At 32.8% G+C, this 72,089-nt stretch overlaps 2 protein-coding genes across 4 annotated transcripts; one reads left to right on the forward strand and one right to left on the reverse strand.

Moving 5' to 3' along the window:
- The first annotated feature begins 10,404 nt into the window (after positions 1–10,404).
- LOC113867483 (co-chaperone protein p23-2) lies at positions 10,405–33,462 on the forward strand. Its single transcript, XM_027502844.1, has 6 exons — positions 10,405–10,538; positions 10,858–11,041; positions 12,515–12,674; positions 32,344–32,372; positions 32,469–32,514; positions 33,335–33,462. The coding sequence occupies exons 1-6, from the start codon at positions 10,534–10,536 to the stop codon at positions 33,364–33,366; spliced, it is 456 nt and encodes a 151-aa protein (XP_027358645.1). The 5' UTR covers positions 10,405–10,533; the 3' UTR covers positions 33,367–33,462.
- An 841-nt stretch (positions 33,463–34,303) lies between these two features.
- LOC113867482 (FH protein interacting protein FIP2) lies at positions 34,304–50,583 on the reverse strand. Of its 3 annotated transcripts, none has more exons than XR_003505175.1 (12): positions 50,420–50,576; positions 50,218–50,327; positions 49,876–50,010; positions 48,924–49,082; positions 48,379–48,462; positions 47,873–47,919; positions 47,720–47,793; positions 45,527–45,585; positions 35,886–35,945; positions 35,423–35,503; positions 35,145–35,200; positions 34,368–34,778 (listed from the first exon to the last, which is right to left on the reverse strand). XR_003505175.1 is itself a non-coding variant. In XM_027502843.1 (11 exons), exons 1-11 carry the CDS (start codon positions 50,463–50,465, stop codon positions 34,725–34,727), a joined length of 909 nt encoding a protein of 302 aa, XP_027358644.1. In that variant the 5' UTR covers positions 50,466–50,583; the 3' UTR covers positions 34,304–34,724. The 3 variants fall into 3 exon arrangements, 1 of the variants encoding a protein (XP_027358644.1); XR_003505174.1 differs by lacking the exon at positions 35,145–35,200 and having other exon boundaries at positions 34,368–34,604; positions 34,655–34,778; positions 50,420–50,543; XM_027502843.1 differs by lacking the exon at positions 35,145–35,200 and having other exon boundaries at positions 34,304–34,778; positions 50,420–50,583.
- Between the last annotated feature and the right edge of the window lie 21,506 nt (positions 50,584–72,089).

Below are 72,089 nucleotides of genomic sequence, written 5' to 3' on the forward strand. Positions count from 1 at the left end.
GTTTATTTAATTATATTTTTTTAAACTTATGTTACTATATTTTTAAATTTATAAAGTAAATTTTATTATTAATAATTATTATTTTATCAAATTAAATATAATTAAAATAAATAAATAAAGTTCTAAATTAAAAATTAAATAATAAAAATAGAAAAAAAAGTCATATGACATAATTAGAAAGAATATCATTTTGAATAATATTTTTATTTAATATAGGTCTTAAAACTATGATTTTAATTTATTTTTTTTAAATATTTGATAGAATATAAATATTTTAAAACAATTTTTTTTAGGCAAAATTACTCTTTTTTAAAAAAATATTTGATAGAATATAAATATTTTAAAAGAATTTTTTTAGGCAAAATTACTCTTTTATTTTCTAACTTTTTTTTTTATTTTAGTCCTCTAACTTTTTAAAAAGTTTTAAACAGGTATTTTTTCATTAAAAACCTTAACTTCATTAAAAAGTTTTGTCATTTTGTGTCACGTATATTGTGTGTTACTGTTTATTGTCTTCTTTCTCAAATCTCTAATTTGATTTTTAGCAACTTTTTTCTTCTTTTTTCTGCCTTTCATCTTCATCTTCTTATACTTAAAATTTCATCTTTATTTTCTTATACTCAAAACTTCATCTTCTTGCTACTAACACCAAGCACTCACCCTCAAATTTCAAACCATAAATAAATCAACTTTCTAAATAATCATTTTCTATCTTCGTCAATTTGTATTTATTTTCAGATTATATTTTAAGCTTCCAAAAAATGGTATTCTTGTCAATGAAGGCTTAGGAGGTCAGGATAGCATGGAAAATCAATAAAATGAAAAATGGGAACATGTGTTCAAATCTACTGGAGATGAAAAATGAGTATTAGAAAGTTAGGTTATTTATGGTTTGAGATTTGGCGATGGGTGTTTGTTGTTAGTAGCAAAAAGATAAAGTTTTGAGTATAAGAAGATGAAGATAAAAGAGAGAAGGAAGAAGAAAAACTGTCAAAAACTAGATCGGAGATCTAAGGAATAAGACGATGAACAGTAATACACAGTATACAGACACAAAACGACAAAACTTTCTAATAGAATTGTTTGGAGTAAGAAAAATTTTCTAAGTTACAAAATCCTGTTGGAGGATTTACTTTTTGAGAAGTTTTGAAGGGTTTAGAGAAGAGCCTTCACAAGCTGAAAATTGCACTTTTTGAGGAAATCCTTCTTCATCAAGAGAGAGATTTTGTGTAGTTTTTTGTACAAAACATAAAGAAACCCAAAATTGCTCAAAAATAGGACGGACATAAAAATATTCTAAATCCACAAAACTATAGGCTTTCTAAGGAGTTTTTGAGGAATTTTCAAGACCCCGACACTTAAAATTGCTCGAAAACAAGACTGACAAAAATATATTATGTCCACAAGACTGGAGGCTTTTCGAGGAGTTTTTGAGAAATTTCCAAGTCTCTTATACCCAAAACTGCTCGAAAAAAAGGACTGATAGACAAATATTCTAAGTCCACAAAATTAGAGGTATTTTCGAGGAGTTTTTGAGGATTTTTGAAGCCCCTTACACCCAAAATAGATCAAAAATTGGAGTGACAAGAAATTATTCTAAGTCTACAAAACTGAAGGTATCTTCAAGGAGTTTTTAGAGGATTTTTAAGTCCACAAACCTGATTGAGCTCCAAATTCCCTCTAGAATTGCTCAAAAATAGGAAGTAGCCAGAAAATATTATAAGTCCACAAACCTGGTTAGGCTCCAAAGTTTCCTCCAGAATTGCTCGAAAAAAATAGGAATGAATAGAAGAAATATTCTAAGTCCACGAGAACAAAAAGAGCTATCAGATTCCTTAGAATTGGTCAAAAAATAGAAATCAAGGGAGAAATTATTCTAAGTCCATAATGTTAAATAAGCCTCTTAGATTTCTCTCAGAATGGCTCGAAAAATAGAAAACAAAAAAGAAAAGATTCTAAGTCCAAAAGAATCATGATATGACTTACGAGGCTCAGAAGCGGTTACCAGCAGTTACCACTAGACGAAAGATCAACAGCACGAAGTAGGATCGTGGATGATAGCAATTATGAAAGAAACCACAATCGACAGCAAGATTAGAGCCAGTCACGAATAATAGACAACAGTTGAAGGCAGTTACTAAGAAATGCCTGCAAAAGAGGGAGAACGGTGGTGTCCATCCTGCCTATAAATACTCCAAAAGTTCATTTTACACAGGATGACTTTTTGCACCTAGACACCGCACCTAAAATTTTTTGTACGCTGAAAACCTGACCACGTCAAACACTAGCTTCCAAGAGGTTCACGGTAGTTGTTCGTTGTTGTTAGAAGTCGTACATTACATTTCTGCATATTTATGTTTTCGTATTTTAGTTTCAGTTCATTTTTCTTATTTTTGTTCCTACAATTTGGTTCTTGTTTAGCACATTTCTGTAAAAACGTCTACGTTTGATTAAGCTCTGGGTAATCATCATTTGTTACTTCTATTTTACAATGTCAGTTTGATCATCATGTTAACAATACACTTAAAAGAACGCAAGAGGACCTATAATAATACCATTTGAAATTAGTCCTTAAAAAATTATTAGAATTTAGTTTATCATATTTTTTTAAATGTTTGGAATTAGTCACTATCATTAGTTAAATTTTGTTAAGTAATGAGCTGAATAACATAAATTTAGCTCATTATTGTCACATATATATATTATCAAAAAATTAATAATTAATTCATTTTCTTTGACCTTTATCACTCTTTTTTAATTCTTCTTCAACCCCACTTCATCATCTCAAATTCCATTATAGGGTGTTGGATCTTATCAACTATGGTAGCTTACTAAAAATAATCTATGTCAAAATAAATTTATCATACGTGATTACAACAACATTTAGCAAAAGTTTCTTGTCAAAATAACCAATGTCACACTTTTTGTTCTCTTCTTCACCCTCATTTATGACGCCTCAAACTATCTTTCTAACCTAACACTAACCATAATCTTAACCCTAAACCTAAAATCATTTTTCTCTCTAAAACCAACACCTTCAAAGCCCTAGCTCATTATCTCCATTATTTTCTCACTTCAAATGACATCGCATTCTTCTTCACCCTCATTTATGACGCCTCAAACTATCTTTCTAACCTAACACTAACCATAATCTTAACCCTAAACCTAAAATCATTTTTCTCTCTAAAACCAACACCTTCAAAGCCCTAGCTCATTATCTCCATTATTTTCTCACTTCAAATGACATCGCATTTGACATCATCAATTCACAACATTACGAGCTCAAAGACCTCCCAAAGAAAAATGTTCATTCTCCTTGTCATTTCTATATGGCAAGATGAAAAGTCTCCTACTTCTTGATTCTTTGCCATGTTGTTTGTCGATAGCACTACCAACTTTTAGGTTGGCTCCTTATTCCTCTTGCATAGCAAGTTCCCCATCTTTGGTGTCAAAAGCCGAGCTATGATGACTCATTCAATGTCATCACGAGGGATCTCATGAAGCACATGAGGGCTCTAGGCACTGCAAAGGTGCTTCATTTGTGGGAAGGGGACGTTGATGGTTATAATGTGGACATCATTTTTTATCAATGGTGTGAGAAGGTGGTTGGAGTTTTGAAAGGTAGTATTGTGAAAAATAGCGACAATAGTGCCGAAGATTGAAAACAAAAATGCCAATCTAAATGGCAAGGTCAGCAAGTCGAAGAAGAATAAGAAAAGGAAAAAGAAAGTGAATCAAAATCTAAGGAGCAAAAATGCCATTACCATTGCTATTGCCATTGCCATTAGACATTACAAACTGATGCAAAAGTGAAAGTGGAAGTGGAAAAGAAGAAGAAGAATCTTTTCGCACTTGAATCCTAATGTGGAAAGAGTGCAAATGTTAAAGAGAGAAAGAAGAACATAAAAGAGAGAAAATTTAGATTGGCATTTTGCGATAAGTCTCTATAAAATTTTTGTTAAGATTTAGTCCCTACCGTCAACTCTTCTATGTTAAGTGCTGAGCTGAATGACGAAAAGTCAGCTCAACACTGACACATAACATGCCACATCAATTATGTTTATTATATTTTATTATTTAAAATAAATATTTGTAAACAAGTCCTTATCATATAAATATTTAATAAAGTGAATATTTGTCTTTAGTAATTCAAATTGTGTGAATTTAATAGAATTCTGATGTAATTTTATTAGTTTTGTAGGAGATTCTAAGTTTAGAGTCTTGAGGATAAGGATTGAAGAAGATTCAATTGAAGAAAGTGGAAGAATTGAGCTTAAAAATCAAGATCAATTGCATAACAACTCTTAAGTGCTGAAAGTTATCACTCCAGCAACAGAATTCATGAAGGGTCTTACACGTAAATACTTATGCCCAAGGCTAATTAGTCCAGAAACCTTTCGCATAAACACTCTTACTACTAAAAGTAGCTACGCACAATTGCACATAACCACTCTTGCTACTGAAAGTAGCTACGTGCAAGGCAAATTCACACAGAACACATGCGCGTGGACACTCTTGCTATTAAAAGTGTTTACGCAAAATATCAGAATTTGGAAAATTGCTTTTTAGTGTCAACTTTGGGCGTTTAAAGTTCTTACTTCAGCCTTAGAAGCTTCTGAAAGGCCTTCTACATTACAACTCTCGGTGATTAAAGTGCCAACGTGAAAGAAGGCAGGAAAATTATAAAAAGTGGTTGAAAATTCAAATTTGAGAGTTTTTCTCATTTTTTTTCATTTTCACACCTTAGGAGAGTTAGAGAGGGAGATTGGAGGCGACTTCTAAGCTCTGGACCTTGAGAAATCAAGTTAGAGATTGGATTTATGAAGAAATTCTTCAGCTTCTCTTCTTCTACTCTTTCTCTCTCTTTTTCTTTTAAGAACATGTTCTAATTTCTTTTTGTTAAGGATTGATGGATCCGATTTTGATATTCTAAATTAATTATGGATCTGGATTTTAAGATCTTAATTGTATTGAACGTTTAATTCTTTCTTTAATGCAATTCTTGAATTAGCTATTCAATTTAATTGAACTTGGAGGATTTTCATCAATGGAAGTTGAGTTAATTTGTCAAATCTGAATTGAATGTCCAGGTTATGAATATCTTAGGGATAAAAATTTGTGATCTTGTGATTTCTTAATTTTTAATGCCTAATGCAATGTTTGACTGAATTGCACCTAAGGAATTAGAGTAGTTTAGTTAAATATTAGGATCAATGAGGCAAGAAATTGTCCTTTGATTAATCTAGTGAAATTGATCATCAATCAATTAAGTAACTTAGAGTTCATATCTACTTTAGTTTTGCAATTGATAAAGAGGTGAAATCAATCCTAACTTCATTCACACATTATTTCATTTCTAAATTAGTAGCTTTGTTTTGTTGTAATTTTCTAATTTCTGCACTTTATTGCTTTTGTTTGTTAAATGATTCAAAATCTCTACAAATTTGTTTAGCTCAACTAGTTATTAATTTATGAAGTGGTAATTGATAGACCTAATCCCTGAGGATGATACTTGAGACTCATATTGATTTTCAAATTTTATTACTTGTTACAACTACATAGTACATTTGCTAGTTAGTTTTCTCTAAATTTTTTGTGACAAGTATTCGTTCTTGCTTTCCTTTTTCAGTTCATGAACCCTATATGTAGCAATATTGTTCATGGAGGTTGAATTAGAGGCACAACATAGTTGTGGTATTGTGGTCTTCTTAGGTATCAAGGATGGCTAGGTGGATACCTATATTTACCATAGCAGACATTGATTGTGCCACTACCATCATGAGAGACATTGCTCCCCCTATTTGTAGGTGGACAATGGTGTTTAACAACATTAGCAAAGGTATTATGCTCTTCAAAGGTGACAATAGGGCTCAATTGTTGCGCTCACGTTGAATGACCATAGAGAAGACCCTATTTGTTGATGGCAAGGGATCCATGAGTAAGACTTGAGAGCAGACCATCGAGAATCGTTTATCAAGCCCTTTGAGAAACTAAATGATGAAGTCTTGCTAATGATAAGATTTCATTGCGCATGTGCAAGAGCCATAAATCTTTCTATGTTTAGGGTTATAAATCTTTTTAATTTTAATAAATTATTATTAATAATATATATATATTTATATTTTTTATATTTTGCACCCCCTAATTTTATGTTTTTGTACCCTTTATATTTTTGCATCCCCTGACCTTAGGGTCTTGGATCTGCCACTAGGCATAATTGTGGTATTGTGGTCTTCCTAGGTATCAAGGATGGCTAGGTGGATACCTGTATTTACCATAGTAGACATTGATTGTGCCACTACCGTCATGAGAGACGTTGCTCCCCCTATTTGTAGGTGGACAATAGTGTTCAACAACATTAGCAGAGGTATTATGTTAGGTATTATGCTCTTCAAAGGTGACAATAGGGCTCAATTGTTGTGCTCATGTTGAATGACCACATAGAAGACCCTGTTTGTTGATGGCAAGGGATCCATGAGTAAGACTTGAGAGCATACCATCGAGAATCGTTTATCAAGCCCTTTGAGAAACTAAATGATGAAGTCTTGCTAATGAGAAGATTTCATTGCACATGTGCAAGGAGCCATTGGACGTTAGTTGTCAAGTTCTTCCCATATAGATCATAAGCTAGTGAAATAGTTAGTCACAGATTGTGACCCTTGCTTGGGCCTGTAAATTTCTTTCTAAACTTGTGCAATCTGCAACAAGTTGCTCTAAGAAAAACGCTCTCACAAATAATTCCAAATATCAATTTTACAATCAAAGTAAATAATGCTTTGGGCAATGGATGAGAACAAGGAATTTAGGAGTCAAGACATGATCAAGATTTTGCAACATTCCCATAAAGGATACAAAGGGTTAGTGGGTTCTGATACGGGAATAGAGCCAGCGAGAAATCCCATTTTATTTTTAAAAATAAGGGCCATTCAAATAGATCTTGATCAAGAATGATAGTTGTTACTAAATAAAGATGGTGCAACAATGATCGGTGAGGGGTTTCACTTAGGTGAATATGGTAGGGACTTGAAGGATTCTAACTTGGATCTTGACCAGCTAGTGTAACAATAATTGTTGAAAGAGTTGGATATGAAGAATTTTGACTTACAACTTGACTAGCTTGTGTGGTAGGTGAGGATGATGTATTACTATTTACAGACGTGATTGAAACAGGTAGGTATTAACAAAGCTTCGAGTCAGAGCTCTAATGCCATAAGACAATTTGGATGTAAGGGAGAAAAAATTAACAAAGGTAAAAAACAACAATGTGAATTGATGAATCCTATTCTTGTGTATATTTTTGCAAAAGGAAAACTATACAATATATATATATATATATATATATATATATATATATATATAAATAAGATAAAAAAAGGTTAAAAGACTAACAATATTTCTGATATAGTAAAAAATTGTAACAACTAATACAACTCAACATTTCTAGAAGGTACACCTCATTAGGTAATAAGGATCATAAATTGAGAATCTTATATGAATGACTATGATGGACTATTTTCTAATATGATACTTACTATGGTATTCGTAAAGTTAAGAGAATATTTTCTATCATCTTTAAATTAACATTGATTTATTTAATATTTTAGAGATTAAAAGATATTTATGTCCTTTTTTAAATAGACCACTAACCCCACTATTTATTGTACATATTTAATATAAAATTAATAGTAATAATAATTTCACATGAGAGGATGAATTTGTAGGTTCAATTCTGACTAGATGCACGCCAATGGGACCTTCCCTCCAATAAGTCTATTAGATTTTTGTTCAAGAATGAAATCTAATTGGAACTATCTAGTTTATCTTTTAGAACCATATCACATCTCAGATATGATGAAATAGGATGAATTGAGATGATATTTTGTAAATATATAATTATCTTGAATATATTAACTATTTTTTTATTTTTCATTGCCTAAAAAGATAAAAAAATATCTTGTTCTTTCTTCAACAATTTATGATCTCTAGTAGACCTTCTAACAGGATTCAAGAATGTCCTATTAATTTACAAGCACTGTAGAAATAACCTTCATTTATTGTGTAATTATATTTTATACACATGTTGTTAATTTAGTAGACAACATCACAAAGGTACCATACCCGCTCAAATTCAAAGGCACCTTGTAGTTCAACTTTTATTCAAAAGTTTGAGTTAGGTTTATTTTAATTTAAAAAAATATTTTAACATATAAATTATATTAAATAAAATTATTATATATTATAAAAATTTAAATGTAATAAATTTAAGATTTCATTACAAATATAAAATTATTTTCAATAAACCAAAAGTTGATAATTATAATAAAATTTGATTTTATCATAATTTTGTTTATATTTAGTATTTTTAATATAGTATATGCAAAAATTTTATTATGATTAAAAATATTGATATCAGTTATGATAAGTGCTAACTTTTATTAGTAAATTATTGCATGAATTTGAGCACTTATTTACTTCAATAAAGTAAATTTATATTTTAATTTAAAATAATTTGAATTAAAATAATATATTTGTTTTAGAGATTGAGATGAAGATTTCTTTTTGTCAACTTTCTTGGTTTAAAGAAGTTTAATAAAGATGGAAGTCAAAGGTTAATAAAAAATTTGCTTCTAATCTTTTTTACTCAAGAGAGAATCTCTCACTTGAGCAAGAATGTATGAAGCAGACTTAAGTTTCTGTTAGATTTTTGCTTTAGTGAAAATGTATTTACTTCACTTTTAAAGAAAGAAGAATAAGAAAGAAAGAGAGATTCAAAGAGTAGGAAATGAACTTAACAAGAGGAAGGTTAGAGCACACCTTGGAAAATATTGGAGAACTTTTCTTTGTCCCTTTTTTCTTTTTTTCTCTTATTGTAATGAAAACCATAAGTGGCTAAATACTTTTTGGAATTGGATGTAATCTTCTACTTTAAAATATTTTGATGATTTATATATGATTATCTATTTTTATAGATGTTAGTAATTTCATTTTATTTTTAATGATTGATTCTATTTTAAATAATAGTATTTTTATTTAAGATTCAAGGTTTAGTTGGAAAGCAAACCTTAGAAACTGAATTGAATGAAATCCACTTGGTGTACTGTAATATTAAATATACGTTTCAATATATCAATTATTTCTTAACTCTTATTTTTATTTCTGGAGGATTCATTAAATATTTGAGAAATCATTATTCATTGAATACTCTTTGAAACCTTGTATTTTGAGGAATCAATATAAGAGAACTAAAAGATAGTACATCAACTTTTATATAGATTAATTTCTAAATATTTATTTCTCAAGATATCAAAGAGGATAAACGATGAAATCTAGTTTCAGCTCAAATCCTAATATTTTTATATCCTAGTTAATTTTAATCCTTACTTTTTAAATTTTTTTAATACATGAACAATTTGTGCAAATATTAATATCTTTGTTAAAAGTTTTAAATAAGATAATAAAAATTATAAAAATATTTACGGATCCTTATGAAGACCACAACCTTTAATCCTTTATTAAAATGAAAACTTAATATACTTGTCAAAATTTTTTTAAGAAACAACTTTGTGAGTTTGGTTAAAAGATAAAATAGATCAATTTTAAATGTATATACAAATAATTTATTTAATATTTGATTATAAATTATATTTTTAATATAGCTTACAAATTATTTAAGTAACATAATATATATATATATATATATATATATATTTGATCAATATGTTATAAATAAGAATTACAATATTATTATTAAGAATATATAATATTTATTAAACATAACTTTTAATACTAAATTTTTAATAATTTTTTTGGTTTTTCATTTAGTTTAATCTGGTTTCGACTCTGGTCACACACCTTAATGTGGTTGATATAAAGACTCAAATATAAAATTTTATTTAAACGATACTGAGTCGCTTGCCATTTGAATTAACTTTCATTAGTAATTTTTAATAAATTTTAAATATAATATAGTTAATATACGTGTATAAAAAATTGTTAGTCTAAAATATAATTAATATTGATTATAAGAGATAATGAAGTTTAACAAAATAAGGCCTACTGTATCTATATTATTTTAAATATTATTAATATAAGATATATTTATATTTATATTTATTATTATAAAAACTTATATATATTTCTTTTTTTTATATTAAAACATTTTAAAGGATAACACAGATTTATCTCTTACAAAAAAAAGAGTACATATTATAAAATAAAAAAATTAAAGTTTATGCATTTATAAAAAAAAATAATTTATTAAACACGATAAAAAGTTATATATAATTTTTAATTTAAATTTTTATTATCTCGACTCAACTAAAATCCTGACAAAAAATAATAAAAAAATACGCAATACAGAATAAGAATAAGTTAAAAAAAAACCCTGTTAAAAAAATAAAAACTTAGGTTGGCAGAGAGAAGTAACGAAACAACAAAGACGCCAAGAACAAAGCTTGACGTTGTCTCTTGAAGGCATCACTGTCATCTTCTTCCAAACACATAGCATTCGCCATCTTCCTTCTCACTCAGCAAATGAGGTTCTTGTTTATTTTTTTCCCCATCTCTTCAACTTACTAGTTAAATCTTAAAGCTTTTCTAAGTTTTGTTAAAGAAGAAAGAAAACTTTATTACTTGCAAGATCACTTAATTTTATCACCACCCCATTTCTTTGTAGCCTTTGCCACATTTGTTTCCAACATCAAAATCCCATCTTTGGTGAGATTTTTGGAATATTATTGTCCCATTTGTTGGTAACTTGGAAGAGTTTAATATTCTGCGGAATGTCCACTCCTTTGTTTGTTTATTTATCATGGCATTGAAAATTGCTTTGTTTTTTGTTTTATTTTGTGTTATTAGTCGGCATCCTGAAGTTCTGTGGGCACAGCGTTCTGATAGGGTTTACCTTACTGTTGCTCTACCTGATGCCAAGGATGTTTCTGTGAAGTGTGAGCCTCAGGGTTTGTTTAGTTTCTCTGCTTCTGGAGTTCAAGATGAATCTTATAGCTTTAGCTTAGAACTATATGGATCCATTGAACCTGAGGTGAGTGAGCTCAGAGCTCTTGATTTTGGTTTTACTTTCTCATGACATAGAGATATTGCATTGCTGTTGTTTGATTCTGTGTTTGCTTTGTGTGAAATTATGTTTTGTTGTTTGTATAAGGGTGACGACGAGGACTAGACTGAAATTTGGTGGATTTGGAGCCGGTTATATGGTTTTCTAATTACAATTATTTGGACTTTGGAGCCTTCACATGAATGATCTCTCCTTTTCTTTTTGTCCATTGAATACTATTCTGTTTTAGATACTACTTTAACCATTTGGACCACAAGGAATGGTGCTCTCCTTACCCGTTTGGATTGTTTGGCATATGTGTTTATCTGGATGGTTTGAAGTTGATGTTATATTTGCTAAACAGTAGTGGATGACATGATTCTTTCTAATCTTGTTCTGTAAAAACTTTTTCAACCTACCATTATCTAACCCCACCACAAATTTTATAGTTTCACTATTCTAATTTGGTCTACAATGAATATTTTCTGTTAATTCACTTGACTTTATGTAAAGCCTGTAAAGCCTGAATACAATCCCTGAGTATGCATATTCTTATTATTATTTTTAACATGAAACTAAGGTCTGTCAACCCTTGCTGTTGACGAGATTTGAATATTTCCCCCGCATTATTGTGTGCAAGTATATGTACACTATATATTGTACTTTTCAGTTAACATTGTCAAGTACTAAAGTTATAGAATATTAAAGATATTAAACTACTTTTGTGCCTTCACCGAACAACTTAAGCTTTTAAATGTGACAATAGAGGAAGAAGAATTATTTACAACCTAAGCATTTTTAGCTATTTATTTTTATGAAAAGTGACATAATACTATGTCATTGATTACTGTCTCATGATTTTTGCTGTGCACTAATATCACCCAAAATTTTGTCAATAATTCCAGTGGAAAACTAATCTTTGCTTCCTTCTCTTATCGTCCTCTAATCATCTGCTTTATCACATTGTTGCTTTTTTCTGTTATCACTTATTTCTTTATGGTTTAATGGCTATAGCTCTGGCCACAATTGCTGTTTTTTGTTGAGTCTTTATTGCTCTCTCAAGTAAATGGTTATTTACGCTACACATGGTTTATTTAGCACCCTCTGAAGCATGATATGTTATTCAAGAAAAATAATCAAACCTGCTGATAAATAGCGTGTGGGATTTATTTCTATATGACGCATTTATGAAATGTGCAATATATTTGTGTTTCAATAGTGTTCTTGTTTAATGTTCTATAGTAGTTGAATAAAATGTGAAAACTGAAAACTACTCAAATATTATCCCACAAATTAGAGATCTTGTGGTAAAATAAATTTCTTTATGGAATGTGAATGCCAACTGTTCTGGTCTTTGCCTCTTCCAGGTTAACTATTTTTTCAATTTCTTTTCTGTATCAAATTTTTGGAAAAGTTTGATGGTCTTATTCATAAATTTGTCATTATGGTGGTACTATGTAGGGTTGTAAAACTAAATCTGGCTTAAGAAACATACTATGCTCAATTCAGAAAGGAGAAAAAGGTTGGTGGAAGAGGCTCCTGAAGTCTGAAGAGAAACCGGCTCCATACCTGAAGGTTGATTGGAACAGATGGTGTGATGAGGATGACGAAGAGACAACTTGTAAGCTTCTGTTAATTTAAAAGCTGGAATTTTGAGATTGACATTTTAAAATTCACTCTAATTAAATCTGAAAATTTATATTTCTGTGCCCATCCATGTGATTTCTAGATGTTAGATGTTAGTTTTAAGAATTATCCCTCTTGCAATTTTGTTCGAGTTTTTGACAGGAAAGAGAAACATTTCCATTATGATACTGAAGATCCTAAATTTTGTAAAATGATGATAGTTTAGTTTTCACCTTTAAGTCATGTGAGCATTCACAAAATCTTTTATTCATTAGCTTGGGGTTAACTGACATACTTTTAAACCATTAATCCTCTTGTATATAAACAATGTACAGCTCTCTTAATCAATGAAACACACATTATTCAGATTCAAGTTGGTATTCAGAGCATTCTGGTTCTTTTAGTAGTTATTATTATATCAGAACCCTAGTTCTCTCTCAGCTGCCAAGTGCCAACAAAGGGGCTGACCCAATTGTGTAATTGTTGACCAGAGCCACTTCAGTCTACCTCAGAGGTGGCCAATCTGGCCATTGACAGAAGTTCCTCTGTCAGACCCTATTCCATGCACTGCCACTAGCATTTGTCTCAGATGTCGCTGGCATGCATGTACCACACATCCCCTTCCTGTAGTATGTTGACGTCACTGCTGGTCCTGTTGAACTTGTTAGCCCCTCCTGGATATGTTTTGTCCCTCTACTGATCAAAAGGTGCAAAATACCTCTTTTTTGCTCACCATGGGACCATCCATGCCAAGTCTCCCCCTTTATGTCATTTTGGCATCATGTACAAATGACACGCATTCAGTTGTACTTGATATTATCCCTGCTGCAGAAGCCAGTGATTCAGCTTCTGCCCCAATTTTGTCTCCTGCTTTGGATTCCCTTATTGCTAATGATCAGCCCATTGCTTCTCAGAATGGTAAACTATCCACTATAGTTTTGTTTCTTAACCATTGTTTGTATTGTTCCTACTGTGTATTTGTTTCTACGTTTTATTCTATATCCGTTCCTAAATCAATTGTAGAAGCAAATATCCCACCCAAGGTGGCGACAAATAATGATTGATGAGATGCAAGTGTTAGAGTCTAACCAACTTGGACACTTGTTGCACCCCCTTTTGGAAAATCTATTGTTGGTTGTAGGTGGGTGTAATGGTTTATAATGTCAAAAGTGGCCCTAATGGGAAAGTGGATTGACTAAAAGCTCATCCCGTGGCAAAATGATATATACAAGTAGTGACGGATCTAGAAACCATTCAAAGGGGGGGCTGAGTTATTGCAAGAGTGGAGACACAACCACTCTTGTCTGTCTCGCTGAGACGCTATTGCTTGGAGTTGGAAAAAAAACTTGAAATGTGATAAGCACTGATGATAGAAATTAAAAGAAAATTTTTAAAAAATGAGATTTTCACTTGGCTTATTGGAGAAGTTTTCAAGTTCAACTCCTAATACAAAAGGCAAAGAGTGAACTAATATAGTAATGTTGTTGAGTGTGATACGTTGGTGAGCCAAGGAGAATTGTACTCAAATAGCTAATTTTTTATTAATTTCTTAAAGTCAATACTAATGTTTTTCATTCTGAGAGGAGTGAGGCCATACTAGTGGTAATATAACAAACAAATATAATATTATATATACATATATACATAGTACTGGAAGAAAAATTATAAGAGGGGGGCCCAAGCCCCACCTTGCCCCCCTTATATCTGTCACTGTATACAAGTGTATTGTGTAGACTATAGTGATACTTTCTCTCCAGTGGTGAAGATGGCATCAATTCATGTTTTCTTGGCTATAGTTCCTATGAGCAATGTTGTCAAGATCGGGATCTTACCTATGATCGGAAAGAGGGTCAAAAATCGTAAATCGTTGTAAAATAGATCGTAGGATCCTACTAAATAGGTAAAACTATACTTAAACACATACACACACACACACACACATATATATATATATAAAAGCATAAAAAATAATATACATAAAAAATTAACATCTAAATTACATACTTTACTTTAATTAAACATAACTTAAAAATTATAAATTCTAAAAAATGTATATTAGATAAAAGTTAATTATATTTTTTAAGACAATTTTAAAAAATTTCAATTATAAAATAAACTTAATAAATTTGTATATTTTGAAATTTTATTATTTCTAAAAATTCGTTAGAATATTTTTTGTTTCTGCTAGGGGGACACTAGTCTTTCTGACCGTTGCTGACGTGGCTTGATGTGTGGAGTGTATCTGCAAAAGGCACTCCGATGCTGAAGTCAGGATTCTGTTCTGAGAAATAAATACTATTTAATATTGAAAAGTTAACCCTTTACTTGTATTTCTTACCTTCCTTTTATAGGCAGTATTATGGGCTAATGGGCTTGCTAAGTTAGCCTGGTTTTGGCCCTTTAATTAGAGAGGATTAATAATTTGGTTGTTACCTTTAATTGGATTAATTATCTTTAATCCTGGCTGAAAGGGTATTCGGCTTGTCCTGACCGAGGGGGTACTCGGTTCCCTTTTTTTGTAGGTAAGATCGAGTACTGTCTTATCCGGTACACTAGCTCCCCAAGCCCAAAGAGATACGATGCGAGGGCTTTAATAATATACTTACACATGGCATGTTGACAAAAGGGTATTCTGTTTCAGTTAAGAGATAAGAGTACGGAGGGAGTACTTAGTTGTAATGGAGAGTTAAGTAGACCGAGGAGGTAGTCGGTTTTAAGTCAAGTGTTAAGAGTACCAAGAGGGGTATTCGGTTGTGGTGAAAAGGTGAGCAAGACCGAAGAGGTATTCAGTTTAATGGAGAGATAAATATAACGAGGAGACACGAACCGAATACATATTTAGCTAAAAAATAAAAAATAGAAAAATAATATGAATAATGATATGAAGCGAAAGGGTGACAGAGATATTTTTTCATTTAAGGTTTCCTCGTTTTATATGCCTCTGAAATGAAAGGGTGCGCAATCACATCCGTAGATCTGGGAAAAATCTGACGGTTAGGAAGAGGTGTGACGCTTCGTATGCTCGACTCCTTTGGTTTTATAAATACGTGGTGGTCCAGGCTTCATTTGTCACTTTTGCTATGAATCGAGAGGTATCTATTATTGCTCTAAACCGAGAGACATTCAAGTGTTTGGTTGTCAAGAGTTCTTTCTTCTTTTCCTCTGAACAAATTACTTCAAGGTACGTTCAGTTTAATCTTACCTTTCACTTTTAAACTCTTCTTCATGGCCGATTCCATTGAGTGGGAGGATTCCTTATCAAATGCTTCGAGGCCGACTACTGTCGAAGTAGAAGTTGTAGATGAAACCGAAAGGGGTGCTGGAGTTTCTTCAATGCCGAGTAGGGATTGAAGATGTAGCAACAGTCCAAGTTAGAGAATGCTACTGACTCTGAATCTACCGAACTCCTTCCAAGTATTTGTCCTCCTAGGAAAAGACCAGTATTTTCTCTCTATATGATTCCCAGATATGAGTGAGTTCACAATGAAGTGGCCGCCTACTTCTCCCACTTTAGGAAAAATAGGAGTCTTCAACTTTTTGTAGACCATTATGACATTTCACTGTGGGAGGGTACAAATCCATACCCCATAATTCTCAGTACATGCCTAGGGGATGAAACTGAGAACCCTGATTTTGTCTTTTTAGGGGGTGTCGGAATGGCCGACACCTTCTTTGTATACGAGTATATGTTTAGAGAATTAGGTATAAGGCTACCCTTTGACGACTTCTAAATGGGAGTAATGAGGGTTTTGAATGTAGCGTCGACATAACTCCATCCGAATCGGTGGACGGTTATATAAGCCTTTAGAATCTTATATAAATTTCATTATATAGAACCTACTGTAAGTTTATTTCATTTCTTTTGTACTCGTCCTTCAGATTTAACTAGGTGGGTATTCTTAATAAGGCAACCTGAATTGCCATTATTCAAGCTTTATGCTTCATCTTTTAAGGGTTTTAAGACTGGTTACTTCCAAGGTAACCGTGCACTCCATAGGTAGAAAATACTTTTTTGATAGTGAAGGCAATCCACTTTTCCCCTTCCACTGGACTCGGGTACCTCGTCGGTATGACGTTTTACCCGAGGACATGTTGTCGGTTGAAAAGGTGTCGGCCCTGGAATACTTAAAGTCTCTTCCCCAAGAGCTTCTTGCTTGAGCCCTCATCCTCTTACAGAAGTTCCCTCATCCATGTCTGGATATGGATGGTATGGTTCGTTTTTATAGCTTAGTTTTTGAATCAAGTTGTATTGATTTAACTTTTTACTTTTGTTGTAGGTTTAATGGCTCAAAAGGGGGTAAACATGCTGACCTATCGTCACGGTTTGAGAAGGCGAACTCCAAGTGACGTGTCAGCTGAAGAGCATCGCCATCCCCAACTCGACAATGTCCCAGAGGTAACCGAGCTTCGCTCTCCTCCCCGAGACTTTGTCCTCGCTGAAGGCTAGCCAAAAAAGCGTAAGGACAAGGGCAAGGAAAAAGAAGGCGAGAAGGAGAGAAAAAGGAAGCACTTCCACTCGGTTGGGCTGACTGGTGTTGACGGGATACGCAAACATGCCCGAGTTGTTGGAATGGCTGGGGCCTGTAGCTCTTCAAATTCTGTGACCGCCCTGGCGGTGTTATCTGACTCCTTCTTGGCCAACAGGGTTCATGCTGGACTGGTGGTGGCCCCGGACTTACTTTCTGATGTGGGGAGGGATATTATCAATGACCTGAGCCACAAGTCTTTGTGGCAATGCTATGCAGAGCTTCAAGCCCGAGCCATGGTGATGCTCCGAAGGCTGGCTTTGGAGCCCATGCTAGAGTTGGAGAAGGTTCAAAGGGCTAAGCAAGAGTGTGAAGAGGCCCAGTCCGCCCTTGCCGAGACCAACAAGGCTCTGGAGATCGAGGTTGCTCAAATTAAGGAACATTACAATATGACAGAGCGTCGGCTTCAGAGCACTGAGAAGGCTCTAAGGGCTAAGCAAGCGAAGATGGAGGAGGCTTTAAGGGCGAAGTCTCTGGAAATGGAAGAAGCTCTGGCTCGTGAAAGGCAAAGAGCTGAGGTCGAGATGAAGGCATTTTCTGACCAATGTTGCGACAAGATAGTTGTCGAACATGAAACCAGATTTAATCATGCCGTATGCCAATGCTACAAATTTTGTCAAGTGCCAGCCGATTTCCATTTTGATTTGACCAAAGACTTTTTCGGCGGAAGGTTCTTACCATATGATGAAGTGAACGATGACGTAGAACCAGATGCCGAGGCCCCCCAACCGAATTCCAACAACTGATAATGCCCCTAGTCTTGATGTCGGAGAGGGGGGAAATTAGAGAGTCTTCTTTTTATTTTTCTTTGTTTATTCCTGGGCCGATAGTGCCCAAATTTTGTAATGCTTTTGACAAATGAATATCAAATTTTTCTGTTCATTGCTTGTCGTATTATTAACCGACTACTAATATATTTATGAAGAACAATGACTTCAACCAATTAGGTAAGGTATATATAATAATTGATTCGTCGTTTACCGAACAGAGGTATTCGGGATTATTGAATATTTAATACATCCTTGACCGAACAAGGGTACTCGGGAGGGTACTCGGGAGGGTACTCTTTGTTCATCTTTGACTGAGTAGGGATGTTTGGGAGGGAAATAATTAATTTAACTTTAACCAAGTAGAAGTACTTGGGAGAGAAATTTTAATAAATGATTCATCCTTGATCGAGTAAGGGTACTCGGGAGAGAATTAATTAATTCAATCTTGGCCAAGTAAGAGTACTTAGGAGGGAATTTTAATAAATGATTCATCCTTAGCCGAGTGAGGGTACTCGGGAGGGAATTAATTAATTTAACCTTGACCAAGTAGAAGTACTTGAAGGGAATTTTAATAAATGATTCATCCATGGCCGAGTGAGAGTACTTGAGAGGGAATTAATTAATTTAACCTTAGTCAAGTAGAAGTACTTGGGAAGGAATTTTAATAAATGATTCATCCTTGGCTGAGTGAGGGTACTCGGGAGGGAATTAATTAATTCAACCTTGGCCAAGTAAAAGTATTTGGGAAGGAATTTTAAGAAATGATTCAAGATAATCGAGTAGCTATAAAAGTATTTTATTTATAATGTGCTTTGTTAAAAATCTTCCCAGGGAAATTATAAGAGGAAAATTATGTGCTGTATTTAGGTTCTATTAGTAGTATTTACCAATCAAAATTAGAGTTTTATTAATAAATAATTTACATTTAATTTTATCGCATATTATTGAGGTAAAACTCCAATTTTGATTGGTAAACAATATCATCAACATATAAAGAACTACATCTAACTTTTGTTCTTTATAATATTAGCATTATAATATTTTTACAAGTCTTATTGTGTTAGTAGTATTACTGAGATGGATTGTACTGGTATTGAACTGAGTACTTGGTATATTAGTAGAAATAGGAGTATCAAATCAATGTTTACTTCGTAATTATTTAGATACCTGTTGAAGAGATATATTTTCTCTATTATTTTGTCCATCAAATTCTTATAAATTCAATATGTTTGCTTTCACTTCCAACAAACTCCCTAAAGCTAGTTCTCTTAAAACTTAATTGTATTTTTTGTTCCCTCAAGTTTCTACTATGCGTAATTTTAGTCTCTCAAAATTTTTTGCTAAATAAGTTCTATTTTTTAAAATTTAGTCTATCATTTTTTTACTTAAACTCTTAAATTCTTATTTTTCACTCAAATTTTGCAAATTAAACAATAAATTGTTTACTATTTAAAACTAACCAAATAAAATGTCAAATTTCTCCAAAATAAGAAGTTAATAATTTCTCCTCTTCAAACCTTAATTTATTACCTCTAACCTTTTAATATTATTTTATATTCTAATATGATTACAATCTCCCTAAATAATTGACTAGAAATTAATAATTTAGGAGTTTTAGATTGAAGAAAATCTACAGGAGAGTATATTAGTTAAATTTTAAAAGTAGAGGGACTTAATTAGTATGCAAAAAGCTTAAGGGACTAAAATTATACATAGTACAACCTAGAAGGACCATAAGTGCAATCAAAGTTTCATCTCCAATAACACTACTAATCCATTAGTCATGTCCTGTGTTCCCTTGTATTATTCGTATTGCAGTTGTCATTGACTAATTCTTGTTTGATTTTTGGTCACTCAGTGCAATGATGAACCTATTGTAGGTTGTGCTTGTGCAGGCCTGAAGGTTAATTTTGCCTAGCTCACATCGAAGCTAACATGGCCATGTGGAAATTCAACCTGACCATGGGTGTATAAGAGGAAAGGTAGGCGAGATGCAAGGGATAATGATAAGGAAGATTTATTAGTTAGTTAGAGATAAGATAGGAGGAGTGAGAACCGTAATAATAGGAAGTTAATTAGGGAAGTTAGGATAGTAGCAGGAATATTAGTAGGGAAATCTGTTGGTTAATACACTTTTAAATAATGGGAGGGAGAGCAGTGGGAGGCATTGGAGAGATCACTATTGTTGGAGAGTATTGGCCTCTTGAAGAGCCATCTTTGTATTCTGTTTCTCTTTCCGTAATTTCTGGTTATCTCTAATTAGAATCATAGGGTTCAATCAATAAAAGGTTCATTGTTTTTCTTATTTATCCTAGCCTAATTACTAGTGTCCAACACTGGTATCAGAGCTCTGATCTTTGGAGCTGTGGGTAGGAAGAATTCTGCTGCGTCAAAATGTATATTGTAAGAAAAACCAGAGCGTGTACCTCAGGGACAGGAATGGAGACCCATGTAGAAGCAATGTAGAGATTGATCGAGACAGTGACAAAGGGTCAGAAGGCCTAGGATGCACGAATGCGCAGAATCGAGGAACTTCTGGAGAAGTTGACACAAAACATGTTGTTGGGGGAAACTCTGGAGGAATAAGAAGGATTTATGGACCTGAGTTGCAGGAAAAGCTTCGGAAGGGCCTATGTTTTCGTTGCAATGAGAAGTACAGGCCTGACCACACATGCAAGAACAAGGAGCTACGGGTGATGCTCATGGCGGAGGAGGAGGAAGAGAGGCAAGATGAGAACGAAGGCCCACAGGGAGAGGACGACGGCCAACTTCAAACCATGCAGCTGTCCTTCTACTCCATGGATGGGTTTACAACCAAGAAATCGTGGAAACTCTAAGGAAAGCTGTAGGATAAGGAGGTCATCGTGCTAATTGATTGTGGGGCCTCTCACAACTTTGTTTCGAGGAAGTTGGTGATGCGATTTCGGGTTGGAGATAGAGGACACAGATCCTTATATGGTGGAGGTGGGTGATGGAAGGAAGATCAAGTGTAGAGGGAAGTGCAGCCAGCTCGATATGCAGCTCCAGGGAGTTTGGATTAAACAGGACTTCTACCCGTTTGATCTGAAAGGGGTGGATCTGGTGTTGGGTTTAGCTTGGTTAGAGGGATTGGGGAAGATTAGCATAGATTTTCAAGAACTGGTGCTGGAAATTCAACAAGAAAATGGAGTGAGCAAAATACGTGGTGATCCTACCTTGTCAAAAGGAAAAGCTTCCTTCAAATCAGTCAAGAAGGCTCTGCAGAACTAAGGGAAAGGCTATTGGCTGGAATATTCGCTGCTAATCAGGGAGCAAACAAATGAAGAGGAGGTGCCTGAAGGAGTACAGCAGGTCTTAGCAGATTTCGAGGAGGTATCCAGAGATGAGAAGCTGCGCAAAATTCTGCATGATTTGCTTCATCATTCAGAATCACATCCTGGTTATGAACTTAAAGGGAATCGGTTGTATTTTAAAGGCAGAATAGTGTTACCCAAACAGTCCCCTAGAATCCCAGATCTGCTAGCAGAATTTCATAGCTCTCCTACTGGGGGTCATTCTGGTTTCTTTAGGACCTACAAGCGGTTGGCCAATGTGGTTTATTGGGAGGGCATGAAACGTGACATCCAGGATTTTGTGGCTGGTTGCGATTCTTGCCAACATAATAAATATGACACGCTGTCTCCTGCAGGCTTGTTGCAGCCCCTACCCATTCCCCAGCACAGTTGGACAGATATATCAATGGATTTCATTGGGGGCCTCCCTAAGGCAAAAGGGATGGACACTATTCATAGTGGTCGACCGGTTAACTAAATATGCTCATTTCATTGGCATCTGTCATCCTTTTACAGCGAAACAGGTTGCAGCAGTTTTCCTAAAAGAGGTGGTTCGTTTGCATGGTTTCCCGTCATCCATAGTATCGGATAGGGATAAAATCTTTCTCAGCCAGTTTTGGAAGGAGCTGTTTCGCTTAGCCGTGACACAATTGAAGTTCAGTACCGCTTACCGCCCACAAACCGATGGCCAAACGGAAGTAGTCAACAGGTGTTTAGAAGTGTATCTGCGTTGTTTGACAGGGGCAAACCCGCGAAGGTGGCCAGATTGGCTAATGTGGGCTGAGTTTTGGTTCTATTCAAATTATAGTGCCTCAACGAAGACTACGCCTTTTAAGGCACTTTATGGGCAGGACCCACCTATGTTGTTAAAAGGCACCACTATACCTTCTAAGATTGAGGAGATTAATAAGTTAACTAAAGACTGAGATGAGCAGCTTGAGAAATTGAAGCAAAATTTGCTGCGGGCTTCGGAGACTATGAAGGTTATGGCTGATAAAAAGCGGAGGTATGTGGAGTTGAAGGAAGGGGACTAGGTGTACTTGAAGATTCAATTCAGCCGTATAGATTGAGATCTTTGGCCAGGCGACCTAATGAGAAGCTGCGACCTCGATTCTACGGGCCTTATCAGATCACTCAAAAGCTAAGTTCAGTAGCTTTTCGCCTCCAGCTTCCTGAGGGCTCTCAAATTCACCCTGTTTTCCATATTTCAGTCCTCAAGAAGAGTCTCAAGTCTGACTGCACACCCCAACCACTTCCACCGATGCTCTCTGAGGAGTATGAGCTGCAAGTACGTCCAACAAAGGTTCTAGAGACACACCAAACTGCTCAGCACGATTTGGAAGTCCTCATCAGGTGGCATGATCTACCCGCACATGAAACCAGTTAGGAATCAGCAGCACAGATTCAGGATCAGTTTCCTGACTTCCACCTTGAGGACAAGGTGAATCTTTTAGGGGGGGTATTGATAGGAGACCACCTATATTCAGGGTGTATAAGAGGAAAGGTAGGCGAGATGCAAGGGATAATGATAAGGAAGATTTATTAGTTAGTTAGAGATAAGATAGGAGGAGTGAGAACCGTAATAATAGGAAGTTAATTAGGGAAGTTAGGAGAGTAGTAGGAATATTAGTAGGGAAATCTGTTGGTTAATGCACTTTTAAATAATGGGAGGGATAGCTGTAGGAGGCATCAGAGAGATCACTATTGTTGGAGAGTATTGGCCTCTCGAAGAGCCATCTTTGTATTCTGTTTCTCTTTCCGTAATTTTTGGTTATCTCTAATTAGAATCCTAGGGTTCAATCAATAAAAGGTTCATTGTTTTTCTTATTTATCCTAGCCTGATTACCGGTGTCTAACACCATGTTGGCCCATAAAATGTGAAGCACATGGTTTGTATTAAAGCTTCATATGGCTGTGTTGGGGTGATCAATGCTAACCCAGGCTTACGCATGACTGTGTTAGTCTTGTGGGCTGAGATTGGATCTCCAATGGTCTTATCACCACCAAAATATGCTTCTTTTTTAGTATTCAATGAAAGCCAAATTTTTCAATTCTAGAATAAGGGGGCATTTGGAAGAACATATATAAATAACTTATGACTTATAAGTTCTGTCTAAATTATTTGAATAAGCTTCTTGGTATAACTTATCAAAATAAGCTTTTTCCAGTTTATTCTAATTAATTTAATGATTAAAATTATGGCATAAGCCCTCATGTAAAGAGCTTATTGAATACACAATCAAGTTGTTTAGTTGAACACACCCTAAATAAAAATGAAGGCTTATCAATCTCCTTCTTTAACTGCAAGTCGTAACAAATAACAATGACTTGGAGCATGTTTGATTTACCATTTATCCACCATGATACCCTTTCCAATGCATAGTAAACTGTTGGATTTATTTTTGACACGACTTCCCCAACACATTTGATGGCTTTGAAAAATTTGGGCTGTAGGAAAATCAGTTTTTCAACATTACACACACACACCCTTGGTATATCACTTATCTATACCTTGCATCTTCCGTTTCATCTACTTCTACACATCCTATTTTTGCTGTGTTTTTACCTCATCTCTTTCCTGTTTCCCCTTTTCCCAACCACCATTTTTGGTGAAACAACCAACCTGTTGCGATTGTTACCATTACTGGTTTGGGGCATCATGATTAATCTCCTACAATTTCTTTTCCTTGAGATGTTGGGTTTTTTGAGACTGTCCAATATAGATTTCCATTCCTCTTTGAAAAGCATAGTTGTACCAATGTCATTGCTCTCTTTCTCTTTTATGCTACTTTATCTAGTTCTGCAAATTCCATTCAAAGTTGTAACTTCTCTTGACTCACTATTTGCACACCTGTGACTGATGTTCTGTCTTGTTATGGTTGGTGTATGGCCATGTTGGATGGAATGCATTCCTTTGAACATAATAAAAAATCGGGGTTTGGTTTCTGTCTTTCTGATATGCTTCAAGAAAAACCAAAGAACCGGGATGTATTATTTATGGATATTTCCTGTCAAAGAATACAGGAAACTATAGCAGTGTTTACAAGATGGAAAATCAGAAAGGAAATGAGTAATTTGAGAGTGCTCTGCTCTCCCAAGGCCAAGTCCAGGCCCAATTCCAGCCTCCTCAGTCCTCACCCCATTCACACTTCTCTCACTTTAATCACCCTTCCTAATGGTTTGAGCTGTGACATGTCTCATGTCACTACTAGCTAGGCAGTTGTTCCCACTCTTTCTGACTGGTTTTGAATATGCACATTGCCCCTATACTTCTCCTATACATGTGCTTAATTGTGGGCCTCTTTTGGGCAGTATCAGGCTGATTGTCAGTTCTAGTGAGAAGATTCAACAAGAGCTTCTTGTTATTGAACATGTGTGGACCGGAGAGCAGCTTGTAGACATCTTCATCAACAGAATAGAGTATATTTGTAACAAGTTGAGCATGAATAACATTTACTAATGGTCTTGCTTGAGAGAGTGTTAGAGAATATCCATTAGTTTTGTTCCTGTTAAGGATACACTCGTCTTTTGTAGTCGCTCTTCTAGTCCACTGATACGACGTCTTTATAGAATATTCTAGATTCTCCTTTGTAGTAACGTGGGTGGAGGGCACCTGTAAAGGCACTCCAATGGTGAAATCACTTTACCTGTACTTCATAATTTCCTTTTATAGACATGATATTGGGCTTAATGGGCTTATGACTCAGCCCTGTTTTAGCCTTCTGATTACTTAGATAGTTAATCTCTTCCTTATCGATTTTTGATTATTAATCTTTAATTAGCTTATTGATTTATTTTAATATGATTGGCAGGATGTTCATCCTTAGGTTAGGCTGAAAGGATGTGGGTACCTTTTGTCCTAGTACTAGGCCTGAGAGGTATTCAGGTTCCTTTTTTTGTGATGATGACCGAGTAGTGTCTTACCTAGTACACTTGCCCCCCAAGCCCGAGGAGGTATGACGTAGGGGCTTTGGATTAATCTTTCAAAAACTTGTTTATTTTGATGTGTGGTACTCGTTTATTAGTGAGGCTGAAGGAGTATTCGGATTCTTGTTTGTGTGAGAATGATCGAATATCTTGTACACTCTTGCCCCCCAAGCCTGAAGAGGTAAGAGTTTCAAGTTGGCAGATTAGGGCTTTAGCAAATTAGGGTTTCATCGTGGTTCGTGCTTTGAAATGAAAGGTTACATGTTCATAGCCGTTGATCTAAGAAGAGATCTAATAGTTGAGAAGAGGGGTGACCGTTCATATACCCGAAGCTTTGTGTTTTATAAAAAGGTTGTGGTCTAGGCATTATGTACGCTTTTTGTTCTGCACCGAGGGGTATATTCTGCTAAAACGTTCTAGTATTCTGCATTTTAAATTCTAAGGTAAGTTTGCTTCGCCGTTACCCTTCTTTGTCTCTCTACTCTTAATCTTGTGGATATGGATAATTCAATGGAGTAGGAGGATTCCTTGTCGGATAAATTTGGACCGGGTACCGAATCGGTTGATGGAATGGGTGAGGTGGTCGAGATCGAAGGGGTAGGGGGTATCTCTTCTCAATTAAGCGGCGGAGTTGTGGGTGATGCAACTAATACTGTTAGGAATTCAGGAGACAAAATTGAGTCGTCTAATGCCGAAGGGGTGGACTCTAAATTAGACGAGTCACTCCCAAATGCAAGCCTTTCGAGAGAACGCTCCAAATTTTCACCATGTACTATTCCTAGTTACAAGTGGGTAGACGGGGAAGTAACCGCGTACTACTCATGCTTCAAACAAAAGAGGCAGCTGCAAGGTTTTATAGATCAATGTAATATAGCCTTATGGGATGCTTCGGATCCCTATCCAATAACCGTCAAGGTTTGTTGAGACAATGAGTCGGTAAACCCTAAATATGTATTTTTAGGTGATGGTGTCGGGATGACTGATGCCTTTGTATATGAATGTATATTTAGGGAATTAGGAGTAGTACTTCCTTTGATGAATTTCAAATGGGTGTATTAAGGGTTTTAAACGTTACTATCATGCAACTGCATCCGAATGGGTGGGCAGCGATGCAAGCGTTCCGAATCCTGTGTAAATTTCATTATATTGAGCTTAGTGTAGGTTTGTTTCTCCATTTGTTTTGTATCCTACCTTCAGACAAAGCAAGGTGGATGTCACTAATAAGGCAGGCCAAACTGCCCTTGTTCAAACCTTGTACTTCTTCTTTTAAGGGTTTCAAGATTGGATACTTTAAAGTAATTGTTGACCTTGTTGGTAAAAAATACTCTTATGATAATGAAGTTAGACGTTTTTTTCCCTTCCATTGGACCCGAGTACTTCGTCGGTACGATATCTATCCAGAAGAGATGCTTACTCAAGAAGAGTCATTGGCACTAGACTACCTGAAATCTCTCCCTCGAGAACTTCCCGCCTAAGCACTTATCCTTTTGCTAAAATCTCGTAAGCCCCACTTGAACTTAGAGGGTATGCTTTGTGACTTTTGTTTCTGTTTTGCTGGCCATGTTATATTGATTTGACTCCTTGTTTTTGGTGCAGGTATTATGGTGCAAAGAGGGTATGGTCTAAACTATAAGCAAGCATTGCGGTGCTGAGCACTTGAGGGGGTTTTAGCTGAACAGCACCGACACCCTCAAATAGATCAAATACTGGAGTTGGCTAAAGCACACTCTCCTCTATAGGACCTTCCCCTTGCCGAAGGGCACCAAAAGAAAAGGAAAGATAGAGGTAAGGGGAAAGAGTTCGAGAAGGATTGCCAGAAAAAACACGCTTGCACCGAGTCCCTCGGGCGTATTACCACTGGGTCGAGCAGCTCCCCTACGCAATTCGTCGTTCATCCAGTGGTCAAGGCCGTCAAACATGTATCCCCTGACCTTTTATCGAAAAACGAGAGGACTATTGTAAATCAGCAGGATAACAAGTCTCAGTGGGAATGGTATTGTGAGCTCCAAACCCGAGCCATGGTGATGGTGCATAGCTTGACTCCGGAACCTTTACTTCAGCTTGAAAAGGTTAAGAACCAATTTTTTGCATCCCAGTGAGCCTTGGAAGAAAGTGAGGAGGTTCGGTCAAATCTGGCCAATACCAATAAGGAGCTGGAGGTTGAGGTGGCTTAGTTGAAGGAGCACCTCAAAATATTGGACGACTGAGTTGCACTGCTAAGAACTGGGCTTTGGTTGCTGAAGAAGTCAAGAGGTCAAAGGGTTTGGAGCTTGCTGATGCCTTGGCGAGGGAGCGGCAAAATAAAGAGAAGGCCGATGTTGACATGAAGGCTTTTGTGGCTGAGTGTCAAGACAAAATAATTGTCGAGCACAAAGCAGGCTTTCAACACACCATTAAGCAAGCTATGGAATTTTTTGAAGTGCCATTTGCCTTATACTTTGACATGATGAAGGACTTTTTCAACAGGAAGTTCCTGAGTTACGACGAGGTGGCCAACGATATTGAAGCAGACACTTGTGCTCCCTGTCAAGCTTGGCCTATTCCTATTGAAGAGGCCACTACCCAACACGAAGATGGTGATGACCGTGTTGATGCTGCTGCGGAGGATCATGAACGAAGGGGTTAGTAAAAACGGTTTCATTTTTATTTTTATTGATTTTGTAATCCTTGGGCCATTAGCGCCTACTTTTTGTAAAGCTCTTTAGCCATTTTGTGTTCGGTAATTTTAAAAAGTGATGCTTCAAAATAAACAAGTTAAACCAATTAGTAACAATAAAATGCATTGATAACTTAATGTTTTTTTATCCGAATAAGTAAACAGTAGTGGATGTCCTTCATTAATTAGCCCAATAAATATTGATAAATACTTGACCCAGATAAATAACATTTTAATCGAATTGATTATAAGGATTGTGTGTAGATAATCACGCTGTTTTAATCTAAGTGATATAACCACTAGATTTTGCCGATATAAATAGAAAATTAGCATATTAATGCGGGTGTGTGATTACATTCTTTGCTGAATAAGTTATACAATGGAAGTGATATTCAAGCAAAGTGTGTTTGCCGATGAGTCGAATAGGTACTTGTAAAATATAAATTTTACCTTAGCCGAGCAAGGTATTCGGGAAGGAATATTCAGTTGAGTGAGCCACTCGGGAGGGAATATTAGATGCAATCCTAGTCGAGTGGGGTGCTCGGGAGGGAATAATAAAAATAGAATCATGTCTTGAAAAAAGAGCTATCTTTATTGACGAAGTTCTCGTTAAAAACCTTCTCGGAAAAATCTCATTTCACGTTCTTTTAAGTGGACAAAACTTGAGCGAGAAAAAAGAGTGCACTGAATTTATACAAAGTACAATCTTAGCTATAGTAATGCTTAAGAGGTGATGCATTCCAGGTCCTCGGTATAACTTTTCCCTCAAGGGTTTCAAGTGTTGTTTAAACTGGTCAATACCCAAAAAGGTCCATCCCAATTGGCGGCAAGTTTTCCTTCTTGTCGGTCATGGCGCACCTCCCCGGTTGCTCTCCACACTAGGTCTCCAGTTTGAAACTGCCTTGGCTTGAGTTTGGAATTATACTTCCATGAAATCACCCTTTTGCTTGCTTCAGTCACGATAATGGCCTGGTCTTGAATTTCGTCTTTTCTTCAAAATGGTGTCTCTGAAAGAGGGTTCACCAATTTCAACTGGGACCATGGCTTCATTTCCATAAGTCAACCTAAAAAATGTTTCTGTTGTAGTAGTTTAGGGAGTGTACCAATATGTCCAGAGGATTTCAGGTAGTTTTCGGCCCATTCTCCTTTTGTTGAGCCTAAGCGTCTTGAGTTCATAGAGGATAACCTTGTTTGTTGCTTCGGCTTGACCGTTACTTTGAGGGTGTTCGACCAAAGTGACTTGGTGCTTGATGTGAAGTCCTTCTAGAAACTCATTGAAGCATCGATCCATGAACTGGAGGCCATTATTGGTAACAAGGGCATATGGCACTCCAAAACGGGTGATGATATTTCTCAAGGTGAATTTCTGTATATTATTTGCTGTGATAGTTGCGAGGGGTTCAGCTTTAATTCATTTGGTAAAATAATCAACTACAACAGAAGGAACTTACACTGTCCTATGGCCAAGGGAAATGGGTCCAGCCATTCCCCACATAGCAAAAGGCCAAGGTGGGGCAATGGAGTGGAGAGTCTCGGCAGATTGATGTATGAGTGGGCCGTGTGTTGACATGGAATATATTTTTTGATAAAAAGGACAAACTCCTTAGCCAGTGTCGGCCAATAATAGCCTGTTCTTAGCACCTTTGCTGCTATTGTTCGTCCTCCCGAGTGGGTTTGCCTCATGACATAATTAGCTTGCTCTTCATTGTCTTAAGGCGTTTGGCTTGATCCTAATCGTCTAGGAGTTTATTAGCGGCAAGATATTGAATGATGTCTATCATCCAATTCTTAGATGTACCTTCGATTTCCATACGTTCTTCATAAAAAATGCTCGGCTTGCTAATTTCTTGCTGGATCATACTTTGGAGTCGTCCCAGCATTTTTGCTGGATCATTCTTGCTGGATTATTAAATTCGTCGTGCAGCCCTTTAAATTCTTGATAATACTGCAATATGATGGGATCTTTAACCTGATACGTACCGTTGACTTGCTCGGCAACCACTAGGGAGTCGGTCCAACATGTAATTCTTCTTACCCTGATCTCCTTTGCTAATTTGAGATCGACAAACAACGCTTCATATTCAGCCGGATTGTTGGAAGCCTTGAAGTCGAATCGTATTTATTGTTCCAATGTCACTTTATTCGGTCCCTCTAAGATGACCCCTGCTCACTACCATGAAGATTTTTGACAATCCGTTAACATGTAAGTTCCACATGGTAGTAGGCATTCTTTGAGGATGAAATTCGTTAAGGAATTCTGAGAGGATTTGGGCTTTGAGAGGTCCGCGTGCCTCGAAACAGATGTCAAATTAGGACAACTCGACCGCTCAGGCCATCATCCGTCCGGCTAATTCTTGCTTATGCAACACTTTTGCAATTGGACTATTTGTTTGAACCACTATTCTGTGACACTGGAAGTAGTGTCTGAGTCGTCGTGCCAATGGAACAATGCTAGGACTGCTCTCTCCATTAATTGATATCGGGTCTCGGTATCATGCAGTTCGGTTGATGAAATATACAGACACCTGTCCGATACCGCAAGATAAAAGTTTTATGCTTGGTCAGGATGGGCGATGTTGCTAAGATGGTCTTGGATTGTTTGAAAGCAGTTTCACACTCCTCGGTCCATTTAAATTTGTGCCTTTCTAAGGAGATTGGTGAATGGCTGAGATTTCTCTGCTAATTTTGGGAGAAAATGAGATAATGATATGCTCCAGCCTGTTAATTTTTGCACTTCTTTGATAGTTTGAGGACTGCTCATCTCAATAACTGCCTGACACTTGTTCATGTTTGCTTGAATTCCTTTTTTCAAAAGCATGAAACCTAACAACTTTCCTCTGAAATATACAAAATGTGCACTTTTTCGGAATAAAATGCATTCTGTGTTGTCGTGCTTTAGTGAACACTTCAGTTAAATGCCTTATGTAGTGGTCAAGAGCTGTGAATTTTATCACCATGTCATCCACATATACTTCCATACACTTTCCTAACTGTTTGGTGAAGATTTTATCCATTAACCTTTGGTTGGTTGCTCCAGTATTCTTTAGGTCAAAAGGCATAACTTCATAACAAAAATTTGCCAAATTGGTGATGAATGCTGTCTTTTCTTCGTACATCCGGATTTAGTTATACCCAGAGTATGCATCAAGAAAACTGAGCATCTTGTGACCCGCTACTCTGTCAACCAAAGCATCTATACTAGGTAGAGGATAAGCATCTTTGGGACATGCTTTGTTTAGGTCTGTGAAGTCAGTACACATCCTCCACTTTCCGTTTGCTTTTTAAACCATAACGACATTTGCTAACCAGGTCGAATAATGTACCCCGAATAAAATCGGCTTTTAAAAGCTTGTCGGTCTCATCCCAAACAGCACGGGCTCGCTCACCTCCCATCTTTCTCCTTTTTTGGGCAACTGGCTTGGCATCTTTACATGTTGATAGTCGATGGCATAGGAAATTAGGATCTATTCCAGACATATTTGCTGCTGTCCATGCGAACAACTCGGCATGATCAAGTAGTAACCTCTGTATTACTTGCTGTTCGTTCTGTGATAACCCGGCTCCTAGGTATGTAACTTGTTCGGGCCTTCTTCCGAACTGGTAGGGTTTCTTTTATTCAGGTTCAACTCGAAACCCCTCATCCACTCTTGGATCGAGTTCCACGTTTGAGAGTTCTACTCCTAACTGAGGGGATACTATATTGACGTCTCTATTCGGGTTAGACAAGGGCTTTAGGCACAAATTTGCAAAATAGTATTCCCTAATGAGCTTCTGATCTACATGGACGGTTATGATTTTACCTTTGTCTGAAAGAAACTTTATAGCGAGGTGAGGAGTAGATACTATGACTTTCAACTTATTGAGAGAGGGGCGCCCGAGTAATATATTGTATGAAGTGTTGGCATGGACCACCAAATACGTTACTTTAATGCGTTGTCCCTCATTTTCTGAGCTGAAGAGGGTGTATAAGTCTATGCATCCACGAGTATTCGGGTACCCTTCTTCTTGGTACTAGGCTGAAGGGGTATTCGGGTTTCTTTTTTTGTGATGATGACCGAGTAGTGTCTTATCCAGTACAAGTTTATTGTGCTAGACTTATATCTTTTGGCCTGTGCTTTTCTTTCATAGTGTAAATAGAGACTGGGGGAGACTATCAACACTGAGTTAGTCATTTCCATTGTTTTTTCTCTATAACAACCACCAAATCTTATCCCACTAGGTGAGATCCGCTCATAGATCACACAACAGCATTCAGCTCGGTCCAAAATCAAATTCTCAATTGTTTTTATTTCCACTAAAAAGTTAAATTAATAGCATCTTGATCCCTTGCATGCCAGATTGGTTGGACAACCTTGCTTTATTATTTGTATAAGTTGGACTTTAGTTTAGTTGATTACAGTTCAAAAATCTAAAAAAAGTTGTGTGAGTATACTATTTCACTTGTCTGATCAAGTTTTTGTTGGACATTTTGCAGCTGATTTGGTATCTGACGATGATGCACGGGTACATTTATTTTTTCGATAGCACATGTAAAATTGAGTTTCTAAGTTTCGCAATCCTGGTGCCTTATGTTTTCGAATGCATCTTGTTCTTTTGCAGTTTGTTGGTCAAGATGATGGAAGCAGTGATGATGAAGGAATGTTATGTGAGTGATCCCCCTTGTATCTCTCTAATTATAGTGATTCTTTCAATATCTTATTGATATGGAATTTTATGGTAAAATATGCGCAATGAGATCCTTTAGTCTTTCTCAGTATATGGTCATTATACCATGCGCATGCCATGCATGTCTTGAGCTGTATCTCTATCAGGATTAGTTTTTCATTTATAGGAAAAGTCTATCTTTGCCCACAATTGATAATTTCGTTAGTAGTTGCAGTATCTAACGGCTGCTTTATTTTCTTTTAGACTTAATTGTATTTTTAGTCCTTATACTTTAAACTAAGGGCAATTTTAGTCCTTTTTAGTTTTAATTATTCATATTTAGCCCCTCTAATTTTTCAATTGTTCAAATTTAGTTCCCCACTCTAAAATTTTATTCCATAATTAATAAAAATCTAATGAAGGTGTGACATGTTACTAATATATATAAATTTGTAAAGAAAAATATTTAAATAAAAATACTAAATAAAATAGATGGAATATAATAAAGCCTTTTTATTCTTATTTAATTATTTTATTACTTTTTCTTTGTAAATTTTGTATGAATCAATGATTTATTACATGATGATAATATTCTTAATTATTGCATAAAATTTTGAAGTGGAGGACTTAATTTGAACACTAAATACGAGGAATTTTAATTAGGGAGATCAAAATTAACCATAAGCTAAAATACGAGAACAAAAAGTGCAATTAAGCATTTTTTTTAAGCTATTCATGTATTTATTTGATATACTCAGTTTATGTATTGGTCGTGCTCTTATTCCCTATTTATACCTGACATAAATGATCTTTATTTGCAGATCTTCCTGACTTGGAAAAGGCTAGGGGATAGTGACTCTTTACAGTACTAACAGATTTAAGAAGCATCATTGAGATGGAATCATAGGGAACTATTTAAATAGGTTCAGGGATAGACTACTTGATAAGATGCATTGTGACTTGATTGTGGCTATCTTGTATATAGAACCTGACTACTGTGCTTTGAAAACATGGTCTTTATCTTGTGATTACTTGGGACCAATTCTGGTGAGAGGTTTCTTTGATGGGAATGTTGGTTGCATAGTATAATCTAACATTTTTCTTAAAAAACTTGTTTGATATTATACAACTCTGACGAGTATTGTCATTTCAAGGTTGCAACTTTACCCAGAAACGCCATTTTCCCCTTTTTATTTCATTTTTCCTGGATTAAACTTAGCTTAATCTTTTCTTTCTTTCCCTTTTCTTTTTCCGAAATGTTGTGGAGGTGACTCCTCCACTCTTGATTGGTAAAACCTCTTTGATTAGACGAATTATTCATTTGTCGACCAAAAAATAAAAAATAAAAAAAATAAATCATTTATTCATTGACATAGAAATTACTTTATTTCAAAATGATCAAATTTAGTTGTAAAATAAAATATGTATAATTTTACAAAAAAAGTCTTAATTGACTAGAAAATTTTTTTGAAGTCAAAGAATGGTTACAGTTCCAACCATTGAAACAAGTTAAATTAATAATCTTTTATAAATAATCACTCCTGAAATATTCTAGGTGAAGAGGGGTTAGATCAAAATAACCTTATACGTAGTTTCCAAACCTTGACTAAAACTAGTTTTCACGTCGGTTCATCCATTCTTTTTCTTTTTAGTTCATTCCAATTCTTGAATCGACGAACCAGTATCAAATAATTCTCTTTACACACAGGATAATAGTAAGTTATTGGCACCTTCATCTGATTTTACCCGTTGAACAATACAAGAGAAATCATTCCGCACCCGTCCTATATAAAAATATTTACAAATACCACAAAATTACCAAAAAGATAACTTATTACACAAGTGTGACCATGCAATCACATCATAATTTCGAGTTTTTTCAACCTTGCTCTATAGACAAGATGTTTCACGTATTATAAATAGTAATATTCAAATTTTCATTCACTAGACACATTAGAAATAACAAACCACACAATCAATGCAAAATATATGAACAAGAACAGCTTAAACGGCTTCCCCCAAACAATATCAGCATGTTGGAGAAGGATCATCAGCAGGCACAATTACAAAATCAAATGCCCAGTTGTGCAACTTCATGCGCACCACTATTAATTACCCTTGAAACAAAAGATAACTTTCAACTTCACAAGTCACATATCATATATTGACACTCTTGACCATATCTCAAATTTATCATCTTCAGCTCAAATATTATCTGATTGCTCCAAGCAAATTGGCACCATCAAGCCTTGCACCTTCCAAATGCTGATTAAAAAAAAAGGACGAAAACATGTTAGCTTGTCATACTCTGAACTGAAAAGTACACTGGCAATTTCTTTATCCACCCACTATTTCCTCGTGTTGCTTCAGTTCATTCGAGTCATATAAATGCACTGGAGGACTACAAAATCCTAAGATGTGTTTGTTCTCTTATCAAAACCTCATATTTAAAACCATAAATGGTGACAAATCAAACGAAATTTGAAAAATTCAAATCTGATCCTACAAGGTATTCATTTAATTTCTCATTCGATTGTCTAAACTTTATGTTGTGCTTGCTCCAATTAGTAGTTTTCTGTAGGAATCAACAAATTATATTAGACCATGCTACGTGATTTAGTTTATTTGTACCTGGTACAATACTGACAGACTTCCCTGTTTTGCTTACAATCTGGTATATGTATCTACTGATCAAGAAGAATGGTTAGTCTGTGGAACACACTTCAATAACAAAGCTTCAGCCAGCTTGAACTGAAGTTCTTGAGTTCAGTTCAGTTCCAATTACATTTTTAAAATCAATTATTTTAAACTACCCAGGCACCCACTAATTATTGGCAAGAACAGAACAATCAAATGCAGCACAACAAAGACATTTAAAAGAGCTACAAAAATGCAGCTAATTAACATACTGTATCTCGAAGATTGACATGACGTAGATAAGCTCGTTGAAGGTTCGCACTCCTCAAGTTGGCATTGTTCAGTTTTGCACCCTGAGAAATAGGGAATTGTTTTCAAACGAGAAGCCTAAAATAGGATAACATTTCATACAGCCATGTTCTTTGATCAAAGAAAAATGAATTCAAAATCAATTAATTTTGAAATTATCCTAAATTATTTTAAATTTTGACATAACATAAAACCTCCCTGTGCTTTCAAATTACAACAACTTCCCTTTGTACATACAATTTCATGGTATCTAATATTTGCATAGTTAGACATCCGTGAGGAGTCATGGGGAGGAGTATGTACAAATTGTGTATAGCGATATTCTCTTTTTATGAGAAAATAATGTAGAAATCATCTGAAACCCTTTTTTCTGCAAACCATCAGCAACTCTATTATGTGCACCCATAAAGGTTCAGAGTATTTTACCTTCAAATTCGCTCCTTCTAGGACAGCCCCCTCTAGATTGGCATTGGTAAGATCTGCATTCTGTGAAGCTAAAAGACACTAATTATCTAATCATCATAGACATTCAATAAGACACAACGCTAAAGCTGCTTGTAAGAAGCTACAAGCCTACAACCCATCTCTTGAAAGCAAAATTATCCATCGAGTAAAATATTTATTAAGAAAACTCTCATTTGCCACTACAGTTAACAATTAAAAAGAGTAGATATACCCAACAATTTTCACCATAATTAAGAAGGTCAATCCACCACTTGATTGATTTATAACCAAATTTTATTGATTTAGAAGGTCAACAGTCATAAAGCTGCTTTGTCTAACTTAAAATAACTATCACACAACAGCATATACATGATTATAAAGCACTACTACAAAATTCTATGTTGGTATGTTAATCATTTATACTTTTTGGCTTTCATACATACTTGAAAATATTAATAAAGTCCAAGATTGATTCAATTCCATAATTTCTGCAAATATGATGCATTTCTCAAAAAATTAATGATATACATCTCTTATTATTGATCTAATTTTATTAGTTCAAATCTTTAACAATCACCTTCATCAGGATAACAATTAATTTCTAAGTTCAAACTAATAAAATTATACAGGGTTCAGCTTCACATGCAATTCCATTTGAAACTTAATTTTTCAGGTGTTAGAGATGACAAAAAAGTCGCACAATTACACAAAATGGATTGAAATTGGAACTTAAGGTGGTAAATATGCCTTAAGCGGGAAGAAAAATTGTCAAAACTCAAATTAAACTTACATGACTTCATAATAATAGAAGTTATTTTCTTTAAAAAAAATAGTAGTCCCGCCTTCTCTTATAAATACTGTTTGATTTGGATAATATTGGTAAGGTTAAATGGGAAAAACAGCAAAATAGAAATTTAAGTGACTTTTATTTTGTTATTTCTAGATTTTAAAAGGGCTTAAGTTCGAAAGACAATATTGAGGCTATTGCACTTGTTCTCTTATAGAGAAAATGACAGAAGAAAGCATATACAGGAATATGTTTATTATAAAAAAGAAAAGGTTATATATTCTAATGAACCTAACAGATAAGTAACGTATTTGGGTGAGATACCCAGTTTTACTATTCTATTTTATTTATTGATTTATTTTTATAATTAATTTACGGTAACACTCCAAATTAAATAAATAACCACAGTTATAATAAAACCAGAAGCTGCATTATAGTAACTCAAAACTCTTATCAAGCCATAATTATACAACTTTATACATTCCTAGCATCATTCGGTAAATTTTTTTAACAGAACAGATCATAGAACTAAACTCACTCAGTGCCATTATTTAAAATTCAACTATATAATGACTGATACAGGAGCATTAAACTGAGTATACTAAATCTATAACTTAGAATCTAGTAAAACCCATAAATGTAACTATTGAGCCGTATGGTTGTACAACTATTCTACTACAACAATTTAAAAAATAATGCAGTAGGTAAAAAGGTGGTCACGGAAGTTCTAGTCTATCATTCTATTCAATCTAAACTGTTTTTATCAGAATAATAACCTTCATAGAGCAAGGAAAAGGAAACTATAATTATAAATTAGTTATATAATAAAATCTAAACATTAAAATAAAGAATCCTAAATAACAATATAACATAACAGTTAAAATTTCATCATTGAATGCAATTTCATTTATCACAAGCTCATTTATTTATGCCATGATAATAGATTGAAGATTTGCTCAAGACCTAGTGTCTCATACCATATTTGGTCTCATCAATTTGTAGTTTGTCACCTTCAAATCATGTGCAATGCAATTTCAATAGATTCATTATGCTCAACAAACTTTTCTTCTATGAATTGCTTGTTTTCATTTCTTCAAGGTTTTAATAGGGAATTCCATTCCTGTAATCTAGGTAGAGCTACACGGTACATCAAATTTGAAATTATGCAGAGTTTCAATGTATGGTCACTTTTAATAGTACACTTCGATCAATCTTGGTAAATTTATGTGTCAGTCGGGAGCAGATTCATACATGGGAGCAGTTTGCGTGCCTATCACGCAATTAGGGAGGGAAAGTAAAATAACTCTATTCGGTTTTATTAAACGATGGGTTTTTCATTTAACCCTATTTTCTTAAACTGTGCATTTTAATTAATTTTGAAGGTAGAAAGGTTATTTACTACTATTTATAAAACCTATATATCTAATCAACTTCATCTTCTTCATATACTCCTCTCTGCAAGTCAGGTTGAGGCAAAACAATTTCTCACTTTCTTCCCTCCTCACCCATTTGATTTTGCCGGCCAAATAAGCATTTTCTGCGTCTCCTTTCTGCGTCTCTATTTACCAAAAAAATCAAATTTTTCAGCATCTTCTCTATTTTTCTGTTCACTAATCACTCTTGTTTCAAGCTCCTTTTTTTTTTGTCCTTTGCTATTCAAGATCTGATTTTCTGATCATACTCTACTTTTTTTATCTGCACTTTTCTTTATTGTTCATGATTTCATGAACTATTTTGCTGAAGGAGATAAAACTCTGTATTTTCTAGTCATCTTTTATTTCTCTATTCAGGATTTTTGTGTACATAATATATATAATATGCATATTACAAATTTTTAAATAGCAGTCATCCCGCTACACGCTATTCTGCTATAGTGTTTTAGAAGTCAGCCGCTATATGAGATTAACAACTATGATTGACACAAGGTAACTAGTCTTGTTTTCTTGTCAGACTATGCACTTCCCTTAGGATTAATTCAAACCAACGCCATCAATTTTAATCACCTATACCTAATGTCATTTAAACCAATTCCCAAAATAAACCAGTCTAAATTTGAAGAGTTCCATCAATTAATTTCACACAATCCAATCACTCTTAATTGTCAAGAGTTTCATCAAACAATTTCACATAATTCAATCACTCTTATTTTTAAGAGTTTAATCAATCTTATTTTCTATTCAAGAGTTAGTCCTCTTGTTCATAAGAAGAGTTTAGCAAATATGTTCAATCATTATTTAAAAATTTATAATATGCATGTTATATATGTTATGTAAACAAAAATCCTGAATAGAGAAATAAAAGATAACTAGAAAATACAGAGTTTTATCTCCTTCAGCAAAATAGTTCATGAAATCATGAACAATAAATGAGTGCAGATAAAAAAAGTAGAATATGATCAGAAAATCAGAGCTTGAATAGCAAAGGACGAAAAAAAAAAGGGAACTTGAAACAAGAGTGATTAGTGAACAGAAAAATAGAAATGATGCTGGAAAAATTGATTTTTTTGGTGAACAGAGATGCAGAAAGGAGACACAGAAAAGACTTATTTGGCCGGCAAAATCAAATGGGTGAGGAGGGAAGAAAGTGAGAAATTATTTTGTCTCAACCCAACTTGCAGAGAGGAGCGTACGAAGAAGATGAAGTTGATTAGATATATAGGCTTTATAAATAATAGTAAATGACCTTTCTACCTTCAAAATTAATTAAAACGCACAGTTTAAGAAAATAGGGTTAAAAATTTGTGTAGCAGGATAATTACTATTTAAAAATTTATAATATGCATGTTATATACGTTATGTACACAAAAATCCTGAACAAAAAAACAGAAGATGACTAAAAAAAACAGAGCTTTATTTCTGTTAGCAAAATAGGGCATGAAATCATGAATAGCAAAAGAGAGTGCAAATAAAAAAGCAAACTATGAACAGAAAATCAAAGCTTGAACAGCAAAGAAAAGCAAATAGGGAAGATGCTGGAAAAACTGATTTTTCTGGTGAACATAGACGCTAAAAAGGAGATACTAGAGAGGAGATGCCAGAAAAGCTGATTTGGCTGGCGAAATCAAACGGGTGACTTGGTGAGGAGGGAAGAAAGTGAGAAACTGCTTTGTCTTAACCCAACTTGCAGAAAAGAGTGTACGGAGAAGATGAAGTTAATTAGATATATATGTTTAATAAAGGGTAGTAAATGACCTTTCTACCCTTAAAATAATCAAAACACAGTTTAGAAAAATAGAGTTAAATGAAAATGCATCATTTAGTAAAACAGAATAGGGTTATTTTACTGCTCCCACGTATGGCCGCTACCCGCAACCCCCACAACATGGCAACAGTGGTGGCCGACAGCTGCACCTTGACAACATGATAGCGCCACTATAGCGTGCTATTAACAACTATGCTTATAATATAGTATTCAAATTTTTAACTTTTCTTATTAATAGTTAAGTCACCTTGTACTTAGTTTATCTAAGTTGTCTTTGTCTACTTTTTAAACAATCAACAACACAACTTATTTATGCTACCATATTTATAAGAAAATTCAACTTTATTCATTCCTTCCATAGTTTGTACAAATCTTATCATCTCCTTACAAGTTTTAATATACCTAAAATTTAACAATTATTGGGATAGAGATAGGTCTTAAGGAAAGCTTGTTTGGATCCTCCTCACATGACTCCTTGATGATTGGCATTTTTTATTTTTGTATGATGATGGTGATGTAGTGTCTTACTTTTAGAAAGAAAGTTTAAAGAGAATGTTGGTTTGGTGGGTGCGTGGATGTGTGGACCACAAGGAAGACAAGAGAAAAGTAGTTTGACAATGAGGTGTTTGATGTGCCTATTTATAGGAAACTTCTTGGCAGAATGATATGCTTAACTTGACGCAAATTGCATCTTCTAGACTTCAAATCTTTATTCAATCAAACTAATGATATGGTAGGCTATCCCTATATAATCATATTCTTTTTCTACGTCCTTATTCCATTCATTTATTGTCTTTTGTCTTATAATACTACCTTATTAATGTGTTCATGAAACATTCCTTATTACATAAGTTCTCCCTCCTTTACTTAGTAACAATTTTAGTCAAGTTGTTTCATATCCTGTCCTAAAATTCTTATCTACTCATAAAACTCAAAGTAAGTTACATTAAATGTTTTTTTATTTTGTTTATAGATTACTTCTTATGCTCCCACTTCAACTTTGAGTGACTTTTTAAATTTGCATTTATTACTAACTCTTATGTGTGTCTTTAACTTTCACCCCTCCTTGCTTTCTTCTTATTCCATCTTTGAATTATTCTTCAAGTTTCCTTTATTGCTTAGCCTCCATCACCTTAGCCTTTCTCTGAAATATCTTATCCTCTTTTTGACTTATCCTAACTATATTAGTCTTGTTTCCTCTAGTTATATGTCTCCTTCCTTTCCTAAAGTTCTAGTTCCTTTTTTATCAACTAACAATTCATTTATAATTTTCGAGTTACATGTACTCATGTCATTCTTATTCTAGAACTTCATTTTTTTTACTAAATTCTATACTAATTATAAACTATTAATCTACCTTCTAGAATTAAATTTTATATGGTAACTTGTAACACCACAAGTAAACTGTTTATTTGTTTAGTATTATCCTTAAAAAAAATACTTTTAACAAAATTTTTAATTTACCAATTCATATAGAACAATTTCTTTAATCATTTATAATTTTGATATCAAATAAATTTTAGAAGATTAGTTATTTAAAATTAGTATAGAATTCAACAAAAAGAGTAAACTTGTACAGCAATTAGGACATATAACTAAAATTTAGGAATGAATTATTAGTCTATGAAAAAGGACCTAGAACAATTAGGACATATAGCTAAAGCTAGAATGAATGACTAGATGAAAATGAAACTACAACCTTGTGCAATAATATGGTTAGGATAAATCAAGAACAAGTAAAAAAGGATGAGATATTTATGGAAAGGATAAGGTGATGTAGACTAAGCAAAAAACGAAATTTAAAAATTAATTCAAAGAAGAAAGCAAGGAAACGTGAAAGGGTAGGAGACACGTGTAATCTCTAGGACAATTCAAATATTTGAAAAGTAGGAAAAAAGGAGATAAGAAACGTGTGAAAAGAGTTGATAAATATAACTTTAAAAAGTCATCCAAAATTAGAATAGAAGCAAGAGAAGTAGTCCATAAGTAAGCATTTAATGTAACTTGACTAAAACATTAAATTGGTTTATAGGGGATAAGACTTTAGAGAGAAAGGATGGGGAATGACATGAATAAATTGTACCTAAATAAGGGTCAGGAACTAATGTAATGCTAGCAGGAAATGTTTCATGAAGTCATTTATTATGTAGTAATACAAGACAAAAAGAGAATAGATGAGAGAGAGTTAGAAAAGGAAGGATGTGACCTTATAGGATAAACTTAACCTATCATTAGTAGGGTTGAATAAAAATTTGGAATCCATAAGCTGAGGTTGGTGTGAAGCTAAGCATACCATATCTTTGAAGAAGTTTTCTATAAATGGGCATGACAAGGATCTCATTTTCAAACCAATCTCTAAACACTTTCCTTTGGAAACTCTGAGGTTCATACATCCACACACTACTCAACTAACATTCTCTTTAAACTTTCCTTCTAAAACAAAGACCTCATATCATTATTATTATCACATAAAAGTAGAAAACTCCAACAAGGAGAAGCCACATGAGGAGGAAGATCCAAATTAATTATCAACGAGACCAATTCCTATCCAAATAGGGTAAGAAATGGTAAAAAAATTATAACTTAAGCAACTAAATAAAATATAAGAATCTATGTTTGTAAGACACTCCGTACATTATATTTGAAGAGTTTTTAAACTCTTATTTATCTTGGGGACTTACTTTGTGCTTGATATGATAGTTGGTTTGAAGATTAATATTGAATCATAATTGACTTTGTCTTGCTATAAATTGTGTTTATTTCATATTCTTGTTTTAAATTGTCTTCATTCTTTGTCAATACTAGACATCATTATTAAATTTTAAATGAATAAAAACATGTAAAAGATGATAAGATCCGTGTGAACCATGGAAGGTATGAACAAAACTGAATTTTCTTATGAATATGTTAGAATAAATAAGTGATGATGTTGATTCTTTCAAAAATAGACAATGATTTGACTTGGATAAATTAAGTACAAGGTGACTTGGCTATTGATGAGAAAGGTTGAACATGAAAATTTGAATAGTATAAAGCAATAATTATAAATAAATAAAAAGTTAACAAATTTAGCTTATAGTTCAATAGAAATACACCATTGGAAAAATAACCAAAAGTTAGTAGGAAAAGGATTTTAGAAATCAAGGATTCTTTATCCAACATGATTTACTTAGTAAATATATTTTTACTTGTATATACTTGAATGAAGACAAATTTATTATTCCATGAGACTAGAAGCTAGGGATGTGTGTCTCCATAAGAGTTAAAGATTTATGTTGAAAATTCAATTAAAAAATCACTTAAGAACATAAATAAAAAATTCAAAGATTGAATTTTGACTGAAAGTATATTGCTTTATTGACCTAGTAAATTATTTCTATTGACTTAATAAAATACCATCCAAATTAATTACAAAGTCGTGAAAATATATTCATAATGTATTTTAGAGACAGATAATTGATAGTAAGGATAAATATGCATGTTAATAGATAATAATTGATGTTGATCAATAATAGGCTAGAATAAATGAAAAAAATAAGTTCAATAGTTTTTTTACTGTAGTAGTAGTGTAAATAGGTAATTTTAGTCTAGAAGATAGATAACTAAATATGATTGACTTAATAAAAAGAAACAAATTAAGTTAAAAGTAATAGAACTTCAAAAAGAATAAAGAAAAGACTTGCTCAACTAATATAACCCCAAATTTTAAGTTAAGTTGACACTGTAAAAATTTGCAAAATTGGACTATCTAAAGGTTGTTTTGAATGTGAACTTATATGGTAAAGGAAAGATTTTTTTTTTTTTTTAAATTAAATGAAACAAAGTATGAAGGACCTTTGTGCAATTAATAAAAATATGAACTAGCAATTTATGAAAACATTTAGAAATTGATTTGCAAATAAATGAAATAATAAAAATAGTATAAAATTGTTAATATTTAAATAAAATTAATTATAGAACATTAAATAGGTGAAATCTAGTTAAAATTGCAAAAGAAACTAAGTATATAAAGTTTTTTAAAAAATAAAGTATAATGAAATTTTAATAAAGTAAAAATTAGTGAAACTCATCAATTAAGTTTATAACATACAAAATTGATTTGGTGATTGAAGGATGCAAATGATTCAAAGAAAATAAAATTATGAAATAACACATAATTAAATTTTTATCAATTTTCATCACCTGTACCCAACATTACTCAAAAGTCAAAATATTTCACAAAATCAACAATAGATTTACACTTGCCAGACTGTGCACTAGCAATGGAAATTGTGAAAATTTACTAATGTGCTAGTGTTACTTCACATAAATTTACTTACGAGCCAATCAGGGTAGTTCACATTGATGATAAAAACTAAATTAATTACCTTGTGTCATTGACAGGGAATTGCAGAACTATCTTAAAAGACATGTAAATTTATCAAGATTGTTTAGAGTGTTTATCACTAGAAATGACCATACACTGAAAATGTACATAATGAACATGGAACTTGGATGTACAACATGGCATTGCCTAGATTATAGGCATGGAACTCCCAATCAAATCAATCATTAAGAAGTAAAGCAAGTACTTCATAGAAAAAGAGTTTCTTTGAGCATAATAGATCCATTGAAATTGGTTTAGACAAAACAGACTACACATTGACGTAAATATAATGTGGGATAAGACGCAAGGTCTTGGACAAATTAGTCCACCATCATAATGTAAATCAATCAAACTATGATAAATGAAATTGCACTCAAATATTGCATATTATGAATGATGAAAATGGTAACTGTTTTATTGTATTGTTGTTTAAGATTCTTTATTTTAATGTTTTGTTTCATTATTAAATTAATTTATAAGTATGCTCACATTTTGTTCTATTTTGATTTTTATTTCAATATAAAAATTTTTAGATGGACTATAATGATACACTGGGTCATCCGACATCAGCTTTCACCTACTGCATATTTTTTTAGTTTGCTGCAGGAGAGTAGTTATACAGTGGTACAGCCCAAATTATCTCTTTTGTTAGGTTCATGACATACTGGGTCACTATATTGTTGAATTTTCATTCCCTCTGTATTTCACCTTACAATATGTGGGTGAAATTTAGGAGGTGTTGAAAAAGGCCCCTCTATAGATAGTTGTTTTAAAATAATAGGATTGAATGTGTTTAGTCCTATAATCAATCTTGCAAAATTTTGACGTTGTGATGCTAGGAATGTATACAAATGCGTAATTGTGGTGTGGAAAGAATTTGCAGTTACAAAAATGTGACTACTAGTTTTATTATAGTTGTGATTATTTATTTAGAATGTTAACAAAATAACATAAATTAATTATAAAACAAATAAATAAATCGAGTAAAACTGGGAGTCTCATAATGAGTGCCTAAACATTTTACCAAAGATATTTATTTAATATCGATATTATAAATGGCAAAAAATTATTCTATATGAATTAGTGGATTATAAATTTGACTAAAAATATTTATTAAGGATAGAAAATAAATTAATAAATAGCATACTAGTGGGTGTTACAACTAGCACAAAACAAAAGCTTTTAGAAAACAGAAAGAACAAAATGAAAGATATTAACAAATTCGAATAATTAATTAGACAAGTTTAAAAACATTCAGGTTTGGTGAACCTGCAGATGTGCTGAACGCAGGTCTGCTCCACAGAAGCTACAATCTACTAAACAAGCATCTGCAAAATAGCAGGTTTAAACAAATTAACCTCATTTCCAAGTATACATTTCAATGTAAACAAGAAACACGTGTGGCATTCAATACATTTCAGTGTAACCAAGAAAATAACATGAATATATTACAAACCCTAAACACACACAAGTATTGATACTCTAGTCATCAATCCTGAATAGTAGCACGGAGTGGCTGATCCCAAAAACACTATTGCGGGATGACCACTAGTCTGAAGACAATCAAAACAGAGAAGAAAAATAGATCAAAGAGTGTTCAATCACCAAAAAAAGCTCAAATGCAAACAGTCGCATAAAAAAATGTCTCACTATCATCGGAAAAAGTCTGCATCTCGTTGAAAATAGCTTAAGTTACACCGGAGATAATGAAGACAATCGGAAAATGTCATCGCTCACATTAGAAATAAGTTGGGTTTTGCCGGAAATGAAAAAAATGACTGGAACTTGGTCAGAAATGGTGACTTGTACTGAAAAATGACACTAGAGATGGAGAACAAAGATGGAGGTCGGTTCGATCTTGACTTGTGAAGATAGAGAAGCATTCCAAGTATTAGAAATATAAAAAGGGGGGGAGGGGATCACAAGATTGACCCCCTTAAAAAGCATTCCATCTTTCAGAAAGGAAGGCAAACTTGCCCTTTTGCCCTTAGGATGAAATAGTGGCCGTGATGGTTACAATTTGCTCCACTTTTTGCCACGATTCGCGGTGCGACGGCTGCTACACTGAAATGCAATGACGATGGAATAGTAGCACCCTACTGCTCTGCTCCACAATAGCAGTCTTTCTCTCTGTGTGTGTGTGTGTGTGTGTGTGTATATAGTGTCCAGCTGTCCAAATAATTTAGACATCAACCACATAGTTATCAATAGCAGCCACTATCACAGCAAAGTGGCACAGTCCCGCTATGGCAACCCTATAGCGTGGCGGTTTAGTGTCGTGGCTTGGTGAGAACAACTAGGTTATTGTTAACAAATAGATGGGGGTAAATTTGGAACAATATTAAAATGTGTAAAAATAAGCTTAGCTTAGAGAAGGAGAAACTCCTCCTATTAGCTTCTAACTTATCCTTTTTTGGTTTGCATTTTCTTCATTGAAAAAAGGCTCCTTTTACGTTTTTGAGCTCTTTGTAAAAAAATGTTTGGCCCAACTCCTCCTCTTAAGGAAAAGAGAAGCTCAAAAATCTGCATCAAACACTTGTAAAGGCATATCGAAGAGTTATTGCCATAATGCATGCTTTCTATGCATGATATCTTATGAATTGATGAGTTAAGGAATAAATTCTAAACTTGAGCTGAGCTGTGGACTACTTGAAATTTGAAATCAAAGGGATTTTGGTGGGGTTATGATGGAGTATAAAGAATGCTAGTTCAGTAAGATGATAGTTAGCAACTTAGCAATATTTAGACGCAAAAATAGGGAATTAAATTATACCACAAATTGCATGGTTTAGGTATCTTGGATATATTTTACAAAATTATGGGCATGTCACGTATAGGATTTAAGTTTGGTGGAAGAAATAGAGAAAAGCTTCAACCAGAATTTGTGATAGCAAAGTGCTCATAAAACTTCAAGGAAAAGTTTACTAGACAGCTATAGGACTACTGATGTTCTATGATAGTGATTAGTCAATGTTGGTCAAATAAATGCAAACAAAAGCCAAAATAAAAGGTGTAACAGAGGACAATGCTGTAGTGTGAGTAAACAAACATATAAAAAATTTATTATGAATAAACATATCTGGGAGAAAGTTGGCATACTACCAATAAAGGAGGATGATAGAAAACTTGATTAAGATGGCTAGGTAAGGTAAGAGAAACCCAATGGAAGCTCAAGTGCAAAGGGGAATCAAATGGAATTGATTAAATGGGGTAGACAAGGACCTAAGAAAACTTCACTAAACCATTAAGTAGTGTTGATTTATATAGTTTTGCTGAAATTCTGGGGTTTTGATATAGTCCAATGGATTGATCAAAGTAGCCAATCCCTCATACTGAGATAAGGCTAGGTTATTGTTGTGTGTATTGGTAATGTTTTGGTTAAATGCTAATAGCAGAAATGACAAGGAAACATGTGGCAATAATACATGATAAAAAGCATATAAGCATAAAATACTAACAGACCTTGCAGATTTGCACTCTGAAGGCATGCACCGGGCAATAAAGCACCACGAAGATTTGCCCTAGTAAATTCACATCTTCCCTAGGCAAGAGGAAATAATTTAGAGGCCTGAAATTGTGTATGCAATTGAATAGCAGAATTTCCTGGTGACTTACTCACGCAAAGTTGCATTGTGAAAGATGGAGGCCTCAGCATCAACATCCTATTAAATTAAATAGGTTCAGGATAAATTAAAAATTAAAATAAGATAAGCATGTAGAGTCACAAGTTTTAAAAGTAATCAAGAAAAAATGTCATGATCATAACAACAACAACCAAGTCTTATCCTAATAGGTGAGGTTGGCTACATGGATTATACAATGTTATTGAGCCCAGTCAAAAACCAAAGTCTTTGACAAAAAAGTCTCTGGTAAATGATGTACCATAAATCATTTACATCATGTATAGTGCAAGTTAAAGATGGATATTTTTGGTCTGGTCAACAAAGTTGGATTATATTGTTCTCAGACAATAGAATGCATGAACCCAAGAACAGCCTGACTAAATTTAGCCAAGATTCAGGTGTTTCAGAATTCAGGTCAAACTTGCATTATACAAATAGGCCTGATCAACTTGCCAAATTAATATCCCAAGTATTAAGTCCAGTCAGAGCCATACTTACTTGAAACTTTGCACAATGAAGGTTTGCTCGTGAAAAGAACACATTTTTAAGACAAGCATAGCTGAAATCCACAAAAGATAAATCCTGAAAACCATACATAATCAAGAGATTAAGACTGCATCAGAGGATGATCTTAGCAGACATATTATCCTGCATATATTTTCATTCAAAATTTACATTGCATGAGTTATACTTCAATCATATATTATGTTAATTCCCAGATAACGGTTGTTGAAATAATTTTGTCCACCCAAGGTAAAACATCAAACATGTCATCCTTTTCCACAAACATTCTTCAGATGTCCCAATTGTTAATATTAAAAGTAAATATGAAGTGAATTAAAAAATTTCTGTCAAATAACTTTTTATTATTTACAGAACTGAAGTTACAGAACACAAGAGAAAGCCAAGAAAACAGGCAAGAGATAAATTTGATGGCTAAATGAAAATACACAGGTTCCTCCAAAACTCATTCAAGAATCACATGACTTCTTTACAAGTAAACTAATATACTGTTGAAGAACATTTTTGGTCCAAGAAATTACCAGTTTAGAGAGGTCAAGGCCAGAAAGATTAACCCCTCGAAATCTTACTCTCTCAGATTGTATACACTTGATGATATCTGTACGTGTCAACTCCGAATGGAATTCGTCATCTTCCTTCCTCTTATTAACAAGGACAGCATGGATTCCCTCTATAAGCCCCTGGTGTTTGGCAAGTGATCATAGGTTTTAGGATTTCAATAACAGTTGAAAGTTTCAGTTTATTTTCCCATTGGTAAAGTAATCAGAACAAATCTAGGCAAAAGGTTTATAATAAACTTCAAATTTAACATCATGGCAAACATAACTATGTAAGTAAGGATAGCAAGTTGAAATATGCATTAATTTGTTTATGATACAGCAAAGACATGGTTTTGAGTTAAGATGGGGAAAGTTTCCTTCACAGATGGCTGTTCTTGATGTAAAAAACCACAAGGATTGTAAGCCTTGTATATAAACTTATGTTCTGGATAACAGATGAAGAAAACAAAGTTGCTGGGTCATCAAACTAATAGGCAAATACTTGCAAGATTATAAATAAGTATTCTAATGAATTAAAAGAAAAAGGGGGATGATACTGCGGTGTCTTTAGAGCTAAAATGAAAGATGAGAATGCATGTCCAAAACCTATCAAATAAAATGCATTCGTTAACCTACCCATAATTGAAAAGATATTGGAAAAAAACTAGACAAACTTGCATTAAGGATCTAACAGTGGTACACAGCATCATCACAGAGGCAACACGTCCTTATCACAGAAAACAAAATTGACACAAGTACTCGTGAACCACTACTACTAGAGTTTTTATAGCAACACTCTAGCCTCAGCAAACAAGACTGGAACAATCATGGCACTGCTAGTAGGAAACAAACCAAACAAAGATATCCAATTCCAAACACGGGTTTACTTTTAAATTGATGTCAGAAACTGCAAATAGATGAGAACAGTGCTTACAAGTAGCTGATAGTACTCAGCCTCCCTCAACAGCTCTGTGTATTGAGATTCCTCGAGAGTGGGCACCACACCGTCCCTTAACCAATTCAGAATGTGCCGGAAGTGTTTACCATCCCTATCAACAAACACATATCCCTGCAAAAATCAATAAGCATAATTAAATTTCATTATCATCATCATCATAGTATAACAATAACAAGAGTCTTGTTAACCAATGTTTTATTAAAATCACGTTGGGTACATTAGAAATCTGATAATATATTAATAACATTTTTTAATAATATTATAATGAGGGTTCTTAGGGCATGCATTTGTCTAATAATAATAATAATACGAAATTGCCTTGTCGGGATCTTGGCAAAGAGTGTGGCGGCCACTGAACATAGCTGCGAGCATTGAATCGGGTTCGCGCTGAGTGAGAGTATCGACGGTGGTGCTAAATTTCTTTCCTCCTGGGAAAGATCAAACGAGGAAAATAAGGAGGAAACGGCGTCGTTTTAAAAGAGAAAGTGGTGCGGAAAAGAGAGATAGATGTATGATGTACCTATGTTGAGGCGAACGAAGGAAGATAAATCGGATTGTTCCTTCATTGTGGCGAGTGGCGAGGCTCACAGAGAAAGAGAAAGAGACTCAAAGCACCACTGGCAGAAGCAGGTGTTGCCACTGTACAATCATTCGATGGAATGGAAGGGAATAGGAGTAGAAATTACAAAATCAAGTTTTGTCCTCTTTTTTAATACGGAGACAAAACTTAATTACAATATTATCCTCTCTTTTTTATTATTCAATATCATTTTTGTTGTCCCAATCAAAAAAAATTATTATAAATTATTTGTATACACAAAAATTTTACATTATTAATTAATTAAAATATTTTTTAAATTAGTTATCATTTTAAAGTCAATTTTTGTGTTGACGTGAAATTACATAATAAAATATATCTTAATTAAATTATATGTAATATCATACTTACATGTTGTTTAATTAGAAATTATGTAATATTAATGAATTTATCTGGACTGTAATGAAGTGTAAATTTATATTATTATTCAGTCATGAATGATCATGTTAACGAGAATTATTGATTTTTTAATTATTATTTTAAAATTTATATTTATTATATACTTTAATTATTAATAATATAAAAATATATTAATAATGTATTAAAATTAAATGTTATGTTAATTATAAATTGATTTAGAAATTAATATGCATTAATACTAAAAAATTGTTTCATATGTATTGATATTTTGTAATTTACTTTGTTATTTTTTATTAGTAATTTTATTAAATTTTGTGTTAAAAGGTTAAATTATAAATTTACGACATATCAGTTAGGTTTATGTAAAAATGTAGAATTATATTTTTTTAACTTTTTTTTCTTTAATTTTTTAACTTATTTTTAATTTAACTATTTAATTTTTAAACATAATTTAAATAAGTTATTTCTCTTAATATTAATTTATTATTATTATTTTGTATCCTTCCTCTTCTTCGGTCACCTACTATTTCTTTTCTTTTTCTTTATCCATTCTCGCATTCCTTCCTCTTTTTCTTGATTGTTATCCTTCTCGTGTTGCTTCCTCAACAACTAAAATTCACATAGTCAAATATCACTATAGTTGAACCTGGTTGTTGTGAATCGCTATCCTCGAAACTCCGCTGACAACAACAATTAGAGTGAAGACTTATTTGAATTGTTTTAAAAGTTAAAAAATTAAAATAAAACTTTTAAAAATTAAATAATTAGAGTAAAAATACACAAATAAATAAAAAATAGATTAATAAAGATTTAATTTTTTCTTTATTTTTCTCCTTTTCTCTATACTGATAATTATCTTGGTATCAAAGCTTAAACCACGAGAGAGGTTTAGGTTCTTAGATTTTGAAGGTTAGCACAAAAGTAGTTATGATAATATTAGTTAGCTCAAATAGTAGTCTTGGAAGTAAGGCCCTGAGTGATAAGCAATAAACCATTTAGTAAGCTAGGTGGTCTTCTAGCTTAATGTGTTTTAAGTAGAGAAATTGTAAAGGAATGAATTAGATGATTTTATTCCTTTAGGAGCCATAGTTTATATACATGAATGGGCACTTGCAATTTTGTTAAAATGTAATTTAAAAGGAGAGTTAGTTTCCCAATTAACTAAACTGAATTTTCATTTAGGTATATAACCCTCTTTTCAGTTGAATCAAGTATAACAAAATCTCATTTTTTTCCATATTCTTTTTCTCTGACTCTAATAACTCTCCATAGCTCATAGTCTGTGACTCTAACAAATTGGCATCAAGAGCCAGGTTTGATTTCTGCTGCAGAAGAAGGTTTGTAAGTGTGATTGAAATTGTGACATCATCAATGGCAGGATCAAGCAACAATGGTGGTTTGCCCGGTAATCTACCCATTCTTGATGGCAAGAATTGGGCTAGATGGTGTATTCAAATGAAGATTCTTTTTTATTTCCAAGATTTTGTGGAGATCATCAAGATTGGCTTGAAGGAACCGAGTGAAGATTTTGTAGAAGTAGTGAAAGCAACTTATAAAGAGTCAAAGAAGAAGGATTTTAAGTTGCTCTTTTTAATGCACAGTGTGTCAATGATGACAATTTTGAGAAAATTTCCATTGCTACTATTGCCAAGGAAGCATGGGAAACTCTTGAGAAGAGTTATGCCGGTGATGGGAAGATCGAGAAGGTGAGGCTTCAATCTCTTAGAAGACAATATGAGTTGTTTTAGATGAAGAACTCAAGAAGGTATCTAAGTAGTTTACCCGATTAATCACTCTTGTCAATCAAATGAAATCATATGGAGAAACTTTCAAGAATCAAGTCTTGATGGAGAAGGTGTTGAGAACTCTCACTCCCAAGTTTGATCATATTGTGGTGGCCATCGAAGAATCCAAGAACTTGGAAGAAATGAGTGTTGAAGAACTACAAGGTTCTTTGGAGGCTCGTGAGATGAGATTAGTTGACAAAAGAAGTGAGAAATCAACAAATCAAGCTCTTTATAACATGTCAAAAGGTGGAGGGGGCACTGATTAGAGGAAAGGTAAGAAAGGAAAGGATAAGTTTCATCAACAAGATTGGTCACACAAGAAGGATTAGTAAGAATCTGATGAGAAATCAAAGTGGCAACAAGAATGGTAGTGTAAAAGGAAAAGGGAAGAAACATAATGGTGAGAAAAGCAAGATTGTGTGTTAGAATTATGAAAAGAGGGGTCACTTTGCTTCTGAATGCTGATTTGCTAAAGGAAAGCCGAAGACAAATAAAAATGATGCAGCTCACATGGCTCAGGAAGATGAGTCAGAAGAGGAACCTGTATTGTTGATGATGACAACTTCCAATGAAGATCCTAGGTCTGAAATCTGGTATCTTGATATTGGATGTTCCAATCACACGACTTGTCATAGGGATTGGTTGTGTGATTTGGATGTTTCAAGGAAGAATAAGATCAAATTTGCTGATGACAGAACTGTGTTAGTAGAAGGAATGGGAAATATACTGATCAACAAACCAAATGGAATGAACTGCAATCTAATGAGTTTTAGGCAGTTAATTTAGAAAGATTTCTCTGTGGTAATGAAGCAGAACAAACTTGAACTATTTGATATGAGCAAAAGGTTGATATTAAAGACTCCTATCTCTAATAATAGGACTTTTCAAGTAAACCTTCATGGAGTCAAAACTGAGTGCTTGGCAACTGAAACAACTGAGGATGGTGGTTGGCTTTGGCATTGGAGATTTGGACACCTGAATTTCAAAAGCTTGAATGGTAGCAAAGGCATGGTGAAAGGTCTACTTGATATTGATCTACCAAGAAAAATTTATGAAGATTGTCTTCGAGTATACTTAGATGTATGTGGTCCATTTGAGGTACCTTTCTTAGAAGAAAACAAGTATTTATGCTCTTTTATTAAATATAGCAGCATGATATGGATCTATTTGATCAAACAAAAGAGTGAGGTGTTTGAAGTATTCAGGTAGTTCAAGGCCATAGCAGAGAGGCAAAGTAGAAGGTTGATCAAGTTTCTAAGAATTGATGTGGAAGTGAATACACTTCTAATGAATTGGAGCAATTCTGTGAAAAGGAAGGGATAAAGCATGAAATCACACCTCTATACACTCCTCAGCACAATGGTTTGCCTGAGAGAAGAAATAGAACCATACTTAACATGGCTAGATGCATGTTGAAGCAAAAGTGTCTACCACATGAGTTCTGGAAAAAAGTTGTCTCCACTACAGTATATGTTCTTAATAAATGCCCAACCAAGAAGTTGGTGGATCAGGTTCCAGAAGAAGTATGGTGTGATAAGAAACCCTATGTTGGTCATTTAAAAGTCTTTGGCTTAGTTTGCCACATGCATATTCCTAATGAGAGGAGAAGGAAATTACAAGATAAGAGTGATGCGATGATTCTAATAGGATATCATCCTACTAGTGGTTACAAACTATATAATCCTATATCAAGGAAGATCTGCATTAGTAGGGATGTGGTGTTTGATGAAAGATAAGTCTTGAAGTGACCAATAACTGGTGAAAAGAAACAAGTCTCACTAATATCTCCAAACAGTTTTGATGAAGTGAATTTTGATGATTAGGAAGGTATAGATCCTGAATTGGATCAAGCTTAGGATACATTGACTCAAGGTGTAGTCCCTAGGCTTCAAAGATCGAGACAAGTCTCAAGAAGACTAAAAGGTTTTGAACTGTTCACTGATGTAGATGTCAATGATGAAGGTGAACTACTGCACTTAGCTTTCATGTCAGATGTAGAACTTGTTAGTTTTGAAGATAAAATTTAGAATGAAGTCTAAAAATCAGCCATGAGTGAAGAATTAAGGTCAATAGATAAAAACAAAACCTAAGAGTTAGTAGAATTACCAATAGGAAAAAGGCCTATTGATGTCAAATGGGTCTTTAAGTTGAAGATGAATACTGGTGGAACCATCACTAAGCACAAAGCAAGGCTTATTGCTAGAAGGTTTTTACAGAAGGAAGGAGTTGATTACACTGAAGTCTTTGCACCAATAGCTCAGATAGAGACTATTAGGCTTGTGATAGCTCTAGCAAGTGGAAAAAAATTGTCACTCCTACAACTTTATGTTAAATCAGTATTTTTGAATGGACCTCTTGATGAAGAAGTCTATGTCACACAACCACCAGGATTCATAATAGAGGGCAAGGAAAGGATGGTCTATAAGTTGAGAAAGGCTTTGTATGGACTTAAGCAGGTTCCAAGAGCTTGGAATAAGAGGATCGATGGATTCTTGTTGAAGCAAGGTTTCTGCAAGTGCACTGTTGAGTATGGAATCTATATTCAAGAAACAAGAAAAAGTGAAATGTTTCTTTGCTGCCTATATGTTGATGATATGTTGATCATTGGCAATTACCACAAGTTGATAAAAAGCTTCAAGCAGAAATTGATGAAAGAGTTTGAGATGACAAATCTTAGTGAGCTAGCCTACTTCCTTAAAATGGAATTTGTTAGAATTGAGGAAGGAATCATCTTGCATCAAAGAAAATGTGTTACTATCATGCTAAAAAAATTTGGAATGTTTAATTGCAATCTTGCAGCTACACCTACTGAAGCAAATATGAAGCTCTCTAGCTTAGGTGCAAGAGAACTTATGGATAGCACTAGGTACAAGCAAATTGTTGATTCTTTGAGGTATCTTTGCAACAATAAACCTGATATCTGCTTTGCAGTTAGCTTGATCAGTAGATTCATGAGTGATCCTAGAGAGCTACACTTGGTTGCTGCTAAGAGGATATTGAGGTACTTAAAAGGAACAATGAATTATGGAATTAAGTTCCCTGTGACTTCTGAGTAGAAGGAGAATGAGTTGCTTAGTTGGAGTAATGCTGATTAGGTAGGAGAAAAGGAAGATACAAAGAAAACTGTAGGTTTTCATTTAAAAAGTAACTCAGGTTACTACTTTAGATTTCTTGGTGCACCAATCTCATGGTGTTCCAAGTTGCAACCAGTAGTTGCCCTGTCCAGTTGCGAGTCAGAATACATAGCTAGTTGCTATGCATCATGTCAAGCAAAGTGGTTGAGATCAGTGCTAATAGAAATGAAGGTTCAAGTCAATATTTTTATAAAGCTGTTAGTAGATAACAAATATGCCATTGATCTTGCAAATAATCCTATCTCACATGGTTGAAGCAAACATATAGAGACACAATTTCACTATCTAAGAGAACAAGTGTACAAAGGATTCTTAAAGCTAGGACCTTGTTCCTCCGAAGAACAAGTGGCAGATGTGCTAACCAAGTCTATAACTCGAAGCAAGTTTGAAGAAGCAAGAGCATGGCTTGGAGTTGTTATAGTAGACTAACAATATTTTGAATTATAGGGGAGTATTGAAATGTAATTAAAAAAGAGAGTTAGTTTCCCAACTAACTAAAATGAATTTTTATTTGGGTATATAACACTCTTTTTAGTTGAATCAAATATAACAAAATCTCATTCTTCTCCATATTCTTTTTCTCTCTAACTCTAATAACTTTGCATAGCTAATAGTTTGTGACTCTAACAAATTTATCCTAGGATTGTACCTCTCATCTTACGGCTACTGATACACTACTGATCTATTTACAACATGTCTTATTACAGCCACTAAAAAAATTAGATTTAATATGCCTATGATTGCAAACTAATAAAGGCTTTGCCAAATATATCTTTTTTTTTTGCTAGATATAGCTTATAACCCCCCTCAAGTGGGAACATGGAGTTTCGAATGCCTAACTTGCTAAGGAAAGATTCAAGTTGTGGTTTTTCTAATGCTTTTGTGAATATATACACAAGTTGAGTAGTAGTAGAGACATAAGTTGGGCCAATGTTGTCTTTGGGAACTTTATTTCCAACAAAATGACAGTCAATTTCAATGTGTTTGGTACGTTCATGAAACACTGAATTTTTAGCAATGTTTAAAGCTGCTTGACTATTACAATGAATAATCATGGGTTTGTTATGGACTACTCCTAGGTTGGAGAGAATCCTTTTTAACCATTTCAACTCGCATGTAGTAGTTGCCATAGATCTATACTTAGCTTCAATTGATGACCAAGAAACCATGTGTTGTTTTTTTGTTTTCATGAGATAGGGAGTTACCAAGCTACACCAGCCAGCCAATGATTGAACATTTGGTTAAAGGGTAACTAGCCTAATTTGAGTCAAACCAACCATGAAGTTGCAAGTCATAGTTACGGCCAATCAATATTCCTTATCCTTGATTACCTTTTAGGAACTGAACTACTCGTAGTGCAGCTTCCCAATGTTCAATTTGAGGTTGGTGCATATAAAAATTGAGATAAAGTGTGGACATTATATGATACGTTAGGCCGTGTGAATCACAAGTAAATCAACCGCCCAATCAAACGTTAATATTGTTTGGAATTTGCAAGAAGTTGGCCAACAGCAAGTGACACCCGATAATTTTGCTCCATCGAAGTGCCTGCATGTTTAGCACCGAGGAACCAGCTTCAGATATAATATCAAGGTGTATTTACTCTAACACAGGAAAATACTCGTAGGATTTCTGGCAACTTCAATTCCTAAAAAGTACTTCAATGCACCAAGGTCTTTCATATAGAAACACACATTGAGATAATGCTGAAAGCACTTGATGGTAGAGGAATCATTGCCAGCAATGATTAAATCATCAACGTAGACAAGAACCACAAGTTGGACGCCTTTTTGGTGCAAAGTGAACAGAGAATAATCAAGATATAATACCAATATATCATAAATAGTTAGGAGTTTTAAGCCTGTTATAGGCAGTAATAAGCAAAATATACAAATTAAAACACAAAATGAGGAGGTAGGAACTTCCTTATCTAGACAAAACCTTTCAATATGAAAATTTTTAAAGCTCTTTACATAATTGGATTATACTAAAAAAAAACTTCAAAAATATACAAGTCAAGATCTTTTTGAGAATCAAAACAAAACGAACAAATACATATAGTTCAATACTCACAGCCACAAACCATAAATAATAAAGAAATACACTTTTAGAAAATAAACTAATAAAAAAACATGTACAATATGAATTCTATTTCATTGATTTAGGATTAATTTAAGTAGCAATCAAATCAAACTATAGGATAGGAGTTGATATGTTTATTCTTGTTCTATTACGAGATACAAGATTATATAAGATACAATATTCTATATTAGCGGCTTTAGAAACTAATCTTGATGATGACCTTGCTCTAGTTAATTGATATCCTAATTTTGTAATGAACTTAAACAATTAAAAAATAATAAAATCCATAAGAATTTTTATAAATTCTCTAGAGGATGTTGCACATGAATTTATGAACCATTTTCACATAATTTATAGGATATGTTATAAAATAGTAGTAGATCTGAAAATTCAAATAAAATTTTCCTTACCATAGAAAATGAAATTTATTAATTAGACCATACTTCTGATAAATCTAAAATAGAAAGTGATAATTATTATTTAGGATTAGGATTATGTAATTATGATGAATGTATAAATCCTCAAATAAATATATTATCAAAAGATCAAACTCAAACATTAATAACATTAATTGAATAATTAGAATATGAACTTCTAAGAAATGAATTTATTAAAAAACCAAGTGATTTAGTTACTAGAGAAGAAGAAAAACATTTAGACATAAAGTCAATAGAAATGAAAGAGGTATATGAAAAATTTAAACAACCTACTACTGGTATAACTATTAAAGATTTACAATAAGAAATTAAAATTTTAAAAAAAGAAATATATGAATTAAAACAAAACCAAATAACATTAGAATTTAAGTTATTAAAAATAGAAAGAAAAAAATATTTTAAAAGGACAAACTAGTAATACTAAAAAAGATCCAGAAATTTTTAATATGAAATTATTATCATTAGTAATGACAAGTAAATGGTGGTGTGAAATCACTTTAATAATAGAAGAACAAAAATTTAATAGAGTACCTTTAATAGATTTTGGAGCAGATATAAATTGTATACAAGAGGACTTAATCTTACTAAGTTTTATGAAAAAATAACAGAAAAATTATCTTCAACTAATGGATATATATATATATATATATATATATATATATATATATAGGTTAGATCTTCTTATACTGGTATAAGTTTAAAAACTCTTACATCCAATCTAAATCTTTCATTTAACTTATATAAAGAAGTAATAAATTATAACCCGTTAGATGTAAGTTAAATAAAAAGTTTAGATTGGATATAAGAGTTTTTAAACTTACACCAGAAGATATTTTTCCCCCCCCCCCCACACACACATATATATATATATATATGATTTAAAAATATTCAACTTAATTATAAACAAATTGATCTTAATTAGATAATTAGGTAGAAAATTGTAACTTGTAGAATATAATAATTATCAAGTTAAAATATAAAATTCTAACCATCTTTATATGAAAAATCAACATCTATTCTCAAATAGTAAATCATCTCCTCACCTTCAAAAGAATGATAACATTTAAAACAAACATCAAATTAATAAAATATAAATATTCTATTATATTTTAAAATATTTTTAATTTTTTAAATATACAAAATGGAATGGATGGAGTTCATCAGGTTGCAAAAATCAAAGACCCAATACTTTATCTAAAAGTGATTAAATTTGCTATTTTAAAAATTAAGTATACTCAATTATCTTAATTAACCGTCCATTTTACTTTATTTTGGATTGGATGGATATATACCCAACCCATAGCTATCCTTAAACTTTAGTCCCATGCTTGTACTGTCAAATCGTCTAATGTTTAATTTGAAATTTAAAAAAAAATAAAAGTTATATAAAGTAAAATTATTTTATTATCATAGAAAAATAATGAATTGAATTAGTCTAACCATTTGGTGTCTAATAATCTTCATCTTACTTGTTTCTCTTTTTAAGTACATCTTAATTCCACACATTTATGCATGCAAAAAGTTTAATCTATAACTAATATTAAATTAATTTAAAAATTGAATTTATATTAAATTATTTTTTTATTTACCATATTTTTATAATAGTTTAATATTTTCAATTCCGTTTCTAAATCTGAATTTTTCTTTTTTTATCCAAATTCATATTGTGCATATCTCCATGTTCTAATTTGTTAGACCTTCGTAATATATTTTATGACTGATATGTTTTTATACTTTACAAAAATTTACAACTAATATATCACAAAATTTTTTTATGACTACATTTTATAATTAATATTTTTTTTACCTTAATTCTTATAATTAAGACTAAATATTTAAAATAATTTTTTGAAAATATAATTATTATATTAAAGATATAAAAATATAAAAAATATTTTGAATTAATTATTGTTATTATTTTTATATATAAACTTATGCTTTTAATTTTCAAAAATATTATAACAATATTTTTATCATAATTTAATATTAATATTTTTTTATAAATTTTAATTTAAACTTTCATCATCAACTATTTTTAATAAAAATAAATTTTAAAAATAATTATATTTTATAATATAATTAATAAACATTGCAAAAAGCTTTTTAAAATGCGCTAATTTAATACAACAGTATAATACAACAAAGTAGTTTCATATTAAAAACTAAATTTATAAATATATTGAAAATCAATTTTACCTTAAAAATTAAATTTAAAACTGAATTTAAAACTACTTTAAGATAAAACTAGATTTAAAACTAACTTAATATAAACTATTAGATTTGAAATTAGTTTTAACCAAAACTAGATTTTAAACCAAATCTAAAATTTATAACCAGTTATAAAAGAAAAAATTAGTTAAAATTCAATCTATATAATTAATTTTTGTGTAATGAAAGATGTAAAATAAAAAATAATATGAATTTAATTTTAATATAATATAAATGTAAAAAAATTATATTATTAATTTATTAAAATATATGCATATATAATTTTATATTAATTATCATAAAATTTATTTTTTTAATATAATAATTCAATAATAGTATAACAAATATTTATAGTATATTTTATTGGATTTAAAATTAATTTTAAACTAAATCTAAATTTTAAAATTAATTTTAAATCAATTTAAAAAAAATAAATTAGATTGATTTAAAATTTAATTTATATAATTAAATTTAAAATAAATTTAGTTTGATTATGTGAAAATCTAATCTATACCCACTCCTAATCTGAAGGCAGGTTCAGGTTCCATGCACCAAAATAACTAAAGCTCTTATCTAAGAAACGAAAGTAACGAAACAACGTTGGAATTCCCTTACGTCATTTGACCACATGAGCTTTATGTGGTCAAGTTCAATGAGCTATGTGGTCCCATTTTCTCCTTGCTCACTAAGTAAATGCACTAACGTTGTAACTTGCTTGGTCCCATCATATGATGCTATAAATACATGCCAGATAACCCCCAATTCTCAAACAAAACTAGCCATTTACATTAATCATATCATCTCAACTTTGCACAATCACAAATAGAATCCCCACTTCAATTTCACATCGCACCCCATCAATTGTTTTCAAAAGCTGATGCAACAAATAGAAGGAGAAGGTTTCAAAACAGGTACCAATGGCATTGATGTCAACCTTCTTCAATTGCTTTGTTCCCTCCTCACCCTCAACAGCTCAAGTTTCTGATTATGCTGAAGAATCTCAATTGAAATCACCCTCCTCGGAGAAACCAAAGAGTAAGGCAAAATCAAAGGGAGCTCCAATTGTGGTTTCTTATTTCCCCGTCAACTACTATCCCTCACGCTTGTAATTATGTTAATTAATCTTCATTTGCTTCGTTAATTACACGGTGAGAGGTATATGCTATACGCTTCATGAGACAGTTCGGTTGAGAAGGTGGTGGGAGAGTTTGAAGGTGGATGGAACCCTGAAACGGGAAACTATTGCAGAAAATTAGTGGAATTTTGCAGTTGGAAGGGACAACAGAGAGCAAAAGAATAGTGATGGGTCATTCAGCAGGCTCACATATGACATGATGCTCGCGTGGGAGCAACCCAACTACTACGAAGAAGACGACCCTACGGTGCACATATTTTTCTTTAATTCTATAGCCTAAGTGTTAACTGGTGCTTGCTAAAAAATTTGAAAATAATTTTTTTATAAATGGTTTTATTATTCTGATTTATTTAATAAAAATTTATTTATTAAATATCTTAAGACCTTTGCAAGTTGGCATGTGTGTATTTATATATAGTTCAATTTTTTACGGTTGTTAAATAAATCTTATAGGATAATTTTATCCTAAAAACTAATTGTCGATTAAAAGATGTTTTACATATAAAATTATATTTGTAAAAATTTGGACTAATTTAAAATAATTTTGTATTTTATTTATGTACATCAAAATTATGACATACTTTTGAAAGACATGTAAATTAACAACCATTAATTCTATTTTTATAATTATTCAATAATAAAAATTATAGTTAAAATAATATTTTTTATAAAATTATTGATAATGCAAAAGTTAGTGTAACTTAATGATTTAATTTAGGCTATATTTGATAAAACGAGCTAAAAGTTGTGATCTTTATAATTTAATTTAACTGAAAATTTATAACTTTTAAGTAGTTTTTAAAATTAAATTGTTTAATAAGCTAATTCTACAGTTAATTAATTTATATTAAATGACTTAAAATGACAAATAATATTATGTTTATATTATTTTAAAATTATATATAACTTATTTTAATATATCTTATTAATAAAATAATACTATTGATTTAAACAATAACTTGAATTTTTTTATTTATTAATTTTAACATATTATATCAATAAAGTTTACATAAATTGATGTAAATATTTTATTTTTATAATTTAATTTTTAATTTTTACAGTATTATTTATCTAATTATTTTTTATATAACAAAATATATTATTAATTATTAATAATAAAAAGAAAAAAATATTAACATACAAATGAAGAGAATAAAATAATAATAATAAAATTAATTTACTGAATTTTAATTGTGTGAATGATAAATTGTCTTTTTAAAAAAAATGAAAGGTAAGAATAAAATACAAATATTGATAGCTAGCTTTTTAAAGCTAAAAAAACTTGTTTAGATAGTTTTTGAAAAGCTAAGAATAAATATGACGCAAGGGAAAATATTCTAACTAAAGGTTAATTCCCAAATTTTAACCTTTTTCTTGAATGAAAAAAAAGTAGGTTTTACAGTGTTTTGTGATCATATTATCTGTCACAGGTTCACAGCACCGTTGTGCACTCTACATAGAACACTGAATCATCATAATTAAGTCAAATTATGATTATGGCAAAATTTGGATAATCTTTTTAATAAGTAATTAAAAACTCTTTGTATAAGTTAATTTTAACTTATCTTTCTCTGTCTTTTTTATAAGTTCTTTTATTTGGCTGATTCTAGCCTCCTTCCTTCTTTTATAAAAAGTAAGGTAAAAATAATTTTTAAAAAACTATTAAATATTGTGGACCGTTAATTTTAATCGGATGGTTAAAATTGTATTATAAGAAATCAATTATTTAAGTTAGATTTATAAAAAAAATATATTGGTAACTTCATTTTTTTTTTATCAATTCGTGACAATTACGAGTCGAAAGTTCATATTTTTCATAGTCTTTGATACATAATTTGTTGAACAATACTCAATACAGTTACCATAAAATATACAGATTCTAAAACTGTAAATACAATGGTTTCTTTCATTCTTATCCTTTATTATCAAATGGCAGAACCTTTATGCAGAAAAATATAACTAAAAAATTTAGAAAATATTGAAATTTTAGAATTTTATTTATGTTCCTCCTTCATCGTTTTCCTCCTTTTCTTTCTCTGTTACTCTTATCTTATTGGCACCATCAAAGATTCATAAATGATAGAATTTTAACACAGAAAAATTTAAACTAATAAAACGACATGTTTCTTCCACTTTCTATGGGTATCTGTTATGTTTATTAACATATTGGAACAACGAAGAAGAAACAAGCAATCAAAACTTATACGCAGCTTTGTATACAACGTCAAAGATAATGACATTAAAAAAGCAATCAGACGAGAGAATTGATGTTAAAGTAATTGTGTGAAAAATAACTTTCTACATCAGTTTTCTCCAGAGAACTCATGTATAAAGTTAGAAAGTTGCGTTTTCTTAATTAAAAAAAAAGTTCTACATCAGTTTTACAAGAACCGATGTTGAAATAGCTGCATAAGAAAATAAATTTCTACATCAGTTTTCTTTAGAGAACCAATGTAGAAAGTTGTGTTTTGTAAAAAAAGAATACATTCTATATCAATTTTCTAAGAGAACCATCTTAAAAAGTTGCATTTCTTTTGAAAATTGCGCAATATAATCATGTGTTCCTCTTGATTTATAACCTTTTCACCAATCAATCATAACCATTTATTTCATATTTATAAATATCAACTGTTCAAAATTAATTCTACTTTACTTATTGAAAAGCATTGTATTTACATATTGCAATTAAAGGGAGGATGTTAGAATCACCGTAAAAGTGGATAAAGTTCAGTTTGAATAAACTTCTGTAAAAGCAATCATAGGTGAAGAAAATAAGGAGTAAAACAAATAAAAGTCTTCTCACAAGATAAAATTAACTTATACATCTCAAGTTTTGGAAAAGTTAAGGAGAAAGCTTCTAAAAAGGTGGAGAAACATAACTTCTAAAAAGGCATGAACATGACCGCTATTCTCTCTTTTGCCCTTTTCAAGACACTAGGATTGGAGAGTTATTAATATTGGGTTTTGTTACTTCAGAGATTTCCCTATCATTGACCATAGCCTTAAGCGCTTGGCTACGAGAAGAAATAACTGTTTCTACTTGTGAGACAAATACTGTTGTTATCATGTGTAACTTAGTTCATTGAATGAGATTACATCTAGAAACTGGAGTAGGATCTTCCAGACTGCAAAGTTTGAAACCACATGTCTATGATTTGTTGCACACAAGAAAGGTTGAAACAAAAATTCACTCCTGCTTGATCTGGGCTACAGTAATGATAGTCCAAAATAGGATTTAAACTAATTTTGTTTCTTCCTTATCATCAATAATCAAATTAGATGGTATCCGTTGAGGTTTGCAGGAGCCAGCATTAAACAGAAAGAAGAGAGGAAAACAACAATGTGTGCAACTCAAGAACAAGATATCCCCCTTTTTTACTCAGATATCTTGCCCCTGCTTGTAAGATCATTTTTCTGCTATTTGTTTTGTTATGTTATATATTCCAGAGAATAAAATTTATTTGATTTCTATATTTGTTATCTCAAGTGTAAGGTTTAATTCCTTAGCAGTTCTGGTCATCTGAAATCTGAATGCAAGATAGTAAAACTATCCTTGAATATTCTCTTAAAAAAGTGTGCGTGAGAGTTTCATTCATTGGAACTATGCCAATTTGCTAGAAGTACATGGAATTATTAAGGTTTTAGTTTAGAAATTCTATAAAGTTGATTTCCTTTGCACAATCTGTTTTTAAACAAATTCATACACTAATTTTTCAGGTTAGTAATGAGCCCACTGTCGGAGAAGATGCATTTGTATGGTTTGGATCAATTTTCCCATTAGTTGCAGATGTAGCAAATGGAAGGTTTACTTTTGAAACTCTTACAGCACCAACAGGTCACAAACTACATTTTCCTGCATACGATATGTTCTTAAGAGAAATAGACAAGTAATGCATCAAACTCATTCTAGATATAATTTCCATCACAAGTAATGCTGGATTTCTTATGTCGTTTTATTCCATATTTATGATTGTATTATTTTTGTTTGCTTGTTGATGGATACAAAAGCATCTGGATAGGACTTAGCAAACATATATTAAAAGAATTATCCAAGTTTGGAATGCCAAGAAGGCATTAATTTCTACACTAGCTAGTTGGTATAAGCCTGTAAGCATTTGTTTTGGACTTAGCAAAATGATTAAAGATATGAAGAGAAGTGAAAACACAACATGCTTAGGGAAAATATTTGGTATATTTACTGACTTGAATGAATGTTTGCCTTTGTGATTGCCTCTATTACAGACTTTATACTTTCTTGATATTATTGGATGAATAACTTGCAATTTTGGATAGAGGCTTTAATATGCTCTGTCTTTGTTCTCTTACTGACAAATATAGCACATGACACCAGCCAGTGTAAGGATTATGATCAAGCTGACAATGATCATTTATCTAAACATGGAGTCTTACAAAGTGCTGAATTGATATAGCCAACTTTGAATGCTATATGATGGAAAAAACAAAAAAATTGAAGACTATGATATTTCCATTTTTGAAAAGAAGATTTGGACAATGATTGACTTTGATAGTCCAATGAATATTTTTCTTGTTATAAGCAAAATTTCATATGCAATAGGAAATGTCCATATTCTGATTATATTCCATAGGTGCATAATACATTTGCAGAAACAGGGAAAGCCAAATGTGTGGAAATGGCTGATGATGAATATATATTACATGTGGAGGGAATGGCAACCTCTCAGAGGGTAGTTCGCCACATTGGAGCAACAAGTTGGCCTGGTATGTAGATTGAGATCAGTCTCATTGGAATGTAGTAAATTAATTTATTCATATGAAACATGGATGCTGTTTTTCCTGATTCAAACTTGAATTTTATTGCCTGGTAGACTTACACTGAGCAATTATGCTCTTTACTTTGAGGCTTCTGGAGTGATACATTATGAAAATGCTATCAAAATAGACCTTCCTAAGGGCATTGAGCAGAATGTTAAACCAGCTGTGACAGGTCCCTGGGGAGCTCCACTTTTTGACAAGGCTATAGTCTCTGAGTCAACTGAATTGTAAGGAAGCTAGCAGTTTTAGTTATCATCCATAACCATTTTGGTGCTATGTATGTTCTTTTACATTAAAACACTCTGGAAGAATAAAATATGAAATAGTTATGTGCATGTTTGTGCATTTTAAATTAAAGTAAATAAATATAGCAGAAAAGCTGTTAGAAGTTTTGGATTCTTGCTCAAACAGCAAAGCTCTATTAACAATCTTTTGAATGCTTTGCTTCTTGAAAGACCTTAAAATAGATGGAAATATATTCCTCATAAGTATCAAAATGGTAAAAATTGCTCAAAGGAAGAGGTTCAGAACTTGAGCAATGCTTAGCATATTCTTACCGCTATAAAGTCCTGCCATATTTTTCTCCCTAGCTTAGCTTCTTGAGTATTTTTTATTTCAAATGGCTACAAAAGTAACTCGAAGGGTTGGCAGAGTAGGATAAGACCCCATTGCGTTCATGCATAGGAAGTCAATCAATTTAGGAAGAGATTGATAAAGGATAATAAGTCGCTATCAAAACAACTAAGTTTTTCTAAAAAATTTGCGGTATAGAGCTCAACTTAGGTTGCTTTATAGAGACACATATTTAGTTAAATTCAATTTTTGGTTCATTAACAATACGAGTAAAGTTTAGGAGTTTGAAAATTTTGAATTAATTAAATTAAATTACGAACACAATTAATTTAAATTAAAATATATTAAGAATTATCAATCTACAAAATTTCAAATGCATGTATTTTGATTATTATAGTATCTAAAAATTTTAATCCAAATTTAAACAATTACTCAATTCAATTATTAATTTAATCAAATAACTTAATTGAATTAGATCACGAATTAAATCAAATTACTATTTCACCTAATTCAAATTAATTATCAAATCAGAATATCAATCGAATCCTAATTTGAATTCTAATCACAGAAAAGTTAATCATAATCACAATTCACAAATTTAAGATTAGAGAAAAAGATAACAAACTTGGAACAATTGGCCTAAAACTCAAATCAAATTTACACCATTTGGATTCTGTAGATTGAATGAGAGGTTTAGCCTTCCATTGAAGCACTTAACCTAAGTGAGAATGAGAGGAAGATGAGATAGTTCGAGAGAAGGTAAAAACAAGGATTCTTATTAAAGGCCAAATCTCAAAAACTCAAAGTGTCTAATTGCATACTTAATTCATAGCCTCATTGGTTTATTTATAGCTTTGATTAGTAGGGGTGAGCAAAAATAATATATCTTCACATAATCGGAAAGACCGAACCGTAGAAAAAGTAGTGAAATCAAAGTTTTATAATCGATGGTTTTAGACGGGTAAGTTTTATAGGGTTATTTGGTGAAATTCGGTCGACTGTAGTTGCAAAAATTTAAAATTGTCAGTACTCAAATTTAACTGAGAGAGAAATATTCACATGTGGACTTATATATATATATATATATATATATATATATATATATATAATTTAAAGCCACCCTGATTCCTGTATATAAAAAAGGACAAGTTTGTAATTTAGTTTGAGGTAATTAATATTAATGTTCAAGAGTATTTGGTTCATAAAAAACAACTTCCTCTTTTTTGTTTTGATCCAAGCAAATCTATTAAATCAAACTCATTCTCTTTAGACACTATTCGTTAACTTCCACCACTATATGTAATCATTGATTTATGGTTTTGATTCTATTATACTTTAATTCCAATGTTTCTTCCATCAAAATTCACTTTTTCAAACATATCTTAACTTCCTTAAAACCCCAATCTTCATGGTCTCATCTTCTTGTGTTTCCTCTTTGAATGCGTCATAGTTCCTTTAGAAAATTATAATAATTGGCTCATGACTTCAACTTCCTCTAGGAGGTGGGTTGGTATCGTACATGATAGCAAAATGGGCATCACTAATGGAGTTTGCCACCGGTGGATATGATTATGGTTTCAATCTTCAAGAGTTAAGCTAACAAAAACAAAGAAGATGAGTTTTCTAAATATTTTTGTTATAACTCGTATCAACCCACTCGCCTAACCCGAAATTTGCATGACCCAAAACTCGATCAACTCGACAATTTATTTGGACAGAATTTGTATACAATTTTATATAATTGGGTTGCAACAGTTATCAATTTTTTAACTCGAACCCGTTCAAAACTGTTTGATGTCCAATCCTACTGATTAGGATAAACTAAATGGCCAAAATTTGGGCCTCAATTATAACTATAAGCCCAAATGCAATTATTTAATAATAAGAGTTTAAATGCAATCCTTTAATAATATTCAGCAAATCTACCCCAACTTAAAAAATCATAAAAAATTGAAAATGAATCCAAGTCCAGTGATTCATAAATGCATTTTGAAACTCTAGATGTGTAAAATCCAATGTAACTAGAATTAGTTAAAAACAATATCTATAGAAAAAGTTATGGCCAAAAGAATAATCAGAGGTCATAATAACTGAAAATACGAAATTAAAATATTTATTTGTAATAAACCCAATTTATTCAAATAACTAATAAAGCATATGAAAAGTGTCTAGAAATTAAAATAAAACTATAAATGTAAACATAAAATATGATTTGATTTAATAGCTGAAAGGTATTCAATTGAGTAAATTCATATGAATAATTGAAGTGTTGATTGATTTTGAAAGTATATGATGTATGAAAGAGAAGGAAACAGATGCATGATTATGATGCGTGGGTCAAAGTAATTTAAAAAAGGTGATTACAATATATATTATAGCACACTGAAGGGTGTATTATAATATATATTATGATCCACAGATTTATATCAATTGTAACTCATGTATTATGACATATAAATCGATAAAAAGAATATGGAAATGAAAAATGATGAGAAAGAGAAAGAGAATAAGTATAGATAGTACATCGATACACTGAGTGTATAGAGTCCGGAGAAGATTTGGAAAATCTTGGAAAAATGAGGATAGTGAATGCTAACGATAAAAAGGTGCACGATAATTTATTGAAAAATAGGCATTTATAGGCCACAATCTCATTTCTTGACGAAGCTCCTGACTATACCTTTGCTAAAAGGGGTCGGGGTGGCAAACGTGTATCTGTGATGTAGCGGCCAACCAACAGCTATCTATACTATGAAGTCCTCAAGGGATCTCAGTGGCAATTATTATGAAAGTGTTATAGATGTGAAATGATATATAGTTTGTATGATTATAATATATGTCTCGTAACAGATCGATTTATGTTATTATAATATGTATGTTATAGTACATCGACGGGTGTGACTGAGACACACTTATTGTGACATATTAATTGAGACGATATGATACATGTATAATAACATACAAATCAATATCGAAATGTATGCGTAATAAATGAAGTGTTGTATATACTCTGATTGATGGTTGTATTATTGTATGTACTTGGATGTGATGAGTGTCAATATGAATTGTGCAATATTAATAATGAATTAGAATAGGGTATTAGACAATAACTTTGGTTGCTTTTATAATTATTAATAAAAAAAAGAGATTTAGTGATGCAGGAGATACTCACCCTTATTGATATGTTTCAGGTAATGAAAGAAAAGAAATGGAGATGGTTGATCTGTTCTAGGGTCATACTCGTCAAGGATTGTGGAAAAAGAACTGCTCATATATAATTGATTTAATGTAATAGATGTATAAACCCATATATGTATTCTATTTCATTGACAACAAAATTTTGATTTGATAAAGTTTGTAAATATATAATATTTTATTAATTTGTATTCTCATATTGTACCATTTCTTCAAAATGTACAAATTCTTATCAATTTTCCTAATCATGTTTTTAATAATATAAGTTATTAATGTAAATTATTTATAGATGAAAGAAGGATGTTACACCAATACTCTAGACAAACTATCTAAACATGCATCATATGAAGAATTATAAACAGTAAAATCATCCATGAATACTTCAAGTGAAGTCTTTAGGAAATCTGCAAAGATGCTTATCATACACCTTTAAAAAGTTTCAGGCGTATTACACAGTCTGAAAGGCATTCGTCTGTAAGAAAAGGTATCGAAAGGACAAGTAAAGGTGGTCTTATGTTGATCCTCTAGGGCTATGTGTATTTAAAAATAACCAGAGAAACCATCAAGAAAACAGTAATGAGATTTCTCCACTAACTGCTCTAGGACTTGATCAATGAAAGGAAGGGAAAATGATCTTTGCGAGTGGCCTGATTCAGCTTCCTATAATTGATACAAAGTTGCCACTCATTCTTTGCTTAGAATTAACTCATCAAACTTGTTCTTTGTTACTGTTATGCCAGTCTTCTTAGGTACTACATGTATCAGACTCACCCACTTACTGTTTGAGATAGGGTATATTATGTCAGTAGCTAATAGTTTGCTCACTTCTTTATTCACCACCTCTAGGAGGATGAGATTCAGTCTTCTCTTGGGTTGTCTCACAGGTTTCGCATCTTCGTCTAGCAGGATTTTGTGCATACAAGTGTATAGGCTAATCCCTAGAATGTCTGCCAAAGTCCACCCAATCGCTTGCTTATGGGCTGCTAAAGTTCGCAGCAACTTCTCCTCTTGTCTAGCCTCCAAATCTGTTAAAATAATCACTAGCAGCTTGTTATCAGCCTCTAAAAAGGCATACTTTAAGTATTTTGACAAAGGCTTCAGTTCAAGTGTGTGTGACTATACAATATAGGGAAGTGTCCTGGTGGAGAAGTCTAATTCTGCAGCATGTATCTGGGCAGGTTTCAGGGTATGTGTACTTGCTGTAATCAAGTTAGAGCTTCCCAAACTTGTTGCTGCATCACATGAAACATCATCAATTGTTAAATATGCATATATTTTAGCACAAACTTTATACAACTTCGCTACAATGCATATATAGCTAAAAATATCAGAAAAATCATTATAAAATTCCTTAGTCAGAACATTAATAATATCTATCTAAAATGCATTATGCAGCTCTGTAGGATATTTCATAGCCTCAAAGATGTTGAACTGCACAATATCGTCTCCAAACTCCTTGGATAGAATTTTTGAGTGCACATTAATCAATGTAGGCATATTGAAGTTTTCTGCCATATCTAAAATGTAGAAATTTGCAATGAATATCAGCTTGTTCACTCTGACCAACACATCTTCTACTACTCCCCCAAGGAATACGATGCTCTTATTTGCCAATTGAACAACAACACCGGTTTGCTTCAGAAGGTCGAGGTTCAGAGACCTGTAAATTGATGTAGGCATAAAATTTATGGAAGCACTGAGATCAAGTAATGCATTGCTAAAGGTGGAATTCTCAATGGTACAAGGGACAATAAAAGTGTCAGGATCTTTGCACTTTTGTGGCATATTAGGCTGTATGATGGCTGATACATTTTTCTCCATACTAATTCTCTTGTCCCCTTTGAGCCTACTTTTGTTGGTGCACAACTCTTTAAGGAACTTTGTGTG

This window comes from Abrus precatorius, unplaced genomic scaffold (genome assembly GCF_003935025.1).
Source record: "Abrus precatorius isolate BTA unplaced genomic scaffold, Abrus_2018 Scaffold5, whole genome shotgun sequence".
NCBI lineage: Eukaryota > Viridiplantae > Streptophyta > Magnoliopsida > Fabales > Fabaceae > Abrus > Abrus precatorius.

Bases quoted from the DNA above. Each gene is read 5' to 3' on its own strand.
- LOC113867483 (XM_027502844.1), top strand. The intron at 11,042-12,514 runs GTGAGTGAGCTC...GGTACTATGTAG, and splicing joins ATGGATCCATTGAACCTGAG to GGTTGTAAAACTAAATCTGG. The intron at 12,675-32,343 runs GTAAGCTTCTGT...GACATTTTGCAG, and splicing joins GGATGACGAAGAGACAACTT to CTGATTTGGTATCTGACGAT.
- LOC113867482 (XM_027502843.1), bottom strand. From the start codon at position 50,465: ATGAAGGAACAATCCGATTTATCTTCCTTCGTTCGCCTCAACATAG. The intron at 47,794-47,872 runs GTAAGTCACCAG...TGCCTAGGGAAG, and splicing joins CACAATGCAACTTTGCGTGA to ATGTGAATTTACTAGGGCAA. The intron at 35,946-45,526 runs GTTCACCAAACC...TTAGCTTCACAG, and splicing joins TGCGTTCAGCACATCTGCAG to AATGCAGATCTTACCAATGC.